The following is a 59775-nucleotide window of genomic DNA, read 5'->3' as shown; positions in this document are numbered from 1 at the left end:
GATGGGACGATGGTGCGATGGGACGATGGGACGATAGGCGATGGGGCGGTGGGACGGTGGGACGGTGGGGCGATGGGGCGATGGGGCGATGCGGCGATGGGGCGATGGGGCGACGGGGCGATGGGGCGATGGGGCGATAGGACGCTCCTGGACCAAAGCGTGATACAGTCGTGGGAGCCAGCCGCGCGCCCCCAGCATCTGGATGCTCTTTGTGAGGAAGTGTGGCGCCCACTAGCGTTCTGCTGACTTCTAGCAACATTGGCCAGCGGGAAGCTGGTGCGCAGGTGTCAACAGATGGCACTTTGCAAAGGAGGAATTGAGAATCTCGCACAGCACTGTCGTCAACTGGGTCACCATGACGTATTTGATAGTGAATATTACATTAAAATATCAGACATAAGATATTAAACATTCTCATATTAAGATATTCAACCGCTGTTTTCGTGAACTTTTTGCAGTGGGATTGAATGAAAACCACAATTGAATATAACTTTACTCCTCCACCATTGATGGAAACAAACTCAATAATATAATGGAGATTACTTCTTCTTACAGTTGGTAGAACTGTACGTTTGACCATTTCTTGTGTCTCCCTGACAAACTTCATGTCATTTTTATTTAACTCCTGGTTAATGAAACTTCTCTCCCAGTATTCCAACTTGACTCTATGGTTAAAGAGGAAGGGTGGTGTTGTGCACAAGCATTCAGCACATTTGGCAGGTGAGATCTTTTTATTTTCTTTGGCAAGAAATTCATAGACTGAATGGAATTTGCCAGAATTTCATATGCACCGTGGCTCCTTTGAAGACTCAGGAAGTTGCACGTGCAAGGTCAGTTCTCCTCTGTATTTAACATGTTGATATTTTGTACCTCATGGATGTTTTGCGTTAGCTTACATTTTAAAGTATTGCATTAAGGTATTTATCTTGATTACTTAGATTTGGTGCCTCTTTAAATTTAGTACTTGAAGGAAGTACTCACTTACTTTACCCAAATACTAACCCAGGAAATAGCTTTTCAATTAGGGCTGTGAAAGTCAATGGCTGAACATCTAGGAATGTCCCATTTCTCATCACCCTCTCCTTCATAATTTTTAAAACTGGTGTCCTCGTTTCTACAAATTGTGTCTTCTCCACTGTGCCTTCAGAACTATCACTGGAAGTGGTCTGAAGGTGAGTGAGCCTGAGGGAAGGAGCTCTGACCGCTTTATACAATTCACAGAGCAGCCATTTCTGTCAGACAACTTTCAAGAGGCTGGTTCCCCGCAAAGACCTTCTTTGCGCTGTGAGATCTCTCTCCTTTATGCTCCAGGTACTGACCCCAGAGGGGAAACTTGGGCTCTGGTCCTTCACAGTCCTGCAGACACTGCCCTCTCCAGGAGGGTCCTGGGTGGGGGGAGGGGCTCCCCATGCACACCCCTGAGGGTGTTAGGGGAGCTTCACTGAAAGCTTGAGCTGGTTTGGCTGAGTGTGGACTCTACCCAGCATTGGACGTCCTACTAGCCCTGCAGGCAGCTACCATTTACTGCGGTCAGGTGGACTCTCATCTATGATCAGCCTAAAGTTTGCAAACTTTATCTCATTTAATCTTTACACTTTCCTGTGTGACCACTACTAATGTTGTCTCCACTTCTTTTGGAGGAGGAGATGAAAATCCGGTGTCATTTATCCTCCGCAGCCATAGGTGTCTTCAAAAGTGGGGTTTTCTGCCGCTCTCCAGTCCCTCCTCTTCCTCAGCTCTTAGTACGTGCCCTTAGCTGCACTGACTGTACTGCTGCCTCATTAATCTGAACCATGTCTTTAATGTCTGCCTTCCTTGTTCCCTGGAGGGCAGTCACCATCCCTGTCTTGCCTTCTGTGAGTCCACATGGCCACACACTGCCTTCCGCGTGTTGTGCAGGCAGCACCTTCTGGGGGACAGGATGCAGAGAACTCTGTAAGTTAACCTTTGAAGTTCACCTTTATGCCTCTATTATCTTCAGACTGTGTCAGAATATATGAGCCATGTCTCCTGTAAAGAAATAGGGGAGAATTCAAACTTAATGGAGAGCCCCTTACGAGAGAAATGCAGAGGGTTGGGGCATGTTGTCTTCGAGTGCATTGGAAGAAGTGGAAGAATGGTACCTGGATCAAACCACTGAGCGTTCTTTTTAGAATTGAAAAAGAGACATGGACGGAGTGTCGGGTTTTTACTTCAACCTGGGGTCTCATTTAGGTGAACGTATCCTATTGGACTGAGACTTCTATTATTTCCATGAGTGTGTTTGATCTGCAGCGTCACAATACAAAGGAAGTGTTGAGGTCATGACGTTGTCTGAAGTCCTGACAAAAAGTGGAAAGAAGATCGGGAGAAGAACCGAGGCGGCAGTTCTGGCCTAATGAAGAACCTCATGTGCAAGAAGGTGTTCAGAGCAGCTGGGTAAACTCTCCCCTGGGTGGACTTGTGCATCATCACGCCCGCCTGGGGCCTGCCAGCCTCTTCATGATGACACTGGAGACGATGCTCTCCAGCTCTGTCAGCACCCCCTGCGGCGACCTGGCCCAGAACCGTGGCCTGCCCACGCTGGAGACCGTCACAGTTCTGCAGTATGGGGGGAGGATCGTCCTTGCTGTCGTGCCTGAAGGACCGAGAACATTTTCAGGTTTCCCCAGAAGCAGGTGCATGGCAGCCAGTTCCAAAGAGCGCAGGCCACCTCTGTCTTCAGGAGATGATGATCCAACTTCACGACGATCCAGCACGAACCGCTGAAAGTGCTCACTGGACTCGATGAGAAGGTGGACGACCCGGTGACCAGTTCGGCGCAGGAGATGGGGAAGGAAAAGACCCTCCCGAGCAACGAGGATGCCATCCTGCCTGTGGGGAGCTAGTTGCAAAGAATCAGTCTTCTCTGGCAAGACAGTACATAGCTGCCCTGCCCGGGACGTTGTCAGACTGGAAATTCAGAAGCGGAAATCAAGAAGTGCTTTCTCTGTATTAATAAGCTCATCAGAAAACCCGGCAAGTTGGAGAGGAGACTCAGTTCAACCTTCTGCAACTGAGTCTCATCTATTTCTGTGTGGCTTCAATTTTATAAATATTCACTGAAATATTTTTTTGTCTGGGTCAGTTTTAAAATGTGGAGAGTCGTTTGCAGCACATGATGTATTAATAATAATGAACTATACTTTTGGGAAAAGGAATTTCATTTTAACCTGAGTAATGAGAATTTAATATCCTATAATATTTTCTATTTTTGCACATGTCATCATTCATATTATAATATGGTAAGCTTTGCTTTCTGTTTATATTGCTTTGTGGGGATAGTTAAATCTGTATTTTAATGTTTGGGTCTTACCCATACCTGTAAAGAGATACAAAATGTCTATACACCTTTAATCTGCCTTGAAATGCAAAAGGAGCATAAATAGTTTTATTAATTCCATTCACACCTTTGCCGACTTCGGTAAGAACTGGAAGGAATGGCCATTTGATCATGCCATTCCCTTGCCAGAAACTTGAACTTGCCGCCATGGGAAACCGTCACCTCAGCTAGAAAACGTGGAGTTTCCACACAGAGCCTGAATCTTTTCGCTTTTCACTTTAGGATTAACATGTCACACATTGCTTCTCATTGGCAGCTGTATTCAAGTGCCCATGTTCTATCTGCAAAGGAGACTGGAGATGTCAATTGCGTCTTCTATATTGTTAATTTAGTTTTCCATTGATGCATAATTAGTTATTAAACAACAATAGTTTTTTACCAGTTTTTGTGAATCAGGAATTGGAAAGCAGATTCAGTGGTCTCAGGGTCTCCCATGTGGTCGAGATATCAACTGGCCTGAAGTCACCTGACGGCTTCATTGAGACGGAGAATCTGTTTCTACCGTGGGTCACTTGTATGGACATTGGCAGGAAGGACGTGGAAGTTCCTCATCACAGCCACATGGGCCTCCCCATGGTGGTCTAGGCTGTCTGCTCAACATGGCAGCTGGCTTCAACTAGAGCGAGTGATAAAAGAAGAGAGGAGTGGAGGAGGCAGTAAATTGTTTTGAGGCATAGCCTTAGAAGTTTCCAGAATCATTTCAGCCATATGTTGTGTATGCATTACAGGGGAGTCACAACATCCAGTATATAGTCAAGGGAAGGGACAAGGAAGAATATGAGGCAGTTTGTGGATGTATTTTAAAACAACCACAACTGAGGGGCACCTGTCTGGTTCAGTTGGTGGAGCATGCGACTCTTGGTCTCAGGGTCCTGAGTTTAAGCCCCACACTGGGCATAGAGATTGCTTAAAAAAAATAAAAAACAAAACCCCACAACCTGAAGACATAGGATTCGTAAGGTAGACTATCCCCTAATGTGGAAGGTTGTTATATAGAAGATGGGTAGCCGTCAATATGATAGGTGATATAAGTGCTCAAATGATAGTGTGAGGTTTCTTGGGTATGGGCTTCGAGGAAGTCGAGGAATCAAGGATGAAGTCTGTGTCCCTATCTCTGGTAGCAGAAGGATGAATCCACTCACATAGAAGGGGAACACAGGAAGAAGACCAGATCTTAAGGGCAAGAAAGTTTGAAAACAGATGTTCCATGTTGGACCTGTTGAGTGGAGACGTTCTAGGGCAGCAGGTAGAAATATGGGTCTAACGTTTGGTGATAGGACTCTGGGTAAAGGCATACACATGGACGGGGCAGCTGGGTGGCTCAGTCCATTAAGCGCCTGACTCTTGGTTTCAGCTCAGGTCGTGACCTCATGGTTCATGAGTTCAAGGCCTGCAACAGGCTTCGCGCTGACAGTGTGGCACCTGCTTGGGATTCTCTCTCTCCCTCTCTCTCTCTGCCCCCCACCCCTGCTCACTCTATCTCTATCAAAATAACTAAGTAAACTTAAAAAAAAAAAAAAAGACCTACATGCAGAAGTCATAATCCTAGAGGTGACACTCGGGGCTATTTGGGAGGTTGAGACTGCATGTGCAGAGGGGATGGAGCAAGGCGTTGAGCATAGAATTTTGAGGACTCCCAAGGACCCGGCACCCTCCCCTGGCAACCAGCGGACCTGGGGTCATTTCAGGACTGTGCTCTGATAGGTCATGGGCTGGGAGTTTTCGGATCTCCAGAGTAATTTTCTCCCCACCGGGTCACGTTTCTCTGGGCAAAGACTGAGCCTGCAGCCAGTGCTCCTGCAGTTCCCTAGTGTGCTAAACCCTCTTCTAGCCTAGGCTTGCAAGGCTCCCTCCCCTCCCCTAACCTTGGGAGGCACCCGGCCAAAAGGTTGGCCAATAGATCACCTAGGGAAAGAAAGGGATGAGACACTGAGCTAGTGGGGTTACATGAGTTCCAAGGCAGATTCCCTGCCCCTAACTACTTACATCAATATTTATTTTATTTCTTTACATTTTTTAAATGTTTATTTATTTTTGAGATGGACAGAGAGAGAGAGACAGTGTGAGCAGGGGAGGGGCAGAGAGAGGCACAGAATCCGAAGCAGGCACCAGGCTCTGAACTGTCAGCACAGAGTCTGACACGGGGCTCGAACTCGCAAGCTGTGAGATCATGACCCGAGCTGAAGTCGGACACTCAACCGACGGAGCCACCCAAGCACCCCTGTAATATTTATTCTCTATCCATTCTCTTTTACTGTGCCTCCATCATGTGCAACTGACATAATCGTGAGCAAGACCGTTTCCGCAGCCCTGCTCAGTGAGTGTCCTTCTCAATGTGAAGACCTACAATCCAAACAGAGAGGTTATGTGCATCACCAACACTCCCCTTCAAAATGAGGGAGCGCAGAAAGCACACAGCAGTCCCTGGTCTGTTGTAAATCTGATATCCGTTAGGGCAGGCCAGCTCCCTGGGCATTGCTCTCCGTGGCTCACCTTTCTCCTCTGCGCTTCTTAGTTCTGCCTTTTAAATTATCCTTCCTTTCCCACAAGAAGCGGTTTGTGTAGCTGCCGCATAGTCTTCCCAACCTTCTTGCTTTCTGGAAAAGTTGGGGGCTCCAATGGCCTCTTTATTTCAGGTTATCTCTTACTTTCAGTCTAAACTGATCTATGACTTTGAACATTTAGTGGGCTGGCTGTGTTTCAATTGATAAAGAGTGTCATTGGACGATAGGTACACCCACAAATCTCTCCAAATCCACGCTTTTCCACTTTGGGCTTCCCACAGGGCTTCTGTGACACAATAATTTGGTCTCTTGGAATCCTCTTGCTGAATGGCAAGAATCTGTGAGGCACTCCCTTGTGATCCTTAGGGGCCTTATGTCTGTTTGAAAATCTGTAAGGTGCCTTAGATCTTCCTTAAGTGTTAAAAGATTTTACAGTCTCGGGGCGCCTGGGTGGCTCCGTCGGTTAAGTGTCCGACTTCAGCTCAGGTCATGATCTCACGGTCTGTGAGTTCGAGCCCCGCTTTGGGCTCTGTGCTGACAGCTCGGAGCCTGGAGCCTGCTTTGGATTCTGTGTCTCCCTCTCTCTCTGCCCCTCCCCTGCTCATGCTCTGTCTCTCTCTGTTGAAAAATAAATAAACATTGAAAAAAAAAAAAGATTTTACAGTCTCTTAGTCTGATCTGATAAAGAGGGTTTGTTATTTATTTATAATTTGTATCACTCCACGCCCGATACAAAATATCCCCATTACTATAGCTTTGAAACACATTACCTTAAAATGTATTATCCAAGGGGCGCCTGGGTGGCTCAGTCAGTTAAGCATCTGACTTCAGCTCAGGTCATGACCTCACAGTTCATGAGTTCAGCCCTGCGTTGGGCTCTGTGCTGACAACTCGGAGCCCAGAGTCTGCTTCAGGTTCTGTGTCTCCCTCTCTCTCTGCCCCTCTCCCACTCGCGCTGTGTCTGTCTCAAAAATAAACATTAAAAAAAAAAAAAGAGAGAAAGAGAAAAGGAAGAATGCTCTCTCTTATTAAAAGAAAGTATTATCCTAAATAACAGTTGTCTTACTCTCACATGTTCTGTGAGTCAGGGATTTGTATAGGGTACAGAAGGAATGTCCCTCACAATGTCTGGGGCCTCAGCTTGGAACACACCCCACTGGATGGCTTGCCACCTCGCCAGAACATCTCCTGGAGGCCTGTTTTGTTCTGACAGATCGGTGGACTCACTACAGTTGCACCGTTTACATGGGGACCAAGGGCTCAAAAGTGAGTGACCCAGTGACAAAGCTGTATCACCTTTTATGACCTAGCCCAGTGATTCTCAGTGGGAATGATTCTGTCCCCCAGGGACTTTTGGCAATGTCTGGAGACATTTTTGGTTGTCACAACTGATGAGGACTGCTGCTGGCAGCTAGTGGGTATAGGCCAGGAATGGTGGTAAATATCCCCACAAGGCACAGGACCGTCCCCACAACAAAGACGTATCTGGCCACAAGCATTAGGAGTGTCAGGATTGACAAACTCTGATTTAATTCCAATCTTGAAGTCGCACAACACTATTTCTAACGAATCTTTTTGTAAACAATTTCCAAACCTTCCCGTATTTAAGGGGAGGTGAATTGGATTCAACTTTTCAAGAAATGGCAACGTTCTCAAGACACGTGTGGGCTGGGAGATGCTGTGGTGGGTCATCTCTGGAAAACACACAGTCTGTCTCAGTCTCCCCGTGATTTCTCTTGCTCTGTAGCGATTTCGTCATACTCACCTCGCGGGTCATGTGTTTTCTGCTCTTAGAATCCGAGCCAATCAAGTCTGCTTGTAATCTTCCAGGAGGTCTTCAAAAGCAATGTTTCCAATCGTGCTCTTCTCATTTCAAGGGATTGTGGTGCACGATGTGATCACATCACTAATTTTTTTTAACATTCAAAAATATCTACACGATAGCTATGAGAATGTTATATGTATTATCTATAACATACATATAAAATACATAATGTTATAGCTTTCTCTGTTATGGTTTTCCCCCATCCTCATTTTTTTTCTTTTCACATTAGAAGAAAAGTTTTTTTTTTCTTCTAAAATCTTTCAGATATTTTAACAATAGTTAAAAATGTTACTTATGTGTATAAAGTAAAGGGGACATCTACCAGCTTCCTCCCCCCACCCCCAAATGAGCCCTGAATTATCTTCTCTCTGACCACTAACAGCATAGATGGGGTTGAAGATTGTGCTGGTTCTCTCTTGGGTTACTCTCACACTCCTTCCTTTTCTGGAGTTGTAATGAGGCACAGCAGGTGTAGACCAACAGCAACAGATCTATAGTCAACCCAGGTCAGATTTCTTAACTTATGCTGTGAGAGCATTCACCATGAAGAATCACAAGGTTCAGTAGGAAGGGATAGAAAGGGGATTCTTACAGGGTTTGAGCTTGGGCTACATGATTCTAAGGGAATCAGGGAAAAGAATATCAGCGCTGGACCAAAGTGCTTGAGCTAGTATGTACTGGTTTTATCCTGGATGTTCTAGGAACACAGTGGAGCTGGGGTAGTCACTGGTAGGAAAGTAAAACTCACTCAAAAGCTGAGAGGGTTGTGTCTTATTGGCCACATTCCTTTCCCAACAGGTCTGAGAAGGATACCCAGGATTCCTCTTTCCTTGGAAACTATAATGCCAGGATAAATGTGGAATGTAGTGTATGAAAACCCACTATACGAAGCTTTGCAGGTGAGTTGGAAATTGGGTTGCCGGTCTGTTGGGTCAAAGTGGCCATGTGGCTCAGAAACTTGAAAAAGATGATAATCAGATATATGATATCAGACAAATAGATACTCGTCTATGATGTGAGAGGACAGTGCTTCTCAGTACCATGTCCTCAATATTAATAAAAGCAGTCTTTACAGCTTGAATGCCCAATTTGGGTAGAATAGAATTATTGGGACTATGGTATGGGTTAGGTCTGGGGTGTGAAGTCATCCCGAGGGGGTGGACAAGGCTGTTACGGAGTTACGTTATTGCTGAGATTTTTCTCTGTGACTCTGGTCTCCTGAAAGCCAGCAGTGGGGCAGTTATACAGAAATGTGGACTAGAGGGCAATCAATCACTCTTTCTATGCAGGCATGGAGCTGAGCAGTCGCAGGTTGTGCATGTTTCTTGTGCCTAATACCACCATCTGTGGTCATCTCCCTAACAGCATCCTCAACATTTCTATGATGAAGTTTTCAAAAACTGCCCATTTCTTCAAATAGAACAGTTTGGTCCTGCGACATCACAGAAGTGTAATAACTACTCCAGGGAAGTGCTATTGTGGCCCAGAATCATCAGTTGTCTTAGTGATTTTTTCTTTAAATAGAACATCCAGCCAGCGACTGGTTTGTCATTCAGGACCGGTCTTAGTAAGAAGTCACCTGTTTTCAGTCATATCCCTCCCGAGGAAAAGAATGCTTAATGTATGAATGTAGGAGGATATTTTAATCTGAGACAATGTTTTGGAGAATTAGAAAATGGGGAGTTATGCCACTCTTACCATTCCCATAGCCAAGAAACACGCTTTCTCAAAGAAAGCCCATGGATGGTACTCTAAAGAATTTGGATGTCTGTATTACACGTGTGTGTGCCTGTGTACATATGTTGCTGTTTAGGCTGAATGAAAGCTGTGTGGCTAGAGCAGTGACCTGATCCGTGGAATCCACATGGGCAAGCCCATATAAAAAGCTCCTAGAATAATATGTTTGTCAGATTTACTTATGCCTGGATTATTGCATATTATATCCTTTCTGCTGTTGAAAAGATTTACTGTGTAAGTGTCTTCATGATAAGGCTCTCTGCTAAAAAAAGTTAAAAAGAATGGGGAGTGTACTCCCCCGCCCACCCGAAAAGGGGCATGCAGTACTGAATGTGGTTGCTTAGACAAAATGTTACAAACCTTTGATAATAGTCATAATTATATGAATTTATCAATAAAATAATGATCAAAGCAATTTACATGTATATTTTTATGTGATGTCAAAAAATACATTCTCTTTGATTACTGTCCCACTGTATCCACCAAAAGTTACCATAGGTTTTGTATATTTAATTATGTAATGAGTATGATGTGAAGCCTTGAAGTTTCCCATATGCTACCAAAATTTCTCATGGCTTTTGTCATTACTGGGGTCTTGCTGTTGTTGTTTGTCTTTCAGGAGATACATTTTCTGCAATCTAGCTAAAATGAGGACTTTTACTTTCAACCAGTAGATGGCAGAATAATATCAGTCCCTAGAAAGTGGTTGCTCAGAGACTGTTAGCAAGCAAATAGAGGAACTAACCTATTCTCGGTTAAGGAACTCAACTTCAACAGTTCTGCACTGTGTGCACTTACATTTAATGAGCAAAATCAAGAATGTCTCTCTTTAACAAATAAATTATCAAACTATAATTACCCCTTTTAAAATCACCTGCAAGACACAATGCCTTGTGTCACTACTATAATTGTGCTGGAAGCATAAACTAATGTTTTTAGTTACGATACAGATAATATGAAACAAGGTTTTTTATACTCTGCAGATAACATAATTATCTAAGGTGAAAACACTAGAGAATCAACCCAAAAATCTGTTACAAATCAATGAGAGTAACATTTCATCCAAAAACTTAAGAATCAATGACAGTAATGATGACAGAAAACCAGCATGCTTCAACCATGTATTTCCCACTATAACTGCAATAAAGTCTGGAATACAAGATGAAAACAAAATCTCATTCAAAACAGCAATCTATATACCAAAGACAATTTGAATAAAAGGTCATTGGAACTGAAGAAAGAGACCCTAAATGACCCATCCAAGATTTTATTACACGATTTTAAAAAGCCTAAAAATTCAGTGAGAAAGTGAAAATTATTCAAAAAGTGGTGATGGGACAATTGGATAACAATTTGAAAACATACATTAGATTTCATGCCAGAAGTCTAATAAAAAATCATACTCACAACAATATAAAATACTGGGATAATTGTACCATATCATGGAGGGAAAAATATGCAAGAAAACATTTAAAAATGACAAAGGAAAAAGTAATTTCACCACATTACAAAAAAAAACCAAAAAAACCTTACATGTTAAGACATATACTCAAAGAAAAAAGATGGGGAAATACTGTATTTAGAGACTAATATTAACATAAAGGGATTTTTATAAATTTGTTTTAAAAATTCATTTTCATTTCAATCAGAAAGAAGAAAAGCTATCTGAACAGAAGATAAGCAGTATATGCCACCTTAGCAAGTTAAGAATTAGCACTGATAAAGCAATAGGATAAAGGGCAAGAAATGTGACATCAGTACTATGTAAAACAGAACAAAACAAAAAAACAGCAAAATTATCACTGAGAGTTCAAAATGCAAAAAAGATGGACATACTTGGCTGTGTCAAATTGAATGGGTGAAGGTGGTCAGAGGGTTCAGATTTCTAGTTATAAGATAAATGAGCCCTGCAGATGTAATGCACAGCAAGTGACTAGAGTTAATACTGCTGTGTACATGAAAGTTGCTAAGAAAGTAAATCTTAAAAAGTTCTCATTTCAGGAAAAAAAAAATCAGTAACTATGTGTGGTGATGAATGTTAATTACACCTATTGTGGCGACCATTTCACAGCATATACATATTATCAAATCATAATGTGAACCTGAACTAGCATACGTTGATTATATAGCTCACCTTAAAAAGTTGAGTAGACCTGCCCCCACCAATTAAGAAAAAAAAAAAAAAGTCTTTGTAGCAGATAGGACATTTAAAGCAAAAGACAGGAAAAAATGACTCACAAGAATGCACCTGCTCAATAAGCAAAAAATTCAGTGTTGTCAGTAATTGAAAACATATAAACCCAAACCAGGAAGGTAACTAGAACTGCAAAGATTTCCTTTGAAATAATCACTAAACACATTCTGCTGGAAAATGCACATTGGTGCATCCTTGGAGATATTTTTCAAGAACCTAAACTATTTGACTTAGATTTTACTTCTTTAGAATTTATCAAAGCCAGACATGGACAAAATTTTATGTAGGAATATAAAATCTTGCTCAATTTATAATGGTGAAAACATAAGGTAGATATTTAAATATACACTTATTGGGAAATGGAAAATATATGAAGGTACATTCGTGAGTGGAAAATTGTACAGGCATTTAATACTTTCTAAGAAAATAACCTATAAAAATCAGTAAGATAAGGGGCACCTGGGTGGCTCAGTCGGTTAAGCAGCTGACTTTGGCTCAGGTCATGGTCTCATGGTCTGTGAGTCCGAGCCCCACGTCGGGCCCTGTGCTGACAGCTCAGAGCCTGGAGCCTGTTTCAGATTCTGTGTCTCCCTCTCTCTCTGCCCCGCCCCCATTCATGCCCTGTCTCTCTCTGTCTCAAAAATAAATAAACATTAAAAAAAATTTTTTTTAATCATTAAGATAAAACTGAAGTAAAAAATTGTGATGCAAAATGATGCCAATTTTATTATACCCACTATCGTTTACTAAATGCTTCTCTGTGCACATCTTATGCTAATCACTTTGTAACATTTTCTACTTATAATTCTGATAGAGATACAATTATTAACACCCACCCTAATTTCACATACTAAAGGGGAAACTCAAGCTTTGAGAGCTTACTTATCCCAGGGTCTTTCAGTTCCTTAAACGGGTGAGCTGGGGATAGGACATTGGTTTCACTGCTTTTGACAGATTTCTGTAGTTTTGAATGAAATGTTCTGCAGGAGCATAGTTGGGTCTTTATAATCAAAACCAGGTAATTTTAATTACAAACCAGAAAAATTTGAACATGATTGAATGTGTTTGGTTTGCAGGTAAACTACAGGAATTCTGTTGACAAGAAGGGAAAAATAGAAGTATGGATTTGCCTGAGTAAAAATAGAATGTTTTTCTTAATGCACATGTATTTGATAATTAGGAAAAAAGCACATTATTTACTATTTTATACATTTTGTAAAACCTAGAGAAAAAGTCATGATAGCAGCGTGTCTTTGAAAGTTGAATTTATTTCCTCTTACCATCCAGATTTTAGGTTAGGGTCTGGCAAATTTGAAAAATATTTGATGTCTGTACATGTGTATATGCACAATATACCCAATATTAACAGAAATTACCATTGACATATGGAATCATTGATAATTTATACTTTTCACTTTTATTCTCCTATACTTTCTATAATGCTTCTATAATACTTCTATAATCAGAAAAATACAATTTTTAAACTTAGAAAAATGAAAATAAGAAATGTGAAGAAATGTTTAATGTACTTGGAGTTTATCCTTTTTTCATCTTTTCTGTAAAAAAAAAAATCAGCTCCAATCATTTCAAAGCTACTGAAGTTTTCTTTATAAGCAAGGAATTCCGGATGTAATTAGTAGTATTTGAATAGCATCAGTCAGCTATTTTACGATTGCCAAGAGAGAGATCAACTGCAGAAAATTATAAAGTGAAAGGATGAGAGGTGGAGTGTGTGAGGCTGCAGGCAGGGGAAATAGGGGGAGCAGTTAGGCAACATTTAGCTAATTACAAAGCAACAGAGTCAAAGGTAACAGAAGGCAGAAACCTTTTTTCAACAAGGCAAAGAGAAAAGCTTGTGCTTCTAGAAGGCAAACAGGGCAATACCATCTCAGCCTGTCAGAATTAGCGCCAAAAGACTCATACATCAATACTAGGTAAAAAATAAAGGAGGGATGCCTGGCTGGCTCAGTTGGTAAGAGTACGCAACTCTTAATCTCTGGGTTGTGAGTTCAAGCCCCAGGCTGGGTGTGAAGCCTACTTAAAAAATAAACATAAATTTAAAAAAAAAAAAAATAAAGGAACTATAGCAGAATTATCCCTAAAAGGTCAAAATGCAAAAGGATGGACAAATTATGGGGCGCCTGGGTGGCGCAGTCGGTTAAGCGTCCGGCTTCAGCCAGGTCACGATCTCGCGGTCCGTGAGTTCGAGCCCCGCGTCAGGCTCTGGGCTGATGGCTCGGAGCCTGGAGCCTATTTCCGATTCTGTGTCTCCCTCTCTCTCTGCCCCTCCCCCGTTCATGCTCTGTCTCTCTCTGTCCCAAAAATAAAAAAAAAAAAATAAAAAAAAAAAAAATTAAAAAAAAAAAAAAAAAAAAAGGATGGACAAATTTTACCTCAAAAATTAACTAAATGGCCCTGCCTTTGTAAAACTGTAATAGATTGAGAAAATGAAATCGATGCAAGCAAATGCCAGTTAAATTACATTTATTATATAGAGAGCCTATAACTTGGTATGAAAAAACAAAGCAACTCCAATAGGTATCATCACAAGGGTAAAAGACATGAACATTCAAACACAGGAAACACAGCTACTCAAAAGAAACCGCACAAATATTTAACCTTATTAATAAAGAAATGATTGGGATGCCATTTCTTGCTTATTCAATGCACAAAGTTTACATCAATTTCTACTTTTTCTATTTTCTAAATGTACTCAATGTGCTACTTTTAGTAATAAAAAATTAGTCATTTAAAAAAACATAGAAAGTATGAAATTTTCTGCCAATGCAGAAATCATAAAAAGCATTAAAATGAATCAACACTTGTATGGGCAGTAAGGTTCAGATCCCTGGAAGCCAATTCCTCTTGTCTTGGTTCCTGAGTTTTATTATGGGATTGTCAATAAAAAGATTGTTCCTGGTTTATACTATGACAACTTCCCAAGTGTAGGGATATACATATTCATATGTATGTCAAAGTACATATGTAAATTTTTTCTTCAGGTAGGCAATTATTCTAGGAAAGTACCTCTCCAGAATCACTCACTACATAAAGAGGACTCCTTTTGCTGAAAAAGTCTCACTAGGATCTCCCCATGTGATTCGCAACCAGGTGGGATGCCCTTGGTATTTTAAAGGCTGAACATGGACTTTAGTACTGCCTGAAAGACAGCAGAGTCCTAAGCTTTCTGTAGCTGGCTTCTTAGGGAATCTGAAGTTGGTCCTGTTCTTTAGACATAGCCAAAAGGACATTATTCTGTTTCGACGCAGAACTGACTGTATCTCTCCTGCTCAAATCACAGCCTTGAGGCAGATCACACAAAGCTGGAGCAACCACCCCAAATCAAATGATCATGTTAGAATGACTGAGTTGGGAAACCGAACTTAAAATCCTATAGTTTTGTTCAGCATATTCCTTTCTCAGCTGTCTTCATGTAAGTTTTACCGAATAAAAAGGTAGAAAATAGCACAGCTTACATTTACTCAGCTAAACCAATTCTCAGAAACCTGAACTTTGCTAAATAACCTGTATAAAAGCAACTCCACAGAATTCACAAGCAGAAGAAGTAAAAGAAGTTTCATCTGAAGTGACAATTTAGTCAAATGACAAATTTGGTGGTCAATTTAATATGTTGTAGCCCTTATCTGTCTCAATGTAGTATGACTCTACAGACACTTATTCTCTGGTACTGAATTCCCATTTGAATATAAATAGCTGCTAGGTAGAACAAAAAATTAATTTAAAAACAATTTCCCTACAGATGAAGTATCAACTTAAAAATCAGATGTGCCTATGTGTGGACATACGAATGTATATACACATGTATGTATGCGTGTGTGTGCACACACGACCTTATATTTTCTCTCTCCCTTTCCCTCTCCAGAGAGAAATACAAAACCCTGGCTTAGGGCTTTACTGTTTATTTCTAAGAAACTTCACGTATTCTGAATGCACTCACACGATCTGGTGAATTGGCAACGATGTCAAAAACTATATGAAAAAAGGGACGTAGGTAATATTTGGCGACCTTTTATTTTAGGTTAGAGCAGGCAGCCTCCCTTTGATGTTTTGAAGTCAAAGATGAAAACTCTCCACTTTGAAGCATAATGAACACAGTTACACATTTACTACGATCACCTACAATTTAACTTACACAACACCACAAAGACATCTAAAACAGTTCCCTACCTATCTTCTTACATCTGTTAAAACAGCTGGCTATGTTGAATACATTTTCACAATACATTTGTTAACCATATGATAAACACACTAAGCCAAACAATACAAATAACATCAGTTACCACTTATCTAATTAACTGTACCAATCGCTGTAAGAAGATAACAACTGAAGGGGAAGTGTGAGATCATCCATGATGCGCTGTAAAGGTATTACATTTTAGTCCTAAGAATGATCTGAAGGTGCTGAAAGAGGTGATTCTCTAGAAGGTGACCCAGGGTTTTCCTCAGGTGGAAAAACTGTGAGAGTACAAGCTCGAATGCCACCAAGAGACTCTGGAAGGTCAAAAACTTTATGCCACTCATCCTTCTCTGGGTCATATTTCTGGACAATTTCTACCATACAACGATTATTCCAAGAATATCCACCTACAACATAGATTTTATTTTCAAAGACGGCAACTCCAACATCACTTTGACCTCTTAACATAGCAGCAATTGGAGTCCACTGGTCCAGGGTTGGTGAATAGTATTCACAGCTTAGAACATCATCATAATCGCTTGTTCCTCTGAAGTGATTGCCACCAATGACATAGAGCTTGTCTCCAACTGTACACATGCAGTGCAGACCTCTGACTGTAGTCATTGGAGCCTTCTGTGCCCATTTGTCTGTATCTGGGTCAAAACACATAAGCTCATTTTGGAAAGTGTCATGAGTAATTCCTCCTGAAATATACATTAAGCCTCCATACACTGTTCCGGCATGGCCATAGTGCGGTTCACTCATCTTTGCAACATAGCTCCACTCATTCATCCTTGGGTTGTAACATTCTACTGTGGCCAGCTCACCAGCTGCACTGCGCCCACCAACAGCATATAAATGTCCCTTGAGAGCACTCAAGTGGAAGAATGTGCGCTTTTCGTTTAAAGATGCAACCTGCATCCATTTGTTATACCGAGGATCAAATCTGAAAACTGTATCGACAGCAGTCTTTCCTTTCGTGTCATAATTACTTTGACCACCAACTACATAAAGAAAGTTTCCAATGACAGCAATACCATGCTGGTAACGAGGAGCATCCATGGGGGCTAAAGATCTCCATTCTTGTGCCCTTTCGTCATACATCCGCAGTTCTTTACTGACAACCAGCTGCTGCCTCAAAACTCCTCCTAATGTGACCAAGTGCGTCGAGTCAGATCGAATGGCAGTTCTATCTGACTGCATCACTGGCTGCATGTATGGCATCATTTGGTAATTGCTAGCTTCTAAAAGCAAATTCACACAGGTATTGTCTGTTCTCATGAAATCTACTGTCTGCACGTAATTGATGAGATCCTGTGGTGTCATCAATGGAAATCGAATATTCTTCATTAATTTTGCAGCATAATCCATCCGAGGATCTTCCAACCTTAGCCAGCGACAGGCAGCCTTGAAGAGCTCAAGTTCAGTACAGTGCTTAAGACTATTACTGGAAAGCACAAAGGCAAGCCGTTCAAAAGGGAGTTTTAGAAACTCTCCAGTACTCAATAATGCAGGAAAATTCTTCAGGATGAAATTATTGACATACTTATCCACTTCTATGAGATTGTAGGTGTTAGCAATTCGTCCAACTTCAACGCAGTTATCTAAAGAGACTCCCGAAATAAGAAATACTTTACAGAAGTCCAAAACAGGTAAGATTTGTAAAAAGCTGGCAGCTTCAAGAGTGTCCTGAAGGTTGTCCATATTAAGAGAAAGTTTTGCAGTATAAATAAAATCAATTATTTTCTTCAGACCAACCTTGTTCACCCCATGAAGCTTAATGCACATTAGATCTTGTTCTTTCATTCCACCCGTGAACATAGCCTTGAAATAATCGCTAGCAGACGCCATCATAGCTCTGTGAACGGGGAAGATTTCATCTCCATCACCCGGTACCAGTGTCACATCGCAAAGCAATCCTTCTATTCTAAGCTGATCAAAGCCTTGCAATACCACCGAACTGTGAGTATTGCTGGTAAAAAAACGTGTGGTTCCTGCCTTGCAAGGCTGCAAATGGGCGGAGACGCCCATTTCGCCGTTACCAAGAGACACTTTCATGTGTGAAAGCCTTCCTTTTGCACAGATCTGTGCCGGAGAAAGAAGTTATAATCTGAAAGCTTTCAAGGAAACGAGGCTGTCCAAAGAGCCGGGGAGCTCGCTTTCCTTATCAAGGGCAAGCAGTCCCTGCGGCACCCCTCAGATCACACCAGTCAGTCATCCACTGAAAACTGTCCGATAGCAGGACCACAAAGGGCTGTGGACCTCAAATCTGACTATCATGCAGATGATTCATCACCAGAAAGCTGTTAAGTGACCCGGTTCACCTGGTCCGTCCGGCCTGCGCTGCCGCTCCTCCAGCAGTTCCGCTCCGGGCCAAGGGGGAGGCGCCGCCACGTACTGCGGCTCGCTTGGCGGCGAGGCCGGCCACCTCAGCGAGCGGCCCGCGGCGCCCTCCGCTGTCACCAGAGCGTCGCGGCGGCTACGGAGAGCGGTGTTAGGACGAGGGCCTGGAACGAGGGCCTGGCTTGAGCCCGGGCCTGGAACAAGGGCCTAGCCCCGGACGCCGAGCCGCTCCTTCCGGAAAGGCCTCGTCCCAGGATCCCCAGGGCTAGGAGCGGCCGCGGCAGCTACTGCGGCTGCGCAGCCGTCCGACCTCGTCAGTGGGCTGACGTATGGGGGATGGGGAGGAAGGACGGGGGAGACGCAAAGGGCGGGGGTTGGGGAGGAGGAGGGGTGTGGTGTGGGCGCGAGCAGGGCCTCTCGGGGTCGCTGCGGGGGTGGGATTCAATGGGCCGGAACGGGTGCAGGTATGTTACGCTGCGCGTGTGGTATAAACGTGTCGCGGCCTCCGAGCTCTCCTCCTCAATTCGTACTTTTTCTTTAAGATTTGTACTTCCTGGCTTCTGCCTTTGGAATAACAATGAAATGCGGCTTTTGTATGAATTGAAAAGAAATGGGGCAGTAGAGAGGGCGGAGGAGGAAGATGCTTAACACTGTGCCTCAATAAAGCACGTTAGCTGTGATTTCTATCCGGCACAACATAACACCTCAATTATAACTTGGGTTCATATTTTCAAATTACTAATCACTTGAAACATACATCGTGTGTCTCTCAGTAACCAAACTGTGACCCCGCTATGTGAATAACGTAGCCTAAATTTTGTCCTCAAAATGCAATTCCATCATCAGTAATTGTTTCCCGCTCACACATCTTTACGTGGCTATACAACTTTCCAATGAATATACATACTATAGTTTCCTTTGCCCATTATTTGCTCCTGAATATATATAACTTCTTGTACTTCATTCTTTTATAGTCTCTAATAAACTTATAAAATCTAGGCACAAAACTTTCCCCCGTTTTTGGATAAATCCTAAGGATGGGACTCAAGACATGTAAAAATGTTCCCAAAATGTGGTCACCAGCAATGTTTGTGCATTTCCCCTCTATTTATTTTTCCCTTTATGAATATTTTTATTAACTTGAATTTCTTTCGTAGTAAACTTAAATTTTGGCATATGAATAAATGTACATTGTGACACAATTTCTTCCAACACTTTCCACAGTCTGAAGGGATTCATGTCTTTTAAATCTGTCTAGTTTCTTTATGCATATGCGAACTAGTAAGAATATAACATTTTATTATACTCTATTTTCATGTAAAAGATAGCAACCTATAGTCACTGTTCTGCACCTACTTTTTTTTTCACTTGGAGATCTTCCCATATTTGTAAATAGAGAACTTTATATTGTTTCCCTATAAATGGTTGTATCATAAATTATTTAACCAATCCCCTACTGATGGACAGTTAGCTGGTTCCAATCGTTTTCTTTTGTTTCAGTAGATGGCAGCAAGTTCCAGAGGGTTCAGACTGCCAGTGGCCTCCACCAGATGCTCCAGCATATCTTAAACATGTTCAGCATAAGAGGTTGGTTGGATTGAGACTGACCTGAAAATATTCTTTACTGGACTTCATCAGCATTGGGAAGTCTTGGAAACCTGCTTGGTGCAGGAGTTGGCGATAGAAAGACTCCCCTGAGCAATGAAGACTCCATACTGGCTGTGAAGAAGGACTTCTAAGGAATCAGTCTCTATCTGAAAAAGGAAGAATAGAGCTACTATTTTGACAGCTGTCAGAGCAAGAAATGATGAGATCTCTTTATTATCAAGTTTGCAAGAATGATTAAGAGCTAAGGAAACAGACCTATGCTCTTTTATTTGTTTGTTTATTTATTTAGAGAAAGAGGAGAGAGCTAGTAGGGTAGAGGGGCAGAGGGAGAGAGAAAGAATCTTTAAGCAGGCTCCACACACAGTGCAGAACCCAATGTGGGGCTCGATTCCATGACCCTGGGATCATGACCTGAGCTGAAATCAAGAGTGGGTCTCTTAACCAACTGTGCCACCCAGGTGCCCCAGACCTGTGCTCTTAATAAAACAATTAGTATGGAGGTGCTTGGGTGGCTCAATTGGATAAGCGTCAAGACTCTTGATTTCAGCTTAGGTCATGATCTCAAGGTTCATGAGATTAATCCCTGTGTCTGATTGTCTGCTGACAGCACAGAGCCTGCTTGGGATTCTCTCTTTCTCTCTGCCCCTCCCCAGATCTCACATGCACTCCCCCTGCCTCAAAATACATAAATGAACATTTAGTAAAAACAATTACTATGGACAGATACACTTCATCATACTCCCACATGTTTAGTCATTTTGAAAGATTTCATCATGAAATAAATCAAATGTGTCACATTTATTGATAGTATTAAGCAACTATAAAGTCAAAACACCCAGTTCATAGGAGGCACCAGCCCATCATAAATGACTTTATTCATGTACTTACCTATTTTATTGTATTTATTGTTTTCAATATTTTTGCTTGTATGCTGTTATGCTCACCTGTACATCGTACTAGTTATACAGTGGTCACCTTTATATTTTTAAATTATTCTCTTTGTTCTGTTTAAAGTTTTACTTTCAAATCTTTTTGTATTGGTTTATTTTTAATAAATAAATACCAAGACTGTTTTTGTAGCTTAATTAAAGGTACAGTTCATCCATTCATTTCATCCAAACTACATGTAATACTTAAGTCTCTAAATCATAGGCGCTATGCCTGCCTTCAAGATAAAAAGCTGAATAAAGAAAACCAAGTGCCATCCCTCTTGGAACTTTTCCTTTTTGTTGGAAGGAAACATGAAAGTCTTAAGCAATCAGTTAATTAATTTCAACTACATTATAGACTAACACAGAAAGCAAAAGAAAAGTAGCATCTATCACCAGAAACTGGAGGATGCAAAAATACTAAGCCCTGGTATCTGTTGCACAGTTCTAGAATTTGCAGAGTGCTATGGCTAGAAATGTTAACTTGGGAGCTGAAGTATACCTGGTCCCTAAATGCTAAGGAATGAATAAGGTCTTTTAGACATAGAAAATAGAAAGCCTACCACAAATTGAACCGTAGGGACCTTCACAATTTCATGGGGGAAGAGAATAAGGAGCCTGAGAACGACACTGGAATGGAGGCAGCACAATAGGAGGACAAGCAGGAGACAAGGGTGATGAGAGGTGTTTAAGGCAAGAGATATGTCAAAAGGTGATGTCTTGTCTTCAGGGAAAGTGAGGTTTGGCAGAATTCGTGCCCCAGAATCCAGATCAGAGTGTATTGACTGAGGGTAAATAAGATAAGAGGTATTGGAGACAGAGTGGATAGAAACTATTGACTGAGGGTAAATAAGATAAGAGGTATTGGAGACAGAGTGGATAGAAACTTTTCTTGAGAAGGTTTATCTGTGAAGGAAAGAAGAGAAATAGGGAAGGACCTGAAAGGAAAAAAATTGGGATAATAAAAAGATAAATTAAAAATTTTTCAAAATCAGGTGCAACCTTTTTACAAACATTTTGGGGGATAGAGTTCCAGGAATGGGTGTAGTGGCACCAAGCGTATAAAATCAATATTTTATTTCTTTTAAATAATTGCTTATTTAATAGTCTAAAATGTCAGGCATCACTGTTCAATCATGTTTATGTACTCGTGGGCTAGAATGTTCTTTCATTTGCTTTGTTTGCTAGTTTTAGTTCTCTTTATTTGGGTTTCATTTTATGACATTAACTAGTTTTGTACTGTCCTGATGAATTTTGTTTTTATATATCCTTACTTCTGAAAAGTGGGTATAAACCTCATGCAGATTGTGGCTACAGTCCTATAATGTACCTCTTTGTCAGTTTCATATTTACAAATAACAGCCCATTTTCTTTATATTTTCTCTGAGTGCCGGTGTGTTGAATGTGTAGAACACCAGTACTCTCCGTCCTCATTCCTCCATAGATCTTATGAATTATCAGTTCCCATTTATGTTTTAAATACTTCACATTTCTTTCTTCTTCTTCTTTTTTTTTTTGAAGTCTATTTATTTTGGGAGAGACCACACGTGTGCACAAGTGGGGGAGGGTCAGAGAAGAGAGAGAGGCAGAGAGAGAGGGAAGAGAGAGAATCCCAAGCAGGCTCTGCACCATCCTTGTGGAGCCCGATGCGAGGCGAACTCAGGAACCTCGAGATCATGACCTGAGCTGAAATCAAGGGTCAGATGCTCAACCAACTGAGCCACCCAGGTGCCCCCCTTCACATTTTTTTCTATATTCCATTAGAATTTTGTTTATTTTTATCTATGATTTGAGAGGAGCATCTAAATCAATGTGTCTAGATTGCCAGGCATTTATCCCATTACCATTTACTGGAAAGCTCTTTTCTTCTGTATTAACATCTAATTCTAAACTTAATTACTACTGATAATATGACCATATCTGGGATTGTTTTCTTCATTGTTCTGGCCACCTGAGTTCCCTTACTGTCACCATGTTTACATGTGTTGTAACTATATTATAATCTAATTCCTTGTCTGGTAAAGCTAGATATGTAAAAATGTTTCCTGTTCTATTCTTCGATATTTTTGCTTGGTTATCTTTCCTGATTAACTTCTGAATTGTTCTACAGAGGTCAGCATGGGTCTTATAAAAATCATGAAATTTTAGGGGCGCCTGGGTGGCTCAGTCGGTTGAGCGTCCGACTTCAGCTCAGGTCACGATCTCGCGGTCCGTGAGTTCGAGCCCCGCGTCGGGCTCTGGGCTGATGGCTCAGAGCCTGGAGCCTGCTTCCATTCTGTGTCTCCCCCTCTCTCTGCCCCTCCCCTGTTCATGCTCTGTCTCTCTCTGTCTCAAAAATAAATAAAACGTTAAAAAATTTTTTTAAAAAATCATGAAATTTTATAATGTTACCATAACCATCCTGCAGTGAATATAAAATTCTGAGAAACTTCCTTCACCAGATGGGCAAATGAAGCTTCATTAGCGAATTTCTCTTTCACAAAAATCTAAGGTAGGGAACAAAGAATAGATTAAAGCATCAGAAAGTACAAATGTAACCACTAAAAAGAGAAGCCCAAGGAAAAAGAGAAAGAGTAATTTTTCAAGTAAAAAAAAAAATCGATTAAAAAACCAGAAATCCAACGTAAAGAATCACCCATAACTCACTAGGGGAGATTCAACTTGCAGATTCTATGCAGGGTTCTGCATGGAACACCCCTTCTGCTCAGAAACTACTCAGCTTCCCAAGTTGTGGTTTTCTCAAATGGAAAATGGAGTAAAAAAATATTTGTAGAGCTGACATAAGTACATTTAAAGGCTCTTAGCCACCCCTTCCTTGGGGTTAGCACTTAATAAGTGGTAGCTATTTTCTTCATTTTCTCCATTACATGTCTTTTCCTATAAACTGGTTTGAAACTATGCCATCTCTCTCTTGATAGCTGACAAGTCAGCTGAGTTCTAGCAATAAACCTGAAGAAAATAAGCGGGCATCGCATCAAAGACGTGTTTGATTTCTGTGCAGTCAGCACAGTCAGCGTCTTACATCAGTATCTGAAATTGGGAGGAGGCTCCTAGCCCAGGATGGGGAAGATGTACCTGATTCTTTTGCTGATTCCAGCACCTGATACCTCTCCCTCCTTTCCTGGATCTATTATTCCCTTACCTCCATTTTCACACAAGTTTCCTTCTTCATTCAGCTCGTCACTTACCGGGGAGCCCTCCTCCCGTGCTCCCCTTCCTCACACTGCCCTTTCAGTACAGCAGCTCCCTGTTCTGTTGTGGTTTCTGGCTGAAAGGTTTCCCAGATGAACACAAAGAAATAGTTGAATGATATTTCCAGATTTTGTAAAAAAACCTATGTAAGAGAAGTCTTCCTTTTTTATGTCGAATACGTTTGAAGAATGAGGGCAGCCAGCCCATGTAGTTCAAAGGAAACAGAAAGCAGGATGCAGTCACTGTGTGGGCTAATAAAGCTCTGGCAGGAAGAGCCCGAGATGGCCAAGTACGACAGGGCCAGACATCAAGTCTGTGGAGGGCAGGCTTTTCTGGTCTGTGTAGATGTGCCTCTTTGGGGGAATTTTCCTCTGGAACTGATAAGAGGCTCTTTCCTAGCAGAAATTGATCCTCATATTAGGAATAAGCCTCATGCCATAGCTTTCATTACAGAAGATGAGTCTTCACCTTTAAGCAGGGCCTGGCACTTTTGGGCCTGAGGCAGCTATAGTGAGAGCAAGAGGGTGCAAAATGTTTCCTTTCTCCAACCTGGTGTGCAAACTCAGGGCCCCTGATTAATGACCCGCTCCTCGTACTGTCTGACGCTAGGAGGTGGGTACGGCCTGAAAATCTGAGGGTAAAAACTGCAAAGGTATTTTGAGGACAATCTCATATTTGATGGTGCATTAAATTTCTCAGTTAATAGTAAATTCCCAGTTTCACAAATTCATTTTTTATACCAGATCTCTTGACTTTATAATTAGGAAAATCTATTCATCAAAACTTTGCATCAGGATTGCAACATCCCTTTCTAACTCTGACACAGTAGTAAAAGAGAGCAGTCCTGCTCCAGGTTTGTCTGGAAACTTCCTAGACACCCCTAGTGAAAAGCCCAGCTAATTATCACATCTTCACTGAACCCTGAAGACTAATCCCTTGGCAGAGTTCTTAACTCACAACGCTGAATGCCTACGGTTGCTGCATGGCTGTTTTTACGGCACTAATTACCCTATATTCCTCTTTTGTTGTGTCCTGTTCCTGGAAGATGAGAGCCCCTTGAAGGAGAGGACTTTACTTGATTCATCTCAGAGTGGGTATTGACGAATGACTTTCATGACTGTTACCTGCTGTTCACTATGACAGCACCTAATTAAAACGCACTGAAACCTTCTGTTTGTCCTTGCGTTAAATCTGTTTCTTGGTAGATTCCCCAAGCGAAAAGTATGTTGCTATGAGTGAAACACAGAACCTTGTGATTAAGATAAAACACCTAGTAGGGTGCCTGGGTGGCTCAGTTGGTTGAGTGTCCAACTCTTGGTTTCGGCTCAGGTCGTGAACTCCTGCTTCATGAGTTCAAGCCCCGCCTCGGGCTCTGGGCTGTCAGCGCAGAGCCTGCTTGGGATTCTTTCTCTCCCTCTCTCTGCCCCTCCTCTGCTCACATTCTCCCTCTCAAAAAACAAAAAACAAAGATAAAACACCTAGAATGCATGCATTCAGTGACTGAAAAATATACCAAGACCAAATAACAGTTAAGGAAAATAGGTTTCAAATCACACTGGCTGCATCAGATGACTGGGTTATCTTTGCTGATGTGAATAAATAATATCTAAACACTCCCTGGAGGGAGTATGGATGACTGGTCAGAGAGCTCATTTATCACACTATTCTCACATCGAACATGTTAATCTGCGAAAGTAGAGAAACCAAGGAGAGTCTAGACAAGGATGGCCTTCTCAGTAAAGGGCTGTGTAGCACCTTGACCTGTCCCCATTCTGCTCCCGGATGTACTCTGAACCTCCCATCTCCTGCAGGGACCTGTACAAGTTCCTTTTTGAGGCTACTTTTCTGGAGCAGTTACAGCCACCAAGGAAGCAGGCATTCTTTCCCATGTGGGACCTGGGGAAGACTGTTCTCTTTGGGATCCACTGGGGCGTTAACTCTGATCTCTTTATCTCTGACCCCTCCCTGCCCACTGGACCATTTTACCTCTCACTTTCCATTTTATCACCACCACCAAGGGGTGCCTTTCTTCCTCCAAATCCATTTATCACCGGATCCCATAATATTCAAGGATCATTCTCACCCCACCACTTGCCTTTTACTTTCGACACAGAGCATGCAAAGCTACCAGAACCTACTCCCCACCATGTCTTTCAACACTACCCCCTCACTTGACCTACACTTCCCACGTCCATTTTCCCCTCTTCAGTTACCTGTGTTTCAAGGACAAACTCCACGCCAAGGTTGCAGAGTCCCTGGGAAGAACCCCCCAAGCAGGTCAGAGAGAAGAGATTATCACAAGAAATTCAGTCCCTAAACTGGATAGCTCTTTCCCTACACCTTCACCTATGGCAAAGGAAGGCCAGATGGCCATGTGAGGGGGCCCCTCTAAGACTTCTCATAGGTTTGTAGAATCAGGCCCCCAGCCTCCATCAGCCTTACCGGGACCTATGGAAAACATGGTATACAGTATTCAGAAATGGTTGTCTGCATAGACCAGAACAGTCCAGGAGAAGAGAAACTCCACATAGTCTTCTGCCCTATATATTACGTTACTGTACACACACACACACACACACACACACACATATGAAATCTCGCCATTTGCAACAACATAGATGGAACGAGAGTATATTATGCTAAGAAAAATAAGTCAGTCGGGGCGCCTGGGTGGCTCAGTCGGTTAAGTGGCCGACTTCGGCCCAGGTCATGATCTCGCGGTCTGTGAGTTCGAGCCCCGCGTCGGGCTCTGTGCTGACAGCTCAGAGCCTGGAGCCTGTTTCAGATTCTGTGTCTCCCTCTCTCTGACCCTCCCCCATTCATGCTTTGTCTCTCTCTGTCTCAAAAATAAATAAATGCTAAAAAAAAAAAAAATTTAAAAAAAAGTCAGAGAAAGACAAGTATATGATTTCACTCATATGTGGAATTTAAAAAACTTAACAGATGATCATAGGGGGAAAGAAGGAAAAATAAGATAAAAACAGAGAGGGAGGCAAACCGTAAGAGACTCTTAAATACAGGGAACAAACAGAATTGATGCGGGTGGGGTAAATGGGTGATGGGCATTAAGGAGGGCACTTGTTGGGATGCACACAAGGGGGGAGCCTCCTGGGTTCTCTTCCTGAGGCCAAGACTACACCGCATGTTAACTGGAGGGGAAGAAAAGCTGAATCTTGACATGTATGTATATGTATAGAATATGGATCTACAAAGATATATGTCAAATTATTTATAGTGTTTTATACAGGGAGTTTGGTGGCAGTCTTCCACTATTTACATACTGTTAAACATTTTTTATAATGAAAACATGTTTCATAATTAGAGAAAAGCTGAGCTGTATAAATGCACCGGATGTGAGAGTGGGTCACCTAACACCATTAAAAGGAATCTTGTGATGAAAAAATATATATATACGACCACACAAACAAGGCCGACCGAGGAGCTGAATAAGTAAAAAGAATGTGACGGGAAGAAAAGAATATTCTACCATCCAATCACTGCCTCCTCACCACTTGCAGCAATTAGCTCTTCGGTCTCTAGAAGATATCTGTTCTTCTTGATTGTACAAAAATGGAAAAACTACCCTTTTACTTTATTATTCCTTCTTATAAAAGTTTTTTTCTCTTCCTTTTGCTTCTTTTGGATGGTCGTACTCAAAGTTTCATCCTGGTCCACAAGTTGCAAAAAGGCACAACAGGACTGTGCTGGGCAAAGTACACTTGGGGACCAGTGGCCCTATGATGTTTATTAGAAGCAATTTATGGATGTGATAGTTGTCTCTGATTGAGGGCATTACAGTTACAGAGGGGATCGCTGAATGGGGCATTGTTGAAATAGAGGGAATGGGAAAGATGTGGATATTGGGAAGCCAAGGGTGGGATGGAGTAGCCACATTATCTGTTTTCACAGCTCTTCTAAAACTGCCCTTCAGCTATGATGTCAGGATCTGGAAGCTATATTGCTGTTGCCAATCAGATAGCTACTCTTAAAAAATTTGACTCAATGGGTGTCTGGGTGGCTCATTTGGTTGAGTGTCCAACTCTTGATTTTGGCTTAGGTCATGATCCCAGCATCATGGGATTTGGCTCCACGCTGAGTGTGGACCCTACTTAAGATTCTCACAATCTCTCTCTCTCTCTCTCTCTCCCCCCCCCACCTCTCTCCCCTGCTCACCTAATTAAAAAAAAAAAAAAGCACTCTCTAATTAAAAAAAAATTGACTCAAGAAAGCCACAACCTTAAACTTAGGAGCTAAGTCACATTAACGACAATGTTCTGAGGTTGTTAGAGTTTATGTCGTTCTTACCTCTTCTCAAGTTTTACTGTTTAACCTTTACTTGGATTCTATGAAATATCATTATATTCCTGTAATTACCCTGCATATTGATGCAGATTGTCACATTGTCCTACAGGCATATTATGTGTATTTTTTGAGGACAAATCATGATGTCCCTTTAATAATAAAAATATAATTTAAAAATGTTTTATCATAGGGACTCCTCGGTGGCTAAGTTGTTTAAGTACCCGACTTTGACTCAGGTCATGATCTCACAGTTTATGGGTTCAAGTCCCGCATCGGGCTCTGTGTAGACGGTTCAGAGCCTGGAGACTGCTTCCGATTCTGTGTCTCCCTCTCTCTCTGACCCTCCCCCGCTTGTGCTGTCAAAAATAAACATTAAAAAAATATTTTATCATAGATTCTTATCCATCTTAAAATCTCTATTACAAACATACACTTTATAATATGCACAGTATTTTATAACTATAATATATATATTACAAATAAAAATAAACATTGGAGGTGTGTGCTCAACATTTTTTCTGAGGGGTAGAAGGTGAAACATCGAATACCTGTATCTCCATAACCCTGTGTACCCCACCTTAAAGACATGGTGGACATTCTCTGGGATTCCACATACGTGTTCAAAGGTGACAGCTTTGTTTTGGTCACAGGAATCGCACAAGATTTATATACACACTTTTCTGGACATGTTACGCGTACCCAGAAGAGCTAGATTGTGTGAGATTGTACGCCCACAGCACCGAGTAAATGTCACAATCCCTTCTTCCAAGGTGGTTGTGGGCTCTCAGGACAGATCAAGGGCCTATAAGTCACCCCTTCTAGAGCCTGGGTTCATAGAAAGTCCCTGCCCTGCACCCCTGGGCCTCGCTCTCCACCATCCACCAATTCTCATCTTCCTACATTATCTGCCTGGGTACCTGGCAAATCTCCTATCACTAACTAGCACAAGGGCAGTCAAGATCTAGCGCTCCCTCCAGGAAGCTGGGGTCAAGTATCATCCAAATATTCAGGACAGAGATGAGGCCAGTTTAGGACTGCACACAAGTTTAGCACGAACCCCTTGCAAAGGTGTTGAGCTGGCCCCAGTGGAGAGCAGGGACTGTAACTCCTACACCCCACGTGTGGAACTCAAAATTGCTGTAGTGAAGCCTTGAGTTCAGAGGGTGAGGGGGAAACATCTAGGACCATGAATCTATGGTGGGGCACAGTTTCCACCTGCGCCCAAGATCCCATTCCCTTCCGGATGACAGCTGCAGAAGTGGGCACTGCGACTCATTTCTCAGCCTCGGTGAAAGCATACCGCTGGCCCCCCACCCCCACGGGACATGCCCTGGGGCCAGTAGGGGACGCAGAACTTGGGGCTCTGTTCTGGTAAAGTGCTGCTGGTGGTGGTGGTCTGTCGGGAAGCGTGGACCACGGGCGTGTTAGGGTTGCTAAAGCAGGACGTGTTCTCCACTTTTCCCTCCCGATGGGGAGGTAGCTGCAGGCAGGGCAGCTGATAAAATTGCCTCAGCAAAGCCGGGAGGGAAAGGAGAAAACACTGTTTACAGGTTCGGGAGAGAAACGGACACGTCTTCCAGTAACACGCATGTCACTCTCTAAGCCACTGGAAAGGAACTGGATGCAAAATTAGGGACATGAACAGTGAGCCATGATACAGGTCACCCCCTCTCCTGCCCACCAGGCAGCCCAGCAACGAAGGGGGTCAGTACTGCAAACTAGGTGCTGAGATGGATGTGCTCAGGCCTGAGACGACAACAGGTGCTACTCAGAGGTGGGCATTATCCGCAAGACCCATCTGTTTTGAAACAAACTTTGAACTCAAAAGTCAATTCTCCCTGCCATTTGGTCCCCCTGAGGCATTGCCCGGCTCAGCAACACCAAAGCAGGGCAAATGGGTCGCCCGGTCATCAGTGACAGGAACGTTCACACTGCAGACACACAGCACCTATAGCGAAGTGAGGAGAGCATGAGGAAGGGTCAAGGGTTGAGTGGGTGAAAAGGAGGGACACAGACGGGTGGGAAGGAAGGAGAAGGTCTCTATCACCACGAATCAGGCCACTCCCATTCCTTGCTCTTCTCCCCCAGTTCCTGACTCAGGCTCCACCTGCTGGTGGCTGCCTAGAACACTGACGAGGTGGCCTGAACTTGGTGCCATCTTGGCAAGTGTGTGTACATGTTTTCTTGTGCGTGGAGCAGGTGGTGTAGAGGGGGAGGGTGTCTTTGAGCACAAAAGCAATGCCTGCCAGACCCCTTTATGGGTAAGTCCTTTTTTACAGCCATTCTTGATGACACTGTGCAGGATCGTGTGCTCAAAGCGAATAGTTGGTGATCGTTGCATGCTTGGTAGAGTCACGGGGTATCTTCTTCAGGACATACACCGCACCTGAACCACAGGCAGGTTCTGCAATTTGTGACAAGGATGCGGGTGTTCTGGGCTCACCCGGGACCACAGTTCAGCCCGCTGAAGCCAATGTGGCCAAACATTCCAAAGGTCTCTCCACAGCCATCCACATGGTCGGGGTCAATGCCGCTAAAGGCCGAGTGGAGTCACTGCTGAAAAAAGAAGAGCCACCAAAAAGTGGAGTCACCAAGGAGGAGGAGTCCCCATGAAATAATAGAAGAGCGACTGGAGCCACCCTTTGTGCCATTTCCACCTGGAGGAGAGAAGAGGGTGGGGTCAATGTAGCTCATCCCGGCTCTCCTCCAGTCTCTTCACCTGCCTTGGCTCCCTCATCCAGGCCTAGAGAAGCAGCCCTTAACTCCTCCAGGCAGGTGCACACTTACACAGCAACTGAAGCCGGGGAAGATTCACGTCTGCTTTTCGTTACATAATTAAAATGGTGAACATTAATTTTTAAAATTGCTTCTCCTAACGTGAATTTCAGACACGATGAGTAACCACATCGGTAGAAAACCCAGGGCTAGAGAACTCAGGGAGGGGGTGACCCTCAGGAGTGACCCTCCTTATGCTCCCAAGGGCAAACACTACTCCCCCAAGGAGAGGCAGTGGCTTCACGTGCTGAAGGACTGGCCGTGGGTTCCATAACAAGCCGCTTCTGACTCACAGTTCTTTGCTTTTCACTGGGGCTGCTCTACGTTGTGAAGTACTAGAATCATCCAGTCTAGAATCCCACTCTCTGACCTCTGCCTTCGCTTTTTCCAAATTGCCCTTCATAGGCCAATTAGTCAGGAAACGACAGTCTTCTGGCTCTTACAGGTGTCCATCAGCAACCTCTGGTCTTTGCTCTCTCTTCATCCATGGTAGATGTTAATAGGCTGAGTTGTGTCCACCACCGGCCCCGCAAAATTCACATATTTAGGTACCAACCCCTCAGTATCTCAGAATGGAACTGCGCTTGGAGAGAAGGTCTTTAAAGAGGTGATTAAGCTAAAATGAAGCCCTCAGGGTGGGCATTCATCCAATATGACCGGTGTCCTTATAAGAAGCTGTAGAGACACAGAAAAGGTCACGTGAGGACACGGCAAGAAGGGAGCTGTCTACAAGCCAAGGAGAGAGGCCTCAGAGGAAACCTAATCTGCCCACACCTTGATCTTGGACTTCTAGTCTCCAGAACCGCAAGATAACAAATTTCTGTTGTTTAAGTCCCCCAGTCCATGGTAGTACTTGCTATGGAGGCCCTAGCCAACGAATAGATTTCATGGACCATGACTGAAGCAACATTCTAAACACCCTCACCTCCTTCTTGATTCATCATTCCTATCGGGCAAAAGACCAAACCCTCTGCGTCTCCCTGCACCTGATCTGGCTGAGACTCACTAGATAAGATCACCCAGGCAAGTATATTGTGCCACCACAGTCCTACAGTCTCCAGCTAAGGGACATCTCCACTACTACCTGGAGTTCGGACTTCCATTCATCCCACCTGTTTGGCTAAGTTCCTTCTCAGTGCATTTAAGAGACATGAGTGAACAAGACTGACATTGCTCCCTGCTCCTGGGACCTGGTATCACTGTTCCATGGTCAAGTCTCCCGTCCTTAATTATTTCCAACGTTCTCCACTTTGACAAACTTCTATTCCCCCAACCTCAACACATGCATCACACGCCACGTCACAGAGGAAGCAGAAGCCACCAGAAGAGAATTTCTCTTCGCCAAACTAAAAAAAAAAAAAAAAAAAAAAAAAAAAATGTGTAGCCCACCCCTCCTCTCCTCCTTTCCTGTTATAGTGAAAAAGGTTTCTCAAGGTGAATCCATTGAACTTTCCAGCTGGGAAAGTTGCCTTTCTTTCCCCAGGCATACTCCTTTAGTCTATGTTGTGACTTTTGGCTCAGTTGTTTATTATCGCCTTGCACAACAAGGACTCACTGCTCGATCACCAGCATTAAGTGCTTAGCATTTAGCTGGTACTCAAGAACCAATGTATTTTTTGGATCCGCTTGTATAAGAGTATACCAAAGGCATCACTGTATAGCTTCTATATAACATGGAATTCTGCAGAACAATCCCGGCAATCTTTCTATGGCAGTTCACACAGATGGACCTAATTTTGTATTTTGGGTGCGACATAGTTCGACGATTGGACAATTCCACGGTTGTTGTTAAGCTTAATGAACAGGGGAGTCCCACTTCCCAAATGGGAACCTCTCATGCCCAGGGCTGCCTGCAGGAGCCCTGGGCACTAGAGGTTCCCTAGTGAAGCAGCAAAGCCCAGCCTACGTTGTTACAGCAGAGCACATTTGAAGCTCTTTCTGGAGAACCCGAACCTCAGCAAGATGTCTGGCAAATTACAGCTACTCTGTGAAATGCGTAAATAGCTGACATAAATAATCTCTTCCGGCATCTTCACTTAGTATCAGGCCACCTGTGATGATAATCTTTAAGGTACAGGTAAAACAATGGTATAAAGACAAAGACAACTTGTAAGAAAAAAAAAAAATATATATATATATATATATATATTATATTTATATGTAAATATAAAATGAGGGAGATGGGAAAGGGGATGTTCTCTGACTTTCAGACATAATTTTCAGCCAAGGAAAATCACAACGCTTCACATCAAAAACTCTTTCCAGTGTGGCCATTCGGTTTGGGTGAGTTAGGAACTTGCCTCACACACAACCTGAAAGGGGGTGTCAAATGACTTAGTAATGAAGAAATATTTCAAGGCAACATTCTTAAAAACAAAAGTTAATGATAAAAAATCCTTGATGAACAAAATATCAAAATTTTAGATAAAGACAAGATCTGGCCTTGAATTACAAAAGCCTGAGAGTTGTACAAGTTGGGTGAAGGGACAGCAAAATTCGATTTTGACAAATTCCATTTGGTCTACCCATTTTTTTGTCAAAGAAACTGAAGTTCATTTACTTGCTAAATATCCCGAACACTATTCACACGACACTGCCAGAAAGGAGTATGATTTGCTTACTTACCTCTGATAGTGAAGTGTATGTCTCAATACATAGAGAAGCACTTGATGAAAATTTTGATTTAGTCAAAATGGAGACCGAGCCTAAAAATGTGCCAACAAGATAGTTATCACTGTTTTCAGCCGAAGAAAAGATTATCAAAATAATGGCCTGCCATAAAATCATATTTTCAAACTGTGGGAAAAGAATATCATCTGGAATGTGGAAATGAATTAGGGAAAGATGGAGAAAAGAATTAATGTAAATTAAACATGTGTATGCTACTTCTCCAATACCATTTCAGTACTAACGTTAAATTCTCTCAGACGGCAACTCTCTCAAATGAAGATAAATTGAGCAAAATAGTTAGTTCTGAAAATGATTCATGAGTTTGCTTTCATCGAAGCCCAGGAAATGATAAATTCTGGGTTTGGTATACATAAAATATTTAACGTTAAAATAATCCGAGTTTTAATACACCTACTTTTCAATATTTTTCCAACAGTTTAACGTTGCAGGAAAAAGTAACCTTTACATTTCAATAAAATCATACATCTTGATTCGTGTCCAGACTGTAGATGCGTACCGCCTTTCCCTGACCTCGCGTCCTTCTCCCCCAGAAACAATCCTGGATCTGCAAACATACCCCACGAAGTGCACTTTCATCCCGCATCCCGAGGAAATGAGCCCTTTGTAAACCGCTCTGGCTGAAACACTGCTCGACAAAGGAGAGGATCCACGCAGGGACCGACCATGAACATGAAAGGCTCGGTGCGAAGTGCGGCTCAGCTCCCCCTCGGCGGTCAGGGCCGACAAGGGAGGGGTCTGCTCGCTGTCCTCGCGGCCCCACCTTGTCCCGGATTCCGGCGGCGCCCCTCCCGGGAGGGGCTCCCGCTGCCTGCGAAGCTGCGGTTTCCGCGGGACCCGGCGTTAGACTACCTGGCAGGTTCCGCTGGTGGGCGATGCCGGTTGGGTCGTTACGTTGAGTTCGAGCGCCCCCTTCTGGCCGTTGGGGCGTAGCGAGGGGCCTGGCGCGCGCTGTTTAAGAGCTGGCAACCTGCGGTTTCACTGTGGTCCAGGTGAAGCTGAGAAATTCTCCACTCCTGGTCTCTGCAGACGGCAATGGTGATGGTCAGCGGTAGCTGAGTCTGTTCCTTTGGTTCGCTATGATTTTGGAGCCAAAGCCTGGAAAATAAGGACACCTGAATTCTTTTCAGGCATCTGAAAAGCAATGCCTATAAATTAGGCTGGAATGCCAGAATCCAATGCAAGTTTCCTGAGGAAAGTAGACATATCATCAAAATCCAGAAGACATAAGATCTCTGTTTCTGCTATCAGATTCTCCAGCATATCTTCAGTCGGCTCAGTATGGAGACACAGCTAGTTTACAGGAAGATCCTCCTGGAAAAATTTACCCTTTAGCCTTAACCACCAAACCAGGAACTACTGGAGGAAAGGCTGAATATAGAAATTCTTCAGCCCTGTCCTATGGGGATATTGCTGCCCAGAGATTCTTCCAGGGCATCATTCCCCATATGAAGGACTAAGCAGTTGTCAGAAAGAAAACTGAAGTGCACTCTTCCCTTAGTTAATAATCCCTGTAGGAAACAATCAGGACATGATGTTATACTCAACCGATTTTAATCAATTATGTCACTGTTTGCCAGGCTGGAAAAAGCAGTTGACAGTTCTTTCCAGGTGCTTACTGAAAAGGCAAAGAGAAAAATGGAGACTGAGTATTCCAATAATAACCAGAAATTTGTTTCTCAATCTGATATTCTACATCTTACAGAGAAAATATTTCTGTAATCCATTAAATGGTGGTTGTTGTTCTTTTTTAAAAAAATACTCTTCAAAAATCTTTTATAACTTCCCTTGAACCATAATTCACATTGTGTCTTTTGATCATTTTTATATTATTCTCTCAAATCAACGATATATATTATGTGTTGGTTTTATTCGTTCTGTTTCTAGGATCAGCACGATTATTCTCTTAATGTATATTGTTTTGAGATCCTCCAATGGTAGCCACTGGGCTAGATGCCAAGGACTCATGACTTGATAAGGTATTTTCTTGCCCCACCGCTACCTTGCACACTCCCGAGGAGCTATTCTAGAGGAAAGGGATAGATCTTCAAAGGTGCTTCTATGAGCGGCGGCTAGGAGCCGGGATGTAGCCATGCTTACTTAGTCTGTGGACAGGGCACATTAGCAGACAAAAAAGAGTGGACCGGGTGCAATGCTGAAGTTATTAAACGCCATAATCATGAAACACCATAATTTTGGAAGTCCATAATGGAATAGAGCTCACTATCCTGGGCTTGGAGGTGAATGAATGGAGATGAGAGGTACAAGGTCCATAGGCGAAAGTTAGTTAATTACATGCGTCTCCCAGTGGTGCAGACTTTCCGTCCACAGGAGCTTCTGGTCAACCTGAGAGGGGACTGGGGATGGCAGGGCTCGGCACCCAGGTGCTCACGGATGGGCTGTGAGAGATCACCATGCAGCAGCAGCTGGAAGCGGCCAAGGTTTTCCAGTGTCAGGAGCCAGAATGTGAACATGGCCACGCCTCCACCCTCCCTGCCAGCCGATTCCTACCCTGCATTGCTCAAGGCCATCAGGCATCCGGACGCACAGAGAAACACACTAAATACAGGGAACCCTGCCCTCACATCTACACCCAAAGAATCCAAGAGTGGAGTTATCAACTAAGTAGAATGCTCAAGCAAGGCCAATAACCACTGTTCCTGCAGAGGGGGCTCCTTAGCACAACGCGGGTTCTGGATGCTAGTTTTCTTAGGAGCAGGTTGGAGACTCCTCCCTTCTCTCCTTAGAGCTCCTCACATGCCCATTAAGTGAAAGCAAAATCAGGCGGCTGGTCTTGCAAAGCTGAGTGCGGTCCTTTCACCCAGAAGAACAGCATACGAGTGGTTCTTGTTTGAGCCTTTGGCAGAAGCAGCCACCTTCAGGCCCTTGTATCCTTGAGTGCTGGTCTTCAGGCTTCCCTCTGCCATGGCCCCCAGCCCCCAGTTCTCTTGCATCGAATTTTGCCGACTTACACTTTGCTTTTCTGTCAGCGCAAAGGTCACTGCCCCTTTTCATTTTCATGACATTCAGACCTATGTTTGTTGTCTTTACGCCCGCACAACTGTCAAGTTTTGCTTTCTAGGAAGGTTGAAATGAGAAACAAAAACCTCTCGAGTCTTGAACATTAGAGAGAAAAACCGTGCAGCCCATTTCCTTGCTTTCACTTCCCTTTGTGTTAACCTCAGGATGACGTAGAACATACATACTGGAGAAGCAGGAAGACAAACCTCGCCCATAGGCCAGTGCCTGAAAAGAAAGGTATAACATTTTTACGTGAAAAATCACAAATGGGTAAGGAGAAGAAGGCTATTTCTCCCCGACTTACTAGTCTATCCCTCACCCGCCCCCCTGCATTCTCAGCATGAGAGAGATGAACAAAAAGGAAACGCCATAGAATCCTGCAGACTGAATGAACAACGGAAGTTCACTATTTCCTGTAATACTAGCTTCTACCAGGAGATGTCACCATTGAGCGCAACACGTTTCTGGTGATTTCAGTAAGAGACTGAACCATAAAAGCTGCAGTGGCAACGTCCAAAGCAGGTGCTTACTAAAAGGTGAAATTGTTGGCAGAAAGAGTAAGGGAGCCCCAGATAAAGAAAGACAAGATACAGCTTTCAGGACACAAGAGAAATCGTATCAGGCCCCAGCGATTTTTCCGATTTTCCGTGAACTCGGCCCCGCTGGTTCTACTTCCCCAAGCACCCTTCCAGGGAGGTGTCAGAATGGCAAAGGAATGGGAAAACCTCAGTAGTTAACGCACTTTAAGGGAACAAAGGGAGTGCGAAAATAGTCTCTACCCGGCGGCGTGGAAATAACCGTATCAGAAGACCTAAATCCGGGGTACAACTCCTAGCGCTGTCTCAAAAGTAAGCAAGACCCTGTTTTCCTCACCCGACATAAGGAGTCCAAGACCCCATCCAGTTTATACTGGTTCTCTGAGCTTGCCTGTAGTCCCTTCCCCTATCTGACCTTCACCTCTGCTTCATTATAATGTTAAAGTCCCCGTCCCAGGAGGATCACGAGCTTCATTAACGTAACACCCGATGCCTGCATAGGTAGGTTTTCTAAGTCAACCCCCCCCTTTACACGTGATGACAAAGCTCCCCTAAACATTCATCATAAACCTTAAATAAAAAGCACCCGCTCACCCCTGCTGGGGAGTCACGGCTTTGGAAGTGTTTCTCCTTACTTGATGCAAATATAGTTCCTGTGTGTGACATCCCCACCTGGTGTAGTCTAGCTGGAACTCACCAAGGAGCAGACTCACCTTAGTTGGGTTACAAAATGATTACAACTGGGTCACTCCCCTACTTACTTAGACAAAACAAACTTTTGCCTTCAGCCTCTGAGAGGGCTGTTGACCCTTTTGATACGTGGTCAGGAAAGGAAGGGGTCGCCCCTGAGAATTGGGTCCCTCACACAAACGCTCCAGGGGCAAGGGCAAGGATCTAGGGGCATTAACTGTTTTGCTAACAGAGAAACCAGCGCCCCCACAGCAGGGGAATTCTAATGTCCTTGGGACAAGGTGAGCCTGCCCTCAGGGAGTGAGTCCAGGACAGCTTGGGTTGACGTCACTCAGTCCCTCCAGAGGAAAACCGTTGCTAGAAGTGATAACTACCTTGTCCGTAAAGTGTTGCTGGGAAAATAAGATCATCTTGGAATTACAATCATCATAGCACAAGCACCTTAAAACAACCAGGCTTCCTGCTGGGGGTACTGGGACAGCCTGAGGAGAACTATAGGCCCCTGGTAAAACAAACAAACAAACAAACAAACAAACAAACAAACAAACTGTGGAGGAAAATATATATGTTAGTCCTGACTTTGTGGTCCCAGTGAAGCATAGCCTCAAACCTGACTGAGGTTCCAGAAGGAAGAGGGACATCAGAGAAGCTCATTCATTAATAACCATCAACCTCTGCTGTGATCCAAACGGGAAATAAAACGTAGTCCTTGGTTCTAAGGAGCTTAATTGCCAAGGATGGTCTGGTGATCCCTAAACAAATATAGAAGCCCTAAGGACTGAAGTATCTAGCCTTCTTGTGTAGAGAGTAAGGAAGATAAAAAGGAGCTAAAATTTTGTTCCTAGACAGTTATAACAATAAAAGTGAGTGATTCTCATTTGACTGATAAGTATCCATTGGGATGGACACATGGGAAGTCTCCTGGGAAAATAAACTTCCTACAAGTAATCATTTAGAATGATGACATATTCTTAGACAACATGGAGAATGCATAAATGAAAACAAAATCGGAAGTAAAAGTGGAGGGAAATGTTCAGACAATGAAAATGTCTGCGTTCCCTATTTAAGAGCCATGCTTCGAGGCCGTGCTCAGAGAACCTCGGCCCCGAGGTCCCCCAGCCGCCCAGCTCAGCCCGCCCAGCAGCCCCCTCGGCTTCCCCATGGCCCTCCTGCGCCCTCTGCTGACCGCCCTGGCGCTGCTCACCTGCCGCCCTGGAGGCTCTCTGGGCTGTGCCCTGCCTGGGAGCCACGCGCAGGTTAGCAGGGACAACTTGGTGCTCCTGGGCCAGATGCGGAGACTGTCCCCTTTCTTGTGCCTGCGGGCCAGAAAAGACTTCCGCTTCCCCCGGGAGATGCTGGAGGGCGGCCAGCTCCGGGAGGCCCAGGCCGCCGCCGCCGTCCTGCGGGAGCTGCTCCAGCAGACCTTCAACCTGTTGCACACGGAGCGCTCCTCGGCGGCCTGGAGCCCCGCGCCGCTGCACGGACTCCGCTCTGGCCTCCACCGGCAGCTGGAAGCCCTGGACGCCTGCTTGGTGAATCCTCAGGAAAGGGTAGGAGTGGGGTAAGGAAGAAGAGCCACGTTCCCAAGTTTGATCTTCGCCCTGGATCATGGCCAGCAGGGGGCGAACTTCCCTGTGAGGGTTTTGTTCTCCCACTCAGTAAACTGGGTTCCCCTGTTTCCCTTCACGTTCAACACTTAGCTCATCATCGCCATGGGGGCATTCACTCAGGTCCCCCAGCTATTCATCAGGACACAGAAACAAGCTAGCCTACATGGTTTTGAAAAACATAGAATTCCTGTTTAACTTTTGCTCTCTGCCCGTGGCTTTCTACTCTTAACAGAAATCTTGAAGCTAGAAACCACAACAGAACCAGAGCACCCTTGTGGATGGGCAGGAGGTGGAGGGAGCGAAAAATTGTGTAGGAGTGAATGGATTCAATAAAGTAGGGTGGGGGAAAGGGTGAGGGGTAGGGGGGAAGAGTGCCAGGTGTCAGGATCGGCCAATAAATTCCATGTTTTCCCCACTTCACTCTGGGAGATAATTCCCCTCAGACATTCCACCTGCCACTGTGTGCCGACTGGCTATAAATCGGTAACACCCCTGACGCAGGTACCAAAAATTTTGATATTTTCTAGGACACCTCTCAACTTCATGGAAATGCCAGCTTTTAACAGGCATTTTCTGGTAAGTTGTATGATTGTGACAAAACACTCAAGACGAGTATATTCTGATTAGATTTACGTTAAAGAGTAAGGATTACAAAGTTTTTCAGAATAAAAACCTCAAGGAGTTTCCTTTGATAAGAATTTAATATATCAAGCAATATTAATAAAATGGAAAGGAGAACATGTTTTCTAAATGCTAATACAATGTGAAGGCAAATATTGGTTATATAAAAATATAAATAGAGATAGGACAAATGCAAGAATAAATAAATAAATAAATAAACGAATAAATAAACAACAAATAAATAACACCTGTGCCGTCATTGCTTAGAGACTGAGGCCTTGGGAGATGAATATTTTTAACCTATTCTTGCTTAATACTACTGACAAAGTAGTCACTGGATTAAATATGCTCTACTAAAGCAGGAATTAGAGTCTCTTGAAGTGAGCAGACATAGTGCAGGGTGATGTGGCACGTCAGGCAATGAGAATCACTTCAAGGTGACCCCAGGTCTCCATCCTTGATGGCCAAGCTGTCTTGCAAGGTCGCCGAGGAGGACAAGGCTCTCATGATTTCCAGTCTGACAATTTCCCAGGCGCAGTCACTGTATCCCTGGTCCTCCAGGTAGACGCGGATGTCCTGGAAGTACCTCTTGATGGCCAGGGCAGGGCCGTGCATCCCCGGGGCGCGCTCTCCCTCGCCCGTGGCCTGCACCAGGCAGGCGTCCAGGGCTTCCAGCTGCCGGTGGAGGCCAGAGCGGAGTCCGTGCAGCGGCGCGGGGCTCCAGGCCGCCGAGGAGCGCTCCGTGTGCAACAGGTTGAAGGTCTGCTGGAGCAGCTCCCGCAGGACGGCGGCGGCGGCCTGGGCCTCCCGGAGCTGGCCGCCCTCCAGCATCTCCCGGGGGAAGCGGAAGTCTTTTCTGGCCCGCAGGCACAAGAAAGGGGACAGTCTCCGCATCTGGCCCAGGAGCACCAAGTTGTCCCTGCTAACCTGCGCGTGGCTCCCAGGCAGGGCACAGCCCAGAGAGCCTCCAGGGCGGCAGGTGAGCAGCGCCAGGGCGGTCAGCAGAGGGCGCAGGAGAGCCATGGGGAAGCCGAGGGGGCTGCTGGGCGGGCTGAGCTGGGCGGCTGGGGGACCTCGGGGCCGAGGTTCTCTGAGCACGGCCTCGAAGCATGGCTCTTAAATAGGGAACGCGGACAATTTCATTTTCTGAACATCCTCTCCACTTTTACTTCCTTTTTTTGTTTTCATTTATGCATTCGCCATGTTGTCTAAGAAGATGTCATCATTCTAAGTGAATAATTGTACGATGGAAGTTTATTTTCCCAGGAGACTTCCCATGTGTCCATCCCAATGGATTCTTATCAAATGAGAATCATCTTTGTCCTAAAGACTGAAGTGAGTAGGTATGTAAACACACAGAGACACACTCACTCACTTTTATTGTTTTAACTGTCTAGGAACAAAATTTTAGCTCCTTTATATCTTCCTTACTCTCTACACAAGAAGGCTAGATACTTCAGTCCTTAGGGCTTCTATATTTGTTTAGGGATCACCAGACCATCCTTGGCAATTAAGCTCCTTAGAACCAAGGACTACGTTTTATTTCCCGTTTGGATCACAGCAGAGGTTGATGGTTATTAATGAATGAGCTTCTCTGATGTCCCTCTTCCTTCTGGAACCTCAGTCAGGTTTGAGGCTATGCTTCACTGGGACCACAAAGTCAGGACTAACATATATATTTTCCTCCACAGTTTGTTTGTTTGTTTGTTTGTTTGTTTGTTTGTTTGTTTTACCAGGGGCCTATAGTTCTCCTCAGGCTGTCCCAGTACCCCCAGCAGGAAGCCTGGTTGTTTTAAGGTGCTTGTGCTATGATGATTGTAATTCCAAGATGATCTTATTTTCCCAGCAACACTTTACGGACAAGGTAGTTATCACTTCTAGCAACGGTTTTCCTCTGGAGGGACTGAGTGACGTCAACCCAAGCTGTCCTGGACTCACTCCCTGAGGGCAGGCTCACCTTGTCCCAAGGACATTAGAATTCCCCTGCTGTGGGGGCGCTGGTTTCTCTGTTAGCAAAACAGTTAATGCCCCTAGATCCTTGCCCTTGCCCCTGGAGCGTTTGTGTGAGGGACCCAATTCTCAGGGGCGACCCCTTCCTTTCCTGACCACGTATCAAAAGGGTCAACAGCCCTCTCAGAGGCTGAAGGCAAAAGTTTGTTTTGTCTAAGTAAGTAGGGGAGTGACCCAGTTGTAATCATTTTGTAACCCAACTAAGGTGAGTCTGCTCCTTGGTGAGTTCCAGCTAGACTACACCAGGTGGGGATGTCACACACAGGAACTATATTTGCATCAAGTAAGGAGAAACACTTCCAAAGCCGTGACTCCCCAGCAGGGGTGAGCGGGTGCTTTTTATTTAAGGTTTATGATGAATGTTTAGGGGAGCTTTGTCATCACGTGTAAAGGGGGGGGTTGACTTAGAAAACCTACCTATGCAGGCATCGGGTGTTACGTTAATGAAGCTCGTGATCCTCCTGGGACGGGGACTTTAACATTATAATGAAGCAGAGGTGAAGGTCAGATAGGGGAAGGGACTACAGGCAAGCTCAGAGAACCAGTATAAACTGGATGGGGTCTTGGACTCCTTATGTCGGGTGAGGAAAACAGGGTCTTGCTTACTTTTGAGACAGCGCTAGGAGTTGTACCCCGGATTTAGGTCTTCTGATACGGTTATTTCCACGCCGCCGGGTAGAGACTATTTTCGCACTCCCTTTGTTCCCTTAAAGTGCGTTAACTACTGAGGTTTTCCCATTCCTTTGCCATTCTGACACCTCCCTGGAAGGGTGCTTGGGGAAGTAGAACCAGCGGGGCCGAGTTCACGGAAAATCGGAAAAATCGCTGGGGCCTGATACGATTTCTCTTGTGTCCTGAAAGCTGTATCTTGTCTTTCTTTATCTGGGGCTCCCTTACTCTTTCTGCCAACAATTTCACCTTTTAGTAAGCACCTGCTTTGGACGTTGCCACTGCAGCTTTTATGGTTCAGTCTCTTACTGAAATCACCAGAAACGTGTTGCGCTCAATGGTGACATCTCCTGGTAGAAGCTAGTATTACAGGAAATAGTGAACTTCCGTTGTTCATTCAGTCTGCAGGATTCTATGGCGTTTCCTTTTTGTTCATCTCTCTCATGCTGAGAATGCAGGGGGGCGGGTGAGGGATAGACTAGTAAGTCGGGGAGAAATAGCCTTCTTCTCCTTACCCATTTGTGATTTTTCACGTAAAAATGTTATACCTTTCTTTTCAGGCACTGGCCTATGGGCGAGGTTTGTCTTCCTGCTTCTCCAGTATGTATGTTCTACGTCATCCTGAGGTTAACACAAAGGGAAGTGAAAGCAAGGAAATGGGCTGCACGGTTTTTCTCTCTAATGTTCAAGACTCGAGAGGTTTTTGTTTCTCATTTCAACCTTCCTAGAAAGCAAAACTTGACAGTTGTGCGGGCGTAAAGACAACAAACATAGGTCTGAATGTCATGAAAATGAAAAGGGGCAGTGACCTTTGCGCTGACAGAAAAGCAAAGTGTAAGTCGGCAAAATTCGATGCAAGAGAACTGGGGGCTGGGGGCCATGGCAGAGGGAAGCCTGAAGACCAGCACTCAAGGATACAAGGGCCTGAAGGTGGCTGCTTCTGCCAAAGGCTCAAACAAGAACCACTCGTATGCTGTTCTTCTGGGTGAAAGGACCGCACTCAGCTTTGCAAGACCAGCCGCCTGATTTTGCTTTCACTTAATGGGCATGTGAGGAGCTCTAAGGAGAGAAGGGAGGAGTCTCCAACCTGCTCCTAAGAAAACTAGCATCCAGAACCCGCGTTGTGCTAAGGAGCCCCCTCTGCAGGAACAGTGGTTATTGGCCTTGCTTGAGCATTCTACTTAGTTGATAACTCCACTCTTGGATTCTTTGGGTGTAGATGTGAGGGCAGGGTTCCCTGTATTTAGTGTGTTTCTCTGTGCGTCCGGATGCCTGATGGCCTTGAGCAATGCAGGGTAGGAATCGGCTGGCAGGGAGGGTGGAGGCGTGGCCATGTTCACATTCTGGCTCCTGACACTGGAAAACCTTGGCCGCTTCCAGCTGCTGCTGCATGGTGATCTCTCACAGCCCATCCGTGAGCACCTGGGTGCCGAGCCCTGCCATCCCCAGTCCCCTCTCAGGTTGACCAGAAGCTCCTGTGGACGGAAAGTCTGCACCACTGGGAGACGCATGTAATTAACTAACTTTCGCCTATGGACCTTGTACCTCTCATCTCCATTCATTCACCTCCAAGCCCAGGATAGTGAGCTCTATTCCATTATGGACTTCCAAAATTATGGTGTTTCATGATTATGGCGTTTAATAACTTCAGCATTGCACCCGGTCCACTCTTTTTTGTCTGCTAATGTGCCCTGTCCACAGACTAAGTAAGCATGGCTACATCCCGGCTCCTAGCCGCCGCTCATAGAAGCACCTTTGAAGATCTATCCCTTTCCTCTAGAATAGCTCCTCGGGAGTGTGCAAGGTAGCGGTGGGGCAAGAAAATACCTTATCAAGTCATGAGTCCTTGGCATCTAGCCCAGTGGCTACCATTGGAGGATCTCAAAACAATATACGTTAAGAGAATAATCGTGCTGATCGTAAAAACAGAAAGAATAAAACCAACACATAATATATATCGTTGATTTGAGAGAATAATATAAAAACGACCAAAAGACACAATGTGAATTATGGTTCAAGGGAGGTTATAAAAGAGTTTTGAAGAGTGTTTTTTTAAAAAAAAAACAACAACCACCATTTAATGGATTACAAAAATATTTTCTCTGTATTTGCAAGATGTAGAATATCAGATTGAGAAACAAACTCCTGGTTATTATTGGAATACTCACTCTCTTACAGTCTTCAACACATCTAATTTTATGAGTTGGCCTATGTTTTCAGCTTGCCTTGATTATTTTTCACAGCATTGTGAGAGTGAGCACTCTCGGAGCCAGGAGAGCTGGTAGTAACTGGAAGAAACTGGAAGGCAATTCCAAGGAGGCGCTAGGTCCCGGGCCAAATCTTTTATAACCTTGGGTGCCAGTCTGAGAGTGTATTCAGCTAGGGAAATCCTTTGTGCTGAAGATGATTATAATTTCTGTGTATTATGCTAATAAAAGTGTTTCTGGGAATTCGTAAAAACTGTTGGGAGATTTCCAGACCTGCAAAAGTTAAGGATGTGGTGAGGTCCAAGCCTATCTCTCTAAAGAGGAAAAGGAAACTCATCTAAGATCTGGGGTAAAACCGGAGTAAAGAGAGACTGAACGAGGTGATATGTCCCTCCCACTTTGATGGTCTTTCCTACTTTCCACCTACAACCATTTGTGACCATTCCATAACTAAATATATGCCTGGAATTTGATGTTGGAGTATGCTTTCTCTGGCTCAGTTGCCTTGGGCAGCAGAGTGCTTTAGATGGATAACTTTTGCCTAGTTTACTCTGAATTTTATTAAATCCTGGAGCTTTGGTCCCACTTCCTCCCCTTTTTATTTGTATACAGTTGGGATCCTCTTTGTTGTGTTATTACATTCAGTGCTGTCCAGGTAGACTGATGTTTAAACACACACACACACACACACACACACAAATTATGTAAGGAAACCTGACATCCAGCCCACAAAAGAGATTGATTCTTGTTTTTCTGTATTCCCACCATTCTAAACCAATTATTAGAATGAAGAGACTTCAGGGGGCACCTGAGTGGCTTAGTTGGTTAAGCGTCCGACTTCGGCTCAGGTCATGATCTCTCAGTTCACGAGTTTGAGCTCCACATCGGGCCTGTGCTGAGAGCCTGGAGGCTGCTTCAGATTCTATGTTTCCCTCTCTCTCTCTCTCTGGCCCTGCTTGCATTCTGTCTCTCAAAAATAAATAAACGTTTTTAAAAAATTAGAATGGAGAGACATCAGGGACGGGAACTCTCAGGAGATATTAGCTCAACAATCTATGAGAACTGGCAGGTCAGAGAGTGAAGTAGAGTGGAGATTTGGGATTTTATCCAAAAGTCACAGACCATACACTTAGGTGTTGTAGAAGATCCAGGGTAAAATCCCAAAGACTTTGATTCAGGGCCATGGAAGAGCTCACTAAGAGAGTTCAGGCCACCCAAAGGGCATAGTCTCTCAACACTGTTCCTCAGCCACCTTCCCATCCCAAGGGTCTCTGGACAAGCTCTCCCTTGGGTTAGATGCATAGAGAACAATGCTGAGCCTCAGATACACTAATCAGATACTGGATTTGTCCTCAGGAAGTGACACACTATAAGACAGAGCAGATGTATCTGAACATCTGAGAATCTGTGCCCCTTTTCAGGAGAGGTCACTGTCTGAAATATCAGTAAAGGACCACATGCACGAACACTTCTTTATTTGAATATGACAAATATCAGTAGAAAGTATTTGTATCTACCTTAAAAATGAATAATATGGAAGGAGCAGAGATCTCAATCAAACCAATGTAGAAAGTCACACATTTCATTAATAATGTTTGTTGCCTCTTTAGAATGAAAAGGGCAATAGGGCGCCTGGGTGGCTCAGTTGGTTAAGCGTCGGACTCTTGATTTCGGCTCAAGTCATGATTTCATGGCTGTGAGACTAAGCCCTGCATCAGGCCCCACGTCAGCCCTGTGTGGAGCCTACTTGGGATTCTCTCTCTTTCCGTCTCTCTCTGCCCCTCCCCTGCTTGTGCTCTCTCTCTCTCTCTCTCTCCCTTAAAATAAAAACATTTAAAAAAACAAGAAGGGAAAACAATAGGTTCTGACCTCATGTTTTTGGTCCTCTAGCAGCAAAGCAGAGGCAGGAAGCAAAGAGCAGAGGCTTTAAAGCACACAGCTCTGCCCCTGGAACCTAGGCTCTCCCCAGTTTAATCTTACTTCTCTTTTGCATAAAGTCCCTGGTCCATAAGTGCTAACAATGTCGCCACCCACAGCTGGTCCTTTTTGAAAAGCAGGAATGCTCAGAGGAGAGACTTACAGCAAGACATCAGAACTTGGGGCACTTGGAATCCAGAGGTGCCTCCGCGGGCAAGCTGGGCCCTGCGTCTTACCCACTGGTAGAGTGTGTGAGATGGAGAAGGAGAGCTATTGTTTTGACAGCAAAATTTTGGGGTGACAACTTTGGACAAATGAACTTCCCTAAGCTTCAGACTCCGTTATGTAAGAGAGTCCCCGGTCCATAAACCTCACAGGGGTTTTTATGACCTCCTGGGACAATGTGTGTGAAAGCACTTTAAAATGACAAAGCCCTATACACGTGTGGACCTTGTTATTATTGTCATTGAATCTTTGACCCTGAATCCTCATTCCTGGGTATTAATCTCGAGTCTGTTCTCAATGGAACATCCTGCTTAGCCACCTACATACTCTTTGCTCCTACTTTCACTTGAGGCACCCAGGTTCCTACCTTCTCAGTTCAGAGAACTCACCCAAAAGGCACGAATGTGGCGCTAGACCTACTTTTTCTTCAGAAAAGATGATTCATCTCTTCCATTGTTATGCGCATCCCTCTTGCTAGCTTCTCTGTAGAATTCCAGAGTCCCAGGGCAGCATGGAGTTGGCATGAGATAGAACCATAGGGAACAGAATCTGAGAGGCAGCCTTGGGGTAAGGGATAAAAAGAGTATCATAAAGTCAGGGATGTGAAGGAATGTGACCTCCCAAGGCCTGCCTGGCAGGCTGTCCCCATTCTCCTCCCGGTGTACCTTTCTACCTCTTAGGTTTTATGACACCACCATAAGCTCCCTTACGAGGACTGCCTTCTATGCCATGGCTCTGAGAAACAGACAAAGTGCGACTTGGCGAATCACTCACAGAATGAAATATCAAGAGGCCCAGGGGAGAAGCTAGACTAGAAGGATCCCGGATGTCTTCCCAGGACACAATGTGGGCCAAAAGATGAGGCAAGTCAACAAGACTGTTGAGGACCCACAGTATTGTGAAAGCCCCATCCTGGGAAGCCCCATATCCATACACAAGGAGACAAGTGGCTCCCTTACTGTCACTAGTGTTACCAGAATGCCTCACGGAGGCTTTCTTTCCTTCATCCAGGCCATTGACAGAGCCAAGAAGCCCCTGTTGGGCAGTTATGTGGGCATCAGAGGTGGGGCCCACTCCTCAAAGTTCTTGAGTAAAAACCAACCACTTTAATGTGGCGAAGACCCAACCCTGACTTTTTCTTCCCCATCTACCCATGTTTCAAGAGCTTACTCTACAGCCATGCCTGCAATGCCCTCTGGAGAACACACTCAAGCAGGTCAGGGAGAAGAGGCAACCACAAAAGATTTAGCCCCTGGCCTGCAGAGCTCTGTTGCCCCTCCCTCACCTGTGGACAAGGGAAGGCCAGATGGCCATGAGGGGCCCCTTCCATTATGCTCACAGGCTTGCAGGGCTCCCTCAGACCAAGGAGGATAGCAAACAGGACAAAAACATCATCAACAGCCAAAGAGAGAGAGGACTCTAGGAGACCCTCACCGGGAAAAGATGAAACAGAGGATGCAGGAATGGAGACCACCCACCTCCAGAAGAGGAGACGGGAGATTAGTGGAGGCTCTTAGGCACAAGAAGCCCAAGTTCATGCACAGGCTCCACTAAAGAATAACAGCAAAAAGAGAAGGAGGGATTTCTTTGCACTTTCAGATACTTCCAAGAGAGAGGGAACAAAAACATCTCACTTTCATGCTCCCTAGGGAGCCTATGTCCCCATTCTGATGATAGCAACAGCATTCTGGGCCAAGGATGGCAGGTCCATCCTGCAGGTGACCTTGGCACCTGCCTTAGGCTCTATCTCCGTGTGGGCATGTGGGTGTGTGCAGGGGGGTATTTCCTCTCATCAGCTAGGAAGTCCTCCCCCTTCTACTCCCAAGAAAATGTCTCTCAAAGAAATGTTTCCAGGGGCACTGGGTGGCTCAGCTGGTTAAGCATCTGACTTCGGCTCAGGTCATGATCTCTCGATTTGGGAGTTTGAGCCCTGGGTTGGGCTCTGTGCTGACAGTTCAGAGCCTGGAGCCTGCTTTGGATTCTGTGTCTTCCCTCCCCCCACCCCCCTCTGCCCCTCCCGTGCTCATGCTCTGTCTCTCTCTGTCTCTCGATAATAAATAAAATTAACAAATTTTTAGAAAGGTTTCCATAAAATTAGAAAAATTTCATTGTTTCTCACACTACCCAGGTGCCTCTGAAACAAAATTTTAATTCAACAATGAGTTCTCCCCACTGAGTGGGGACCGTAAGAAGGAGAAGTCATCCCTGTGGAGAATCTACATGGTGCCTGGGTTGATGACATCGGCCTAGGGCCAAGGTATCATACAGCCTTCAATGATGAGATAGTTCATGGTGTAGTCACATAGCATCGGCAAAAACATGAGGCAGATGGTGAGGAAAAATTTGGAGGGTAAGTGTGTGTGAAAGATGAAAAGTGAGTGAAGATGGGAAAAAATCTAGCTAGTGGGAAGGAATGAGAATATTTCCATCATTACTTATTGAGACAACTCTCACTCCTCAGCCAAACGCACCCACACACAACTTGACCCAGGTTCCTCCCACGGACACTGCAGAACACATTAGTGCCCTCTCATCACTGGTTTACAGGCGGGGCATGTCTCTGAACACAAAGACCACATCTGACAAATCCCTTTTTGGGTAAGTGTCATCCTTACCGTCATTGTGTATGACATTGTGCGGGATCTTGTCCTTGGTGCAGAGTTGGCCTCTCAGTGTTGGGCCATCATCCTCTGTGATCTTTGTGTGCTTGGTGGAGTCATGGGATAGCTCCCTCAGGTATCTCTCAGGCAACATAAGTAAGTCCTGCGGTTCGTGGCAAGAGTAGTTTTTCTGGCCTCACCTTGGATCACTGCTCAGCCCATTGATGTCAACATGGTCAAGTGATCGAAATCATTCTCTGTATTCCTCTACATCCATGTGGTTAGGGTCAACACCGTTAAAGGTCTGAGTGGAGTCACTGCTGAAAAAGAAGAACCGTAAAATAGTCACCAAGGAGGAGAGTCATCATAAAATTAAGTAGAAAAAAGAGCCACTGGAGCCACCTGTTGTGCCATTGCCACCTGGAGGAGACAAGAGGATGGGGTCAATGTAGCTCATCCTGACTCTACTCCAGTCTCTTGGCTCCCATATCCAGGCCTAGAGAAGCAGCCCTTATCTCCTCCAGGCAGGTGCGCACTTACACAGCAATGAAAGCCTGGGAAGATTAACGTCTGTTTTTTTGTTACATAATTAATAATACTGAATTTAATTTTAAAAATTTGATTCTCCTAACGTGGATTTCAGACAGGATGAGTAACCACATAGGTAGAAAACCCAGGGCTAGAGAACTCCGGGAGGAGGTGACCCTCAGGAATGACCCTTCTTATGCTCCCAAGGGCAAACACTAATCCAAGGAGAGGTAGTGGCTTCACGTGCTGAAGGACTGGCTGTGGGTCCCATAACAAGTCATATCTGGCTCCCAGATCTGTACTTTTCTCCAGAAACACACATGGGGTTGGGTAATCAGACAAGCTGCGCGCTCAAAAAGGGCTACTAATAGATCTTCCAAAATTGGGTGGGGGTGGAGTGGGGGAGGGGACGGATCCCTTGAACTAGCTCTGCTTCTGTGTTCCCCCTTCTCTTTCCCAAACTCTTGCCCACATTGTCTGTGTGGCAATTTCTCAGTTGCTTTTAAGTTTAAACAGTGTGTCGATGTAAGTGTCATGTAAATGTCTTATACCTGAGAGTCTTTCTCTAACAAAGAGGCCATGAAGTAAAACTTATTGGTTGCAATACATACACTTTGCAAATAAATACTGCTAACTGTCCACCAAAGAAGGACTATATTAGTTTATATTCAAGACCGCATCGGGCTGCCTAGGTGGCTCAGTCAGTTGAGTGTCTGACTCAGGTCACGGTCCCCGGGTTGTGGAATCAAGCCCCACTTCAGAGTCTGCTTCAGATTCTTTCTCTCTCTCCCTCTGCCCCTCTCCCTCACTTGTACTCTCTCTCACTCAAAAATAATAAATAAATAAGTAAATAAGTAAATAAATAAATAAAATAAGCAGTTTTTTTAAGAGTGTATAAATTATTAGGTTCCCACACGTTGACAAACACAGGATCTTATATTTTTCTTTCTTTTTTGTTTTTCAGTTTTTGCCAATCTGACAGGTGACAAATAGCATCTGCTAGCAACCATGAGTTGTCCTTTTCCGCACGGTTAGTAGTTACTAGCAGTCACAGTGCAGTCAGGAAAACAAAGTTTACTCCAACTTTCCAGTCCATGTTCTGTGATTGGTATGGAGTAACTTCAAAAGAAAAATCTGCTGGCAAAGCAGAAATATAGCCGAAGGAACTGGAGCCCCAGCATCACAAAGCAGAGCTGAGAAGAACAGATTTGGAGCTGACTTCGGCTTTAAGAGCCCCGTATTTCCATATTCATTGGCAACCCAGGCAGGGTTTCCTACGCACAGACAATGCATCCATTGCTTTTGTGTTGTCTTTTTCTTCATTATTTAAAGAAATTCATTATTCATTTTTCATAAAAACTTTTTAGACACACACACTGTGTAGCAGACATATACACAGACACACACACACACACACACACACACACACACACACACAGTCTGTAAGATCTTCAGTTAGATCCCGGATGTGTGGCTCCACCTTTCTGGCTGCGCATTCCTAGGTTCATTGGTGACATCTAAAGGTGTGGTTTTCCTGTGTTCAGTACCTTGAATTCTTTTCAGTTTAAACTTATGAACTACAGGGGCGCCTGGGTGGCTCAGTCGGTTGAGCGTCCGACTTCAGCTCAGGTCACAATCTCGCGGTCCGTGAGTTCGAGCCCCGCGTTGGGCTCTGGGCTGACGGCTCGAAGCCTGGAGCCTGCTTCTGATTCTGTGCCTCCCTCTCTCTCTCTGCCCCTCCCCCGTTCATGCTCTGTCTCTCTCTCTGTCTCAAAAATAAATAAACGTTAAAAAAAATTAAAAAAAAACAACAACTTATGAACTAGGTCCTGACCCAATCTAGCTTTCAGGACTTTACACCTTTTTGAGGATGTATTCTAAAGTTCTGGAATCACATATCCAATAGACTATTTGATAGGTGGTATCTAATGAGCGCTTCAAATTTATGTTATTCCAAATTGAAATCTCCTTTTAAAAACCTGGAAAACAGGGCACCTGGGTGGCTCAGTCGGTTAAGCGTCAGACTTTGCTCAGGTCATGATCTCACAGTTTGTGAGTTTGAGCTCCGCATCGGGCTCTGTGATGACAGCTCAGAGCCTGGAGCCTGCTTGGGATTCTGTGTCCCCCTCTCTCTCTGCTCCCGCCCTGCTCATGCGCTGTCTCTCTCTCTCTCTCTCTCTCTCTCTCTCTCTCTCTCTCTCTCTCCTTTATAATTAAATAAACAATAAAAAAAACAATAGCTGGAAACCAAACGAAAGCAAACACATGTAACCTTTTCTTATTTCTTCCCCTTCAATTAATGGCAATTCCGTATTTCCAGGTCCTCAGGTTAAAATACAAGAAATCATTCTCAACTCCTCTTTCTTGCACATCATGTATTGAATTTGATTGTAATTGAGGTTTTAGACAATTGAAGTTTTTCATCCACGAACTTGTTAAAGCTCTGCATTTTGAGCACAAGACTTCTAAAATCTACTGAAATAGCTATGGTGTGAACCTCCTTGAATTATTAGATAAACTCTACTGGATTATGATTTATTATTAACATGCCTTCTGATTTATTTTACTAATATTTTACTTGGTTTGCATCCATAGTTTTTATTTATTTATTTATTTTTTTATTATCAAGAGTTGGATGCTCAACTGACTGAGCCACCCAGGCACCCCTTAAATCTGAGTTTCTTATTTAATCCTTTAAAAAGTACTTGAATCACAGGGCATCTGGGTGACTCAGTTGGTTAAGCATCCAACTTCAGCTCAGGTCATGGTCTCATGGTTTGTGGGTTCGAGCCCTGCATAGGGTTCTGTGCTGACAGCCCAGAGCCTGGAGCCTGCTTCAGATTCTGTGTCTTCCTCTCTCTGCCCCTCCTCTGCTCCATGCTCTGTCTCTGTTCAAAAATAAATAAACATTTAAAAAAAAAAAGTACTTGAATTAGGATTTTATTTTTCTCAAAAAAGAAAGTGGATGAGTCTTTGCTTTTTCCCATGATCTGTTAAAAATAATTTTAATATATTCACTGGAGTTTTCTGATAAATTTCCTACTTTACCACTTCTTTATGATAATTCTCTGAACACTTTGTTCATCCTGAGTTAGATGCTGAAAGTGACCATCCATAGGAAAGAGCAGGAAGGCCCAAAATTCTTGTGAAAAGTTTTCTCTAAACACGTTTTCAGGTTACTTATGTAAATTTTACCTTTAAATCCACCTATATTCCTCTGTCTCCCTCACTTATCAAGACACTTATAGGGATGCCACTCAAATATTTTGCAAATAAAACAGAATAAATGAAATGTCAATATGTAATTCTAAGCCAAACCTTGATACTTGACTACTTGAAATATGTCAAAACATCTCATCTATAGCAAGCACGTTTATTCACCACCATGGATTGAGGTTTGGTTGAGATTTGAGCATGTAGTTTCCAGTTAAACACACTGGAAATAAGGTGTGTTCCCTGTCCTAAAAAAGTATGATACTCTAAAAAAAGTTTTTTTAATCAGTATGTCGAAGCACTGTGCAGAAACTATTGTTATTGAGCTATATCCTGCAGTCATGAGCCAGGGTGTATTTATGAAAACTGACCCCCCAAATCCTACCAAGTGTTTATACATTTCATTTAATTTATTTCAACTTTTATCATTCTAATGATTTCCGGTGGTCCTGCACTTTTCAAGATCAAAGTCTTGCCCTTTACTCTTATCTCCCCCTTAGCCCACACTGGTCGTTATAATTGAGGGTCACTGACATGCTTGTGGTTAATTGACGCCTTGGGGCAAAAGCGCTTCTACAGTTCCTACTCCCACCCAGTATTCTGCACAGTGTTAGACATTTTGTAGGTCCTCAGGGTTGTTAGTAAAAGTGACAACTGTAAAAAACTTAAAATAGTTGTGCCAGTAAGAAAGTTCAAAAACTTCTGTCCTATATTCCATTTTTTCCTCATGGGTTACTCTGGTCTTCTCAGGTGACTTATAAATTTGATAACAAGGCATTTTCTTAATCTTTCCCTCAATTTGCAGCATGATTGGGGCAATTATTTTCATTGTCCTGTTGTATAGTTTTTGCGGCTTCAAAACAGGAATAATGAGAATACCATATTCCATTCAAAGTACCGTTCCGTGAAAAGACAACAACTCACAAAGTTACCAAAATTGAATAAATGGCAGAAAGCATCAGGGACGTGTTTCTGTTGTTGTTGTCATTTTAAATTTACATCCAAGTTAGTTAGCATATGGTGCAAGAATGATTTCAGGAGTAGACTCCAATGATTCATCTCCTATGTATAACACCGATTGCTCATCCCAAAAACTGTCCATCCCCCCACCAACACCACTCCAGCAGCCCTGTTTGTTCTCTGTATTTAAGATTCTCTTATGTTTTGTCCCCCTCCCTGTTTTTATATCATTTTTGCTTCCCTTCCCTTATGTTCATCTGTTTTGTCCCTTAAAGTCCTCATATGAGTAAAGTCATGTGATATTTGTCTTTCGCTTAGCGTAATACCCTCCAGTTCCTCCACGAAGTTGCAAATGGCCAGATTTCATTCTTTTTGATTGCTGAGTAATATTGCATTGTATATATATATATATATATATACACACACATATATACACATACATATATATGTGTGTATATATATATATACCACATCTTCTTTATCCATTCATCAGTCAATAGACATTTGGGCTCTTTCCATACTTTGGCTACTGTCAATAGCACTGCTATAAACATTGGGGTGCATGTGCAACTTTGAAAAAGCACCCCTGGGGCACCTGGGTGGCTCAGTCGGTTAAGCATCTGACTTCGGCTCAGGTCATGATCTCACGGTTCAGTTCGTGAGCTCGAGCCCTGCATCGGGCTCTGTACTGATAGCTCAGAGCCTGGTGCCTGCTTCCAATTCTGTGTCTCCCTCTCTCTCTGCCCCTCCCTGCTCATGCTCTGTCTCTCTCTCAAAAATAAACATTAAAAAAATTTTTATTAAAAAAATAAAAAAAAAAAAGTAAAACCACCCCTTTGGATAAATACCTAGTAGTGCAATTGCTGGGTTGTAAGGTAGTTCTATTTTCAATTTTTTGAGGAACCTCCATACTGTTTTCCAGAGTGACTGCACCAGCTTGCATTCCCACCAGCAGGGCAAAAGGGTTCCTCTTTCTTCGCATCTTTACCAATATCTGTTGTTGCCTGAGTTGTTCATGTTAGCCATTCTGACAGGTGTGAGGTGGTATCTCATTGTGGTTTTGATTTGTATTTCCCTGACGATGAGTGATGTGGAGCAGTTTTTCATGTGTCTGTTGGCTCTCTTGATGTCTTCTTTGGAGAAGTGTCTATTCATGTCTTTTGCCCCTTTCTTCACCGGATTATTTCTGTTTGGGGTATTAAGTTTGATAAGTTCTTTATAGATTTTGGATACTAACCTTTATCTGTCATTTGCAAATATCTTCTCCCATTCTGTTGCTTGCCTTTTAGTTTTACTGATTATTTCCTTCACTGTGCAAATCTTTTTATTTTGATGAGGTCCCAAGAGTTCATTTTTGCTTTTGTTTCCCTTGCCTCCAGAGACATGTCAAATAAGAAGTTGCTGCGGCCAAGGTGAAAGAGGTTTTTGGCTCCTTTCTCTGCTAGGATTTTGATGGCTTCCTGTCTTACATTTATGTCGTTCATTCATTTTAGTTTATTCTTATGTAAGGTGTAAGAAAGTAGTCCAGGTTCATTCTTCTGCAAGTCGCTGTCCAATTCTCCCAACACCATTTGCTGAAAAGACTGTCTTTATGCCATTGGATATTCTTTCCTGCTTTGTCAAAAACTGTGTGGCCAACTATGGCCATACATTTGTGGATCCATTTCTGGGTTCTCTACTCTGTTCCATTGATCTATGTGTCTGTTTTTGTGCCAGTACCATACTGTCTTGATGATTACAGCTTTGTAATACCTCTTGAAGTCCGGCATTGTGTTGCCTCCAGCTTTGGTTTTCTTTTTCAGGACAAACATCAGGAACATATTAAACATAGCTATGATAGTTGTTTCTGTCACAGGTATATAGAAAGGTATAAAAGCCATTATTTCATGTCCCCCCAAAGGTGATTATGTTACATTTGTCCCTCGCTCAGATCATAAATTTATTATGCAATAACTCTTTTTCCTTCACATCTGAATGATAGTTTTGCTGGCTAGAGTATTCTTCGTTGGAAGTTTTTGTCTTTCAACAGTTTGAATATACTGTGCGACCCCCTTCTAGCCTGGAAACTTTCTGCTGAAAAATACTTAAAATTTAACAATCTTTTTTTCACCACTATAACATGGTAGCAAAAATTAACCTTTCAAATGGAATGAAATCATCTGTACATAGGCACACATCTTCCCTTTCCCTGACCTCGCGTCCTTCTCCCCAGAAACAATCCTGGATCTGCACACATACCCCACGAAGCACGATCTCGGTTCTGCCCCGCATCCCGAGGAGACGCGCCCTTTTGTAAACCGCTCTGGCTGAAACAACTGCTCGACAAAGGAGAGGATCCACGCGGGGGGCCAATCGAGAACATGAAAGGCTCGATGCGAAGCGCAGCACAGCTTCCCCTGGACGGTTAGGCCGGACAAGGGAGGGTCTGTTCACTGGACTGGAATCCCCACGTGTTCCCGAGCCTCGAGCTATCTCGGTGGGTGGGGGGGTGGGGGGGTGGGGGGGGACGGGCTGATACTGCTGACGGTGGGCGGTGCCAATTGGAAGGTTGTGGTGAGTTCACGCGCCCCCTTCTGGCCGTTGGGGCGCACCTAGGGGGCCTTGAGTGAGGGGTGTCTCCGTGGCCCAGGGGAAGCATGAATTTCTGACTCCCTGGTTTCTCTGCCGATGGCAGTCCTTTTGCTCTGCTCCATTTCTCACACTTTACCTGTTAGGATGTATCATCTTATATTTTTCCTATCATTTCCCCTATTCGCCTAAATTGGTAGCATATGTATTTGTTCTTTTGATCCGTAAGAGTCAGTAGTTCAGTCATTTCTACGCAGGAGTCACTGAAATGTTTGTAATCAGTCACTCTCTGGTGCAGGGGCTGTGACTCATATGGGCTTGTGTCTCACGCATCTACCAAATTTATGGTGAGAATTAACTAAGCAATCTCTATGAGCCACATCTGGGGTGCATTAAATATGGTCATTTTATAATTATTAATAGAATTATTACTTTTGTTGGGCGTATGTTAGGCTCTGAGAAATGATTGCCAATTTATCATTTAATTCTGATTATGCAAAACAAGACACCTTTTTATTTGGTCAGTGCATGAACGTATTTGCAGGCGGAAGACAATTTAAGGAACAGAGAGAACATGTGATCAGGGAGGTATGAGACAATAAAGGAACATCTATGTGTAGGCCTTCCAGAAAGTAAGTGATGGTTCAACGCATGCAGTTTGCACAGGTGTCTAATGTCGTGGATAAGGGGGTGGCGTTCAGAATGTCAGGTTTTTAAAACGGGATTTACCATTGACTTATTACATTGTTTTATTTATCTAACTCTTAGCAGGCACTTCTTGGAAATAATATCAACAACTATGTTGAAAGGATTAAATGAATCGCTTACAAGAGGTAACGTAATTTGCAGATTCGGTTGTCATCAGCAGCACCATCCTTCTGGATAAGACTGAAAGAAAGAAATCTGTGGAATTTGGCAGGTCCTTGGCGATCGTGATCAGAGAGCAGCACTGTAACATTTAATGAGTCAACAATTAGGATTAATGTGCCAAAAGAAAACGAAGTCAGCATCAAAGAATGTGTGCTTTGTTCCAAATAAATGTGGAAATTAAAAACTATTCTAGTAAAACTTTGCCATCACCACAATATTTGAGGATCTTGTTATGCCCTGAATGTTTGTTCCCAAATTCATGTTGAAACCCTACCCCTCAGTGTAATGGTGTTAGGAAGTGGAGTCTTTGGAAGATGATTGGGACGGGATGAAGCTGCAGGGAGGAGCCCTCATGAAAGGGATTAATGCCTTTATAGAGTCACAAGAGAGATTGCTTCCCCTGACTGCTCTCCACCAGGTGAGGATACAAAGAGAAATGGCCATCTATAGCCCAGAAAAGGGCTCCCACTGCAAGTCAACCACACTGGCCCCCTGACATTAGACTTCCAGCCTCCAGAATCATGTCAAACAAATTGCTGTTGTTTACAAGACGCAGTCCATGGTGCTTTCTTATTAGCACCAGAATGAAGGCACATGGCATCATTCATTTAGCCCTTCTGATACACTAGTTGAGATCGTGCCTAAATATTTCAAGTTCAAATCATATAGGACAGAGAGGAAATGTCATGTGTACTTATTTTCAACCTCTTTCTTTTTCTTTAATTTTTAAAAAAATGTTTATTTTTGAGAGAGAGAGAGAGATACAGAAAGCAAGCTGGGGAGTGCAGACAGAGAGGGAGACACAGCATCTGAAGCAGGCTCTAGGCTCTGAGCTGTCTGCACAGAGCCCGATGCAGGGCTCGAACTCATGAACCACAAGTTCATGACCTGAGCTGAAGTTGGATATTTAACTGACTGAGCCACCCAGGGCCCCTCAACCCCTTTCTTTCTTTCTTTCTTTCTTTCTTTCTTTCTTTCTTTCTTTTTCTTCTTCTTCTTCTTCTTCTTCTTCTTCTTCTTCTTCTTCTTTAAAGACCTGATATCTGTGCTCACAGGAAGAAAAACAGTGCTGAATCCGAGAAAGAAGAGAATGATGGCCCATCTAAAAGGTGTGAGTAATAATGAGGAAGGAAACACCAAGGAGTAGGATGAGGCTACAAGAAAGAAGATGCTGGTGTTTGGTTTCTCCCAGGGAATCATCACAAATACATTTTAAAAATAATTTTCATTCTTCAGGTTTTGAAAAAAATGTTGGAGGCCATGCCAATTGTTCCCTAACCATGACCTGGAGTAAACATTTCCATCAACCATTCTTTTCATCACTATCCAGTAAGAAAGAGGGCGGTGAAATTAGCCACTTGCTTGATTTCATGTACCAGTGAATTTCAGTATCTCCAGTGTTGAAATATTTTCCTTAATTCCCGAGTTTTCCTGTCATTTTTTAAAATGAAGAATACTTACTTGATTCTAGGGACAAAATTATTTTTATTTATTTTCCTATTATCCTTGAATAGACCAGAAAGAGGATATTATTTATTTTAAATTTAGATTTTTAACACCATCAGCACTGATGAACATGCTTGCCTGAAACTGATCTGCTTGAGAAATGGAAGTTTGGTCCATCTGCATTCGCATGTCCCTACTCACATTTCCAGCTTCCCTCACTTGATGAGAGAGCATCCCTCTCTCCATTGGGATCCATTGGAATGGACATATCAGAAGTTTATTGGGAAATAAAGCTTCCATTGCCAACGTAGTATTTTAGATTGATGACATCTTCTTACACAATAAGGAGAATGCATAAATGAAAACAAAAAAAGGAAGTAGAAGTGGAGAGGATGTTCAGAAAATGAAATTGTCCGCGTTCCCTATTT

At 43.6% G+C, this 59775-nt stretch overlaps 3 protein-coding genes and 1 long non-coding RNA gene across 5 annotated transcripts; 1 reads left to right on the top strand and 3 right to left on the bottom strand.

The window, feature by feature from the left end:
* Window positions 1–15634: 15634 nt before the first annotated feature.
* Window positions 15635–19858, bottom strand: KLHL9 (kelch like family member 9). Its single transcript, XM_049620476.1, has 2 exons — window positions 19771–19858; window positions 15635–18726 (listed from the first exon to the last, which is right to left on the bottom strand). The coding sequence occupies exon 2, from the start codon at window positions 17875–17877 to the stop codon at window positions 16024–16026; it is 1854 nt and encodes a 617-aa protein (XP_049476433.1). The 5' UTR covers window positions 17878–18726; window positions 19771–19858; the 3' UTR covers window positions 15635–16023.
* Window positions 19859–28631: 8773 nt separating this feature from the next.
* On the bottom strand, window positions 28632–34509 carry LOC125914897 (uncharacterized). Of its 2 annotated transcripts, none has more exons than XR_007455478.1 (3): window positions 34216–34509; window positions 33594–33673; window positions 28632–31643 (listed from the first exon to the last, which is right to left on the bottom strand). It is a non-coding gene; the product is annotated as an uncharacterized LOC125914897 (long non-coding RNA). The 2 variants fall into 2 exon arrangements; XR_007455496.1 differs by having other exon boundaries at window positions 28632–30850.
* Window positions 34510–35552: 1043 nt separating this feature from the next.
* LOC125914766 (interferon omega-1-like) lies at window positions 35553–39482 on the top strand. Its single transcript, XM_049620369.1, has one exon. The coding sequence runs from the start codon at window positions 39064–39066 to the stop codon at window positions 39466–39468; it is 405 nt and encodes a 134-aa protein (XP_049476326.1). The 5' UTR covers window positions 35553–39063; the 3' UTR covers window positions 39469–39482.
* Window positions 39483–40507: 1025 nt separating this feature from the next.
* On the bottom strand, window positions 40508–41325 carry LOC125922955 (interferon omega-1-like). Its single transcript, XM_049631280.1, has one exon. It carries the CDS (start codon window positions 41155–41157, stop codon window positions 40567–40569), a length of 591 nt encoding a protein of 196 aa, XP_049487237.1. The 5' UTR covers window positions 41158–41325; the 3' UTR covers window positions 40508–40566.
* Between the last annotated feature and the right edge of the window lie 18450 nt (window positions 41326–59775).

Source organism: Panthera uncia, chromosome D4 (assembly GCF_023721935.1).
Source record: "Panthera uncia isolate 11264 chromosome D4, Puncia_PCG_1.0, whole genome shotgun sequence".
In the NCBI taxonomy this organism is placed as follows: domain Eukaryota; kingdom Metazoa; phylum Chordata; class Mammalia; order Carnivora; family Felidae; genus Panthera; species Panthera uncia.
Note: the sequence above shows the minus strand (reverse complement) of the source record. Positions and strands in the feature narration are given on the sequence as shown.

Excerpts from the sequence above, each read along its gene's own strand:
- KLHL9 (XM_049620476.1), bottom strand. The coding sequence starts at position 17,877 with ATGAAAGTGTCTCTTGGTAACGGCGAAATGGGCGTCTCCGCCCATTTG.
- LOC125922955 (XM_049631280.1), bottom strand. The coding sequence starts at position 41,157 with ATGGCTCTCCTGCGCCCTCTGCTGACCGCCCTGGCGCTGCTCACCTGC.
- LOC125914766 (XM_049620369.1), top strand. The coding sequence starts at position 39,064 with ATGGCCCTCCTGCGCCCTCTGCTGACCGCCCTGGCGCTGCTCACCTGC.